The sequence below is a fragment of the Pleurodeles waltl genome, chromosome 12, assembly GCF_031143425.1.
Source record: "Pleurodeles waltl isolate 20211129_DDA chromosome 12, aPleWal1.hap1.20221129, whole genome shotgun sequence".
NCBI classification, from domain to species: domain Eukaryota; kingdom Metazoa; phylum Chordata; class Amphibia; order Caudata; family Salamandridae; genus Pleurodeles; species Pleurodeles waltl.
This window is the reverse complement of record NC_090451.1, coordinates 106,773,321-106,845,262: the sequence shown is the minus strand read 5'-3', so window position 1 is coordinate 106,845,262 and position 71,942 is coordinate 106,773,321. Positions and strand designations below refer to the sequence as shown.

The 71,942-nt window shown below is 43.9% G+C and overlaps 6 non-coding genes across 6 annotated transcripts; all 6 read left to right on the top strand.

Moving 5' to 3' along the window:
- The first annotated feature begins 6,487 nt into the window (after positions 1-6,487).
- On the top strand, positions 6,488-6,561 carry TRNAI-AAU (transfer RNA isoleucine (anticodon AAU)). Its single transcript has one exon. It is a non-coding gene; the product is annotated as a tRNA-Ile (tRNA).
- Positions 6,562-10,155: 3,594 nt separating this feature from the next.
- On the top strand, positions 10,156-10,229 carry TRNAI-AAU (transfer RNA isoleucine (anticodon AAU)). Its single transcript has one exon. It is a non-coding gene; the product is annotated as a tRNA-Ile (tRNA).
- A 3,593-nt stretch (positions 10,230-13,822) lies between these two features.
- On the top strand, positions 13,823-13,896 carry TRNAI-AAU (transfer RNA isoleucine (anticodon AAU)). Its single transcript has one exon. It is a non-coding gene; the product is annotated as a tRNA-Ile (tRNA).
- Positions 13,897-43,131: 29,235 nt separating this feature from the next.
- Positions 43,132-43,205, top strand: TRNAI-AAU (transfer RNA isoleucine (anticodon AAU)). Its single transcript has one exon. It is a non-coding gene; the product is annotated as a tRNA-Ile (tRNA).
- Positions 43,206-46,787: 3,582 nt separating this feature from the next.
- Positions 46,788-46,861, top strand: TRNAI-AAU (transfer RNA isoleucine (anticodon AAU)). The gene has a single exon. It is a non-coding gene; the product is annotated as a tRNA-Ile (tRNA).
- Positions 46,862-57,752: 10,891 nt separating this feature from the next.
- On the top strand, positions 57,753-57,826 carry TRNAI-AAU (transfer RNA isoleucine (anticodon AAU)). Its single transcript has one exon. It is a non-coding gene; the product is annotated as a tRNA-Ile (tRNA).
- The last annotated feature ends 14,116 nt before the right edge of the window (positions 57,827-71,942 follow it).

Genomic DNA, 71,942 nt, shown 5'->3' with positions numbered 1-71,942 from the left:
TGATGTCACCTTCCAACAGGAAGAAAGAACAGGAGGATCCTTAAATGCTAGCCCCATGCACCCAACCTGGGTGCCAAGCCCTTGCCAAAGGACTGATGGGAAGGTGGGCAGGATATAATGTTTGTGACAAGGACAAGATGGACTAAGGGTAATGCAGAGTTCAAAACATTGGTACTCAAATGCAAAACAGAAAAATTACTAAGCGATAATGCTTGACAAATGTATGCTCTGAGGACCAAGTAGCCACCCTAGGAATTTCCTAGATTGTTACTCACTGGAATTCAACCCAGGAGGTGGCCATTCCTCTCGTAGACCATCCCTGAACTGGAAGATATTCTAAAAAGCCTTACAAAGCCAGAAAAATTGACAACTTAATCCACCTACTCAGAGTCATACAAGTCACCTTCTTGTCTTTTCCAGGCTGTCGAAAAGTCACAAACAAGGATTCGGTTTTCCTGAACTACAGAGGCCTGGTGACATAAATGAAAAGAGCTCTTTAAACATCAAGTGTATTCAGCAAATGTTCCTCCGGAGAGGAAGGAGAGGGAATGAAAGAAGGAAGAATTATTTCCTAAGATCTATCAAAAATAGACTTAACCTTTGCAGCAAAGGTAAGGCTAGGCCTTAAAGTTACCCCATCTTCCAAAGTATCAAATGAAGAGAGGACAGCATTTTAAGGCTCCCAGCTCCCCAATTGTTCTCAGCAAGGTGATAGGAAATAGGAAAATAACTTTATAGGAAACAATCTTTAAGTCTACAGTATCCAGATCCTCAAAGAGATAAAATTGCAAAGCCTATAAAAGAGTAGGAAGATTCTGAGTTGGAGAAAAGGGATTTTTCAACTGGTCTTACAATTGAGAAAAGATCAGAACAGTCTAGACACCAAAGATTGTAACATCGACGAAGGTACAGAAAAGTCCCTAAAAACCTTTATCGCAAAAGCAATGAGCTTTCAGAGTGGAAAGAGATTCAAGTGAAACCCATTCAGAAGAAAATGCAAAATAGCAGACAAACAACAGGTAGGTGCCAAAAGATCATGAGCAGAACATCACGTCTCAAAAGACTTCCAGTTCTTTGAGTAAGACTTCGAAGTAGAAGGCCTGCTGGAGTGCTGAATTAACTCCACTAAGGAAGAGGAAAGACCCTTTGCTAGCAGTCCAGACTTCTCAACCTCGAAAGCGATAGAGTGAGTTGGAGCAAGAAGGTCAGGGACGACATTCTGAGAGAGACACACTTGAGCAGTACCCAAGGAGGTAGAAGAGCCAGGGGTTCAGAAGAGGAAACCATGACATCTCTGGCCAATAAGGGCTCACAAGAATAAAGTTCCCTCCCCCTGCTGAGACTTGAAGAGAACCATCTGGATCAATAAAAAGTGGGTGAATGTATAAAGGAGACTTCTCAGCCACTTTATCACCAATACGTCCACTACCTAGGCTCCTTGTTACGGAAACCTGGATCAGATTCGACAAAGATGAGCATTGTCCTTGTTTGAAAAGAGATCCAGAAAGGGTTTCACAAACTCTAGGCATATCTCTCAAAACAATGACCTGGATAACGTCAACTTCAGCAAATTTGGAAACCTCCAGCTGTCTGCCATCACATTGTCGGTGCCCTTGATGTGTACTGCCGACGTGTGCAACAGGTTGATCTCTGCCCAATAACCCAATTGTTCTGCTATTGCATTGAGGGATTTTGAATGCATGCTTCACTGTTGGTTAATGTAAAAGACAGCTACCTTATTCTCTGTCTTTACTAGCACATATTTTTGAGACAGATGATGATGGGAAAACTTCAAAGCCCTGAAGATTACCATCAACTCCATCTATTTCCATGACCTCCGACTCTCTAGGAAAGACCACTTGAATCGACAGGATCAGTCCAACAAAGTAGCTCTCCAGCCATGTTTGCTGGCATCTGTTGCGAGGAATTCAGGAGCATCCAGGTGTATTAGTGTCCACTTAGACCAGTGGTCTTCAAACTCTTTAATGCCGCATCCACCCAATGGGAAAAAAAAACATTGGTGCCGCCCCTCTGAATTGTCCACAATTCTTCTATTAAATTGACACTGTTTAAATATGTCTAGACCTATTTAAACATTGCAGTTAAGTTCTGTTACTGTTTTAAAAATGCAATCAAATACATGACCCCAAATATACTATTCTGGTCAGGCCTGCCCTACTAACCAATTGCAGCGTCATGCTCTGCTGAGTAAACTGATCTCACGACAGTGAGGAATGCACAGGCCGGGTGGTGCCCGGCGCACGAAAGCGCGCCTTCTTGTGTTGTACGTCTCTTCGCGCAAATGCAAACTCAGATTTCCTGCACTGTGGTTGGCAGGAGAGACATGGGAAGGCGCAGTAGGGAAGGCTTGAGCAACGAACCGTTGGCTATGTTTTGTTGTTACTTTGTTGACATGAGCTCAAGTAATTTGAAGCAGAAGGAACGGCCAGACCTAAAAAAAACTCTCTTACCTCCAATACCGAATAAACACTATAATTATAATATCTCAAAAGCAGCTGGCCTTGTAAACTTAATGACCAAGCAAGCCGATGCATTTTGGGTTTTGTTGTAAAAGAATAAAAATACTATCCATCCCTTCCTTTTTTTCCGGCAACAAGCTATGTTACAAAGATATCACAGCACACAGTGAGATTGAGTGAAAGAAGAGGCACTGAGGCTGGCGTGCAGCACTCCACAGCTCTTGTTATTGTAATCCAGACAGGGGGCGGAAGGAGAAAAGTATGAAGGAATTGCGATAGTGAGACCAACTCTTCTATGTATCTGCATTTCATGGAAAAAGGATATCTCTAGTACCCATGGCCGGTTAGCTCAGTTGGTTAGAGAATGGTGCCAATAACGCCAAGGTTGTGGGTTTGATCCCCGTACGGGCCAGGTTGCATTTTTTTTCTCTCAACTAAACTCTTTTTTTCTCATTTAATCAAGCTCTTATAAATCCATACACTCTGTTGCTCCATTATACGTTCACTTTCCATTAGTCCTTCTTTTGCCACTGCTGACCAAAGCTCAAGCCGGCAGCGCCAGTAGAACAACACAAGTGCAAGGGATTGTCTCTCCAAGATGGAGACACTGCCTCAGACTATGTCTCGTGAGAGGTGGAGGGAGACCAAGAGCTGATTATTAGATGCGTGGGGATAAAAGGAACATAACTCAGGTGAACAGATTCTGGATAGTGATGCTATAGCTAGGATCAGCAACGTTACAGGGGAAAGGATAGGAAAATAATTAGGTGACAGAAGTATAGAAGTGGCTACAAGGGGGTGTGTCTCTTAAGAGGGCCGAAAGATACACTGAAGGCGAAGGTGAAGTGAAAGAAGAAAGAAAAATCAAAGGAAGTCGACAGTGATTGAGAGAAAACTCACAAAGGCAAATTGAGCAAAAGACAAGGCCTGGGGAGTTAGACTACTTCAATGCAAATTTACGCCGCAGATGAGCATGACAACTGACCCTTGTATAGTGGTGCTGAAACAATTTTCAGTGTGGGGGTGCTGCCATCAAAGGGCTTCTGAAAATCCAGGAATCATACAAAGAACAAGTCCTGCGGAATGAGCCACGCACATTCAGAAAGAGTGGTGATGCGTTGGTTACTTATTGGTAATCTTCATTAGCCTTAGTCCATTGCGTCCTTGTGACAGTCATTACAAAGTAAGGTGATGTCACCTTCCAACAGGAAGAAAGAACAGGAGGTTCCTTTAATGCTAGCCCCATGCACCCAACCTGGGTGCCAAGCCCTTGCCAAAGGACTGATGGGAAGGCGGGCAGGATGTAATGTTTGTGACAAGGACAAGATGGACTAAGGGTAATGCAGAGTTCAAAACATTGGTACTCAAATGCAAAACAGAAAAATTATTAAGCGATAATGCTTGACAAATGTATGCTCTGAGGACCAAGTAGCCACCCTAGGAATTTCCTAGATTGTTACTCACTGGAATTCAACCCAGGAGGTGGCCATTCCTCTCGTAGACCATCCCTGAACTGGAAGATATTCTAAAAAGCCTTGCAAAGCCAGAAAAATTGACAACTTAATCCACCTACTCAGAGTCATACAAGTCACCTTCTTGTATTTTCCAGGCTGTCGAAAAGTCACAAACAAGGAGTCGGTTTTCCTGAACTGCAGAGGACTGGTGACATAAATGAAAAGAGCTCTTTAAACATCAAGTGTATTCAGCAAATGTTCCTCCGGAGAGGAAGGAGAGGGAATGAAAGAAGGAAGAATTATTTTCTAAGATCTATCAAAAATAGACTTAACCTTTGCAGCAAAGGTAAGGCTAGGCCTTAAAGTTAACCCATCTTCCAAAGTATCAAATGAAGAGAAGACAGCATTTTAAGGCTCCCAGCTCCCCAATTGTTCTCAGCAAGGTGATAGGAAATAGGAAAATAACTTTATAGGAAACAATCTTTATGTCTACAGTATCCAGATCCTCAAAGAGATAAAATTGCAAAGCCTATAAAAGAGTAGGAAGATTCTGAGTTGGAGAAAAGGGATTTTTCAACTGGTCTTACAATTGACAAAAGATCAGAACAGTCTAGACACCAAAGATTGTAACATCGACGAAGGTACAGAAAAGTCCCTAAAAACCTTTATCGCAAAGCAATGAGCTTTCAGAGTGGAAAGAGATTCAAGTGAAACCTATTCAGAAGAAAATGCAAAATAGCAGACAAACTACAGGTAGGTGCCAAAAGATCATGAGCAGAACATCACGTCTCAAAAGACTTCCAGTTCTTTGTGTAAGACTTCGAAGTAGAAGGCCTGCTGGAGTGCTGAATTAACTCCAGTAAGGAAGAGGAAAGACCCTTTGCTAGCAGTCCAGACTTCTCAACCTCCAAAGCGATACAGTGAGTTGGAGCAAGAAGGTCAGGGAGGACGTTCTGAGAGAGACACACTTGAGCAGTACCCAAGGAGGTAGAAGAGTCAGGGGTTCAGAAGAGGAAACCATGACATCTCTGGCCAATAAGGGCACACAAGAATAAAGTTCCCTCCCCCCTGCTGAGACTTGAAGAGAACCATCTGGATCAATAAAAAGTGGGGGAATGTATAAAGGAGACTTCTCAGCCACTTTATCACCAATACGTCCACTACCTAGGCTCCTTGTTCCGGAAGCCTGGATCATAATCGACAAAGATGAGCATTGTCCTTGTTTGAAAAGAGATCCAGAAAGGGTTTCACAAACTCTCTGCATATCTCTCAAAACAACGACCTGGATAACGTCAACTCCAGCAAATTTGGAAACCTCCAGCTGTCTGCCATCATATTGTCGGTGCTCTTGATGTGTACTGCCGACGTGTGCAACAGGTTGATCTCTGCCCAATAACCCAATTGTTCTGCTATTGCATTGAGGGATTTTGAATTCATGCTTCACTGTTGGTTAATGTAAAAGACAGCTACCTTATTCTCTGTCTTTACTAGCACATATTTTTGAGACAGATGATGATGGGAAAACTTCAAAGCCCTGAAGATTACCATCAACTCCATCTATTTCCATGACCTCCGACTCTCTAGGAAAGACCACTTGAATCGACAGGATCAGTCCAACACAGTAGCTCTCCAGCCAGGTTTGCTGGCATCTGTTGCGAGGAATTCAGGAGCATCCAGGTGTATTAGTGTCCACTTAGACCAGTGGTCTTCAAACTCTTTAATGCCGCATCCACCCAATGGGAAAAAAAAACATTGGTACCGCCCCTCTGAATTGTCCACAATTCTTCTATTAAATTGACACTGTTTAAATATGTCTAGACCTATTTAAACATTGCAGTTAAGTTCTGTTACTGTTTTAAAAATGCAATCAAATACATGACCCCAAATATACTATTCTGGTCAGGCAGACCCTACTAACCAATTGCAGCGTCATGCTCTGCTGAGTAAACTGATCTCACGACAGTGAGGAATGCACAGGCCGGGTGGTGCCCGGCGCACGAAAGCGCGCCTTCTTGTGTTGTACGTCTCTTCGCGCAAATGCAAACTCAGATTTCCTGCACTGTGGTCGGCAGGAGAGTCATGGGAAGGTGCAGTAGGGAAGGCTTGAGCAACGAACCGTTGGCTATGTTTTGTTGTTACTTTGTTGACATGAGCTCAAGTAATTTGAAGCAGAAGGAACGGCCAGACCTAAAAAAAACTCTCTTACCTTTAACACCGAATAACCACTATAATTATAATATCTCAAAAGCAGCTGGCCTTGTAAACTTAATGACCAAGCAAGCCGATGCATTTTGGGTTTTGTTGTAAAAGAATAAAAATACTATCCATCCTTTCCTTTTTTTCCGGCAACAAGCGATGTTACAAAGATATCACAGCACACAGTGAGATTGAGTGAAAGAAGAGGCACTGAGGCTGGCGTGCAGCACTCCACAGCTCTTGTTATTGTAATCCAGACAGGGGGCGGAAGGAGAAAAGTATAAAGGAATTGCGATAGTGAGACCAACTCTTCTCTGAATCTGCATTTCAAGGAAAAAGGATATCTTTTGTACCCATAGCCGGTTAGCTCAGTTGGTTAGAGCGTGGTGCTAATAACGCCAAGGTTGCAGGTTCGATCCCTGTATTGGCGATGTTGCATTTTTTCTCTCAACTAAACTCTTTTTTTTCTAATTTAATCAAGCTCTTATAAATCCATACACTCTGTTGCTCCAGTATACGTTCACTTTCCATTAGTCCTTCTTTTGCCACTGCTGACCAAAGCTCAAGCCGGCAGCGCCAGTAGAACAACACAAGTGCAAGGGATTGTCTCTCCAAGATGGAGACACTGCCTCAGACTATGTCTCGTGAGAGGTGGAGGGAGACCAAGAGCTGATTATTAGATGCGTGGGGATAAGAGGAACATAACTCAGGTGAACAGATTCTGGATAGTGATGCTATAGCTAGGATCAGCAACGTTACAGGGGAAAGGATAGGAAAATAATTAGGTGACAGAAGTATAGAAGTGGCTACAAGGGGGTGTGTCTCTTAAGAGGGCCGAAAGATACACTGAAGGCGAAGGTGAAGTGAAAGAAGAAAGAAAGATCAAAGGAAGTCGACAGTGATTGAGAGAAAACTCATAAATGCAAATTGAGCAAAAGACAAGGCCTGGGGACTTAGACTACTTCAATGCAAATTTACGCCGCAGATGAGCATGACAACTGACCCTTGTCCAGTGGTGCTGAAACAATTTTCAGTGTGGGGGTGCTGCCATCAAAGGGCTTCTGAAAATCCAGGAATCATACAAAGAACAAGTCCTGCGGAATGAGCCACGCACATTCAGAAAGAGTGGTGATGCGTTGGTTACTTATTGGTAATCTTCATTAGCCTTAGTCCATTGCGTCCTTGTGACAGTCATTACAAAGTAAGGTGATGTCACCTTCCAACAGGAAGAAAGAACAGGAGGATCCTTAAATGCTAGCCCCATGCACCCAACCTGGGTGCCAAGCCCTTGCCAAAGGACTGATGGGAAGGTGGGCAGGATATAATGTTTGTGACAAGGAGAAGATGGACTAAGGGTAATGCAGAGTTCAAAACATTGGTACTCAAATGCAAAACAGAAAAATTACTAAGCAATAATGCTTGACAAATGTATGCTCTGATGACCAAGTAGCCACCCTAGGAATTTCCTATATTGTTACTCACTGGAATTCAACCCAGGAGGTGGCCATTCCTCTCGTAGACCATCCCTGAACTGGAAGATATTCTAAAAAGCCTTACAAAGCCAGAAAAATTGACAACTTAATCCACCTACTCAGAGTCATAAAAGTCACCTTCTTGTCTTTTCAAGGCTGTCGAAAAGTCACAAACAAGGATTCGGTTTTCCTGAACTACAGAGGCCTGGTGACATAAATGAAAAGAGCTCTTTAAACATCAAGTGTATTCAGCAAATGTTCATCCGGAGAGGAAGGAGAGGGAATGAAAGAAGGAAGAATTATTTCCTAAGATCTATCAAAAATAGACTTAACCTTTGCAGCAAAGGTAAGGCTAGGCCTTAAAGTTACCCCATCTTCCAAAGTATCAAATGAAGAGAGGACAGCATTTTAAGGCTCCCAGCTCCCCAATTGTTCTCAGCAAGGTGATAGGAAATAGGAAAATAACTTTATAGGAAACAATCTTTAAGTCTACAGTATCCAGATCCTCAAAGAGATAAAATTGCAAAGCCTATAAAAGAGTAGGAAGATTCTGAGTTGGAGAAAAGGGATTTTTCAACTGGTCTTACAATTGAGAAAAGATCAGAACAGTCTAGACACCAAAGATTGTAACATCGACGAAGGTACAGAAAAGTCCCTAAAAACCTTTATCGCAAAAGCAATGAGCTTTCAGAGTGGAAAGAGATTCAAGTGAAACCCATTCAGAAGAAAATGCAAAATAGCAGACAAACAACAGGTAGGTGCCAAAAGATCATGAGCAGAACATCACGTCTCAAAAGACTTCCAGTTCTTTGAGTAAGACTTCGAAGTAGAAGGCCTGCTGGAGTGCTGAATTAACTCCACTAAGGAAGAGGAAAGACCCTTTGCTAGCAGTCCAGACTTCTCAACCTCCAAAGCGATAGAGTGAGTTGGAGCAAGAAGGTCAGGGACGACATTCTGAGAGAGACACACTTGACCAGTACCCAAGGAGGTTGAAGAGCCAGGGGTTCAGAAGAGGAAACCATGACATCTCTGGCCAATAAGGGCCCACAAGAATAAAGTTCCCTCCCCCTGCTGAGACTTGAAGAGAACCATCTGGATCAATAAAAAGTGGGGGAATGTATAAAGGAGACTTCTCAGCCACTTTATCACCAATACGTCCACTACCTAGGCTCCTTGTTACGGAAACCTGGATCAGAATCGACAAAGATGAGCATTGTCCTTGTTTGAAAAGAGATCCAGAAAGGGTTTCACAAACTCTCGGCATATCTCTCAAAACAATGACCTGGATAACGTCAACTCCAGCAAATTTGGAAACCTCCAGCTGTCTGCCATCACATTGTCGGTGCCCTTGATGTGTACTGCCGACGTGTGCAACAGGTTGATCTCTGCCCAATAACCCAATTGTTCTGCTATTGCATTGAGGGATTTTGAATGCATGCTTCACTGTTGGTTAATGTAAAAGACAGCTACCTTATTCTCTGTCTTTACTAGCACATATTTTTGAGACAGATGATGATGGGAAAACTTCAAAGCCCTGAAGATTACCATCAACTCCATCTATTTCCATGACCTCCGACTCTCTAGGAAAGACCACTTGAATCGACAGGATCAGTCCAACAAAGTAGCTCTCCAGCCAGGTTTGCTGGCATCTGTTGCGAGGAATTCAGGAGCATCCAGGTGTATTAGTGTCCACTTAGACCAGTGGTCTTCAAACTCTTTAATGCCGCATCCACCCAATGGGAAAAAAAAACATTGGTGCCGCCCCTCTGAATTGTCCACAATTCTTCTATTAAATTGACACTGTTTAAATATGTCTAGACCTATTTAAACATTGCAGTTAAGTTCTGTTACTGTTTTAAAAATGCAATCAAATACATGACCCCAAATATACTATTCTGGTCAGGCCTCCCCTACTAACTAATTGCAGCGTCATGCTCTGCTGAGTAAACTGATCTCACGACAGTGAGGAATGCACAGGCCGGGTGGTGCCCGGCGCACGAAAGCGCGCCTTCTTGTGTTGTACGTCTCTTCGCGCAAATGCAAACTCAGATTTCCTGCACTGTGGTCGGCAGGAGAGACATGGGAAGGCGCAGTAGGGAAGGCTTGAGCAACGAACCGTTGGCTATGTTTTGTTGTTACTTTGTTGACATGAGCTCAAGTAATTTGAAGCAGAAGGAACGGCCAGACCTAAAAAAAACTCTCTTACCTCCAATACCGAATAACCACTATAATTATAATATCTCAAAAGCAGCTGGCCTTGTAAACTTAATGACCAAGCAAGCCGATGCATTTTGGGTTTTGTTGTAAAAGAATAAAAATACTATCCATCCTTTCCTTTTTTTCCGGCAACAAGCTATGTTACAAAGATATCACAGCACACAGTGAGATTGAGTGAAAGAAGAGGCACTGAGGCTGGCGTGCAGCACTCCACAGCTCTTGTTATTGTAATCCAGACAGGGGGCGGAAGGAGAAAAGTATGAAGGAATTGCGATAGTGAGACCAACTCTTCTATGTATCTGCATTTCATGGAAAAAGGATATCTCTAGTACTCATGGCCGGTTAGCTCAGTTGGTTAGAGCATGGTGCTAATAACGCCAAGGTTGTGGGTTTGATCCCCGTACGGGCCAGGTTGCATTTTTTCTCTCAACTAAACTCTTTTTTTCTCATTTAATCAAGCTCTTATAAATCCATACACTCTGTTGCTCCAGTATACGTTCACTTTCCATTAGTCCTTCTTTTGCCACTGCTGACCAAAGCTCAAGCCGGCAGCGCCAGTAGAACAACACAAGTGCAAGGGATTGTCTCTCCAAGATGGAGACACTGCCTCAGACTATGTCTCGTGAGAGGTGGAGGGAGACCAAGAGCTGATTATTAGATGCGTGGGGATAAGAGGAACATAACTCAGGTGAACAGATTCTGGATAGTGATGCTATAGCTAGGATCAGCAACGTTACAGGGGAAAGGATAGGAAAATAATTAGGTGACAGAAGTATAGAAGTGGCTACAAGGGGGTGTGTCTCTTAAGAGGGCCGAAAGATACACTGAAGGCGAAGGTGAAGTGAAAGAAGAAAGAAAAATCAAAGGAAGTCGACAGTGATTGAGAGAAAACTCACAAAGGCAAATTGAGCAAAAGACAAGGCCTGGGGAGTTAGACTACTTCAATGCAAATTTACGCCGCAGATGAGCATGACAACTGACCCTTGTATAGTGGTGCTGAAACAATTTTCAGTGTGGGGGTGCTGCCATCAAAGGGCTTCTGAAAATCCAGGAATCATACAAAGAACAAGTCCTGCGGAATGAGCCACGCACATTCAGAAAGAGTAGTGATGCGTTGGTTACTTATTGGTAATCTTCATTAGGCTTAGTCCATTGCGTCCTTGTGACAGTCATTACAAAGTAAGGTGATTTCACCTTCCAACAGGAAGAAAGAACAGGAGGATCCTTAAATGCTATCCCCATGCACCCAACCTGGGTGCCAAGCCCTTGCCAAAGGACTGATGGGAAGGCGGGCAGGATGTAATGTTTGTGACAAGGACAAGATGGACTAAGGGTAATGCAGAGTTCAAAACATTGGTACTCAAATGCAAAACAGAAAAATTATTAAGCGATAATGCTTGACAAATGTATGCTCTGAGGACCAAGTAGCCACCCTAGGAATTTCCTAGATTGTTACTCACTGGAATTCAACCCAGGAGGTGGCCATTCCTCTCGTAGAGCATCCCTGAACTGGAAGTTATTCTAAAAAGCCTTGCAAAGCCAGAAAAATTGACAACTTAATCCACCTACTCAGAGTCATAAAAGTCACCTTCTTGTCTTTTCCAGGCTGTCCAAAAGTCACAAACAAGGAGTCGGTTTTCATGAACTGCAGAGGCCTGGTGACATAAATGAAAAGAGCTCTTTAAACATCAAGTGTATTCAGCAAATGTTCCTCCGGAGAGGAAGGAGAGGGAATGAAAGAAGGAAGGATTATTTCCTAAGATCTATCAAAAATAGACTTAACCTTTGCAGCAAAGGTAAGGCTAGGCCTTAAAGTTACCCCATCTTCCAAAGTATCAAATGAAGAGAGGACAGCATTTTAAGGCTCCCAGCTCCCCAATTGTTCTCAGCAAGGTGATAGGAAATAGGAAAATAACTTTATAGGAAACAATCTTTATGTCTACAGGATCCAGATCCTCAAAGAGATAAAATTGCAAAGCCTATAAAAGAGTAGGAAGATTCTGAGTTGGAGAAAAGGGATTTTTCAACTGGTCTTACAATTGACAAAAGATCAGAACAGTCTAGACACCAAAGACTGTAACATCGACGAAGGTACAGAAAAGTCCCTAAAAACCTTTATCGCAAAGCAATGAGCTTTCAGAGTGGAAAGAGATTCAAGTGAAACCCATTCAGAAGAAAATGCAAAATAGCAGACAAACTATAGGTAGGTGCCAAAAGATCATGAGCAGAACATCACGTCTCAAAAGACTTCCAGTTCTTTGTGAAAGACTTCGAAGTAGAAGGCCTGCTGGAGTGCTGAATTAACTCCACTAAGGAAGAGGAAAGACCCTTTGCTAGCAGTCCAGACTTCTCAACCTCCAAAGCGATAGAGTGAGTTGGAGCAAGAAGGTCAGGGACGACGTTCTGACAGAGACACACTTGAGCAGTACCCAAGGAGGTAGAAGAGCCAGGGGTTCAGAAGAGGAAACCATGACATCTCTGGCCAATAAGGGCCCACAAGAATAAAGTTCCCTCCCCCCTGCTGAGACTTGAAGAGAGCCATCTGGATCAATAAAAAGTGGGGGAATGTATAAAGGAGACTTCTCAGCCACTTTATCACCAATACGTCCACTACCTAGGCTCCTTGTTCCGGAAGCCTGGATCAGAATCGACAAAGATGAGCATTGTCCTTGTTTGAAAAGAGATCCAGAAAGGGTTTCACAAACTCTTGGCATATCTCTCAAAACAACGACCTGGATAACGTCAACTCCAGCAAATTTGGAAACCTCCAGCTGTCTGCCATCACATTGTCGGTGCTCTTGATGTGTACTGCCGACGTGTGCAACAGGTTGATCTCTGCCCAATAACCCAATTGTTCTGCTATTGCATTGAGGGATTTTGAATGCATGCTTCACTGTTGGTTAATGTAAAAGACAGCTACCTTATTCTCTGTCTTTACTAGCACATTTTTTTGAGACAGATGATGATGGGAAAACTTCAAAGCCCTGAAGATTACCATCAACTCCATCTATTTCCATGACCTCCGACTCTCTAGGAAAGACCACTTGAATTGACAGGATCAGTCCAACACAGTAGCTCTCCAGCCAGGTTTGCTGGCATCTGTTGCGAGGAATGCAGTAGCATCCAGGTGTATTAGTGTCCACTTAGACCAGTGGTCTTCAAACTCTTTAATGCTGCATCCACCCAATGGGAAAAAAAAACATTGGTGCCTCCCCTCTGAATTGTCCACAATTCTTCTATTAAATTGACACTGTTTAAATATGTCTAGACCTATTTAAACATTGCAGTTAAGTTCTATTACTGTTTTAAAAATGCAATCAAATACATGACCCTAAATATACTATTCTGGTCAGGCCTGCCCTACTAACCAATTGCATCGTCATGCTCTGCTGAGTAAACTGTTCTCACGACAGTGAGGAATGCACAGGCCGGGTGGTGCCCGGCGCACAAAAGCGCGCCTTCTTGTGTTGTACGTCTCTTCGCGCAAATGCAAACTCCGATTTCCTGCACTGTGGTCGGCAGGAGAGACATGGGAAGGCGCAGTAGGGAAGGCTTGAGCAACGAACCGTTGGCTATGTTTTGTTGTTACTTTGTTGACATGAGCTCAAGTAATTTGAAGCAGAAGGAACAGCCAGACCTAAAAAAAACTCTCTCACCTGCAACGCCGAATAACCACTATAATTATAATATCTCAAAAGCAGCTGGCCTTGTAAACTTAATGAGCAAGCAAGCCGATGCATTTTGGGTTTTGTTGTAAAAGAATAAAAATACTATCCATCCTTTCCTTTTTTTCCGGCAACAAGCGATGTTACAAAGATATCACAGCACACAGTGAGATTGAGTGAAAGAAGAGGCACTGAGGCTGGCGTGCAGCACTCCACAGCTCTTGTTATTGTAATCCAGACAGGGGGCGGAAGGAGAAAAGTTTGAAGGAATTGCGAAAGTGAGACCAACTCTCCTATCTATCTGCATTTAATGGAAAAAGGATACCTTTAGTACTCATGGCCGGTTAGCTCAGTTGGTTAGAGTGTGGTGCTAATAACGCCAAGGTCGCGGGTTTGATCCCCGTATGGGCCAGGTTGCATTTTTTCTCTCAACTAAACTCTTTTTTTCTCATTTAATCAGCCTCTTATAAATCCATACACTCTGTTGCTCCAGTATACGTTCACTTTCCATTAGTCCTTCTTTTGCCACTGCTGACCAAAGCTCAAGCCGGCAGCGCCAGTAGAACAACACAAGTGCAAGGGATTGTCTCTCCAAGATGGAGACACTGCCTCAGACTATGTCTCGTGAGAGGTGGAGGGAGACCAAGAGCTGATTATTAGATGCGTGGGGATAAGAGGAACATAACTCAGGTGAACAGATTCTGGATAGTGATGCTATAGCTAGGATCAGCAACGTTACAGGGGAAAGGATAGGAAAATAATTAGGTGACAGAAGTATAGAAGTGGCTACAAGGGGGTGTGTCTCTTAAGAGGGCCGAAAGATACACTGAAGGCGAAGGTGAAGTGAAAGAAGAAAGAAAGATCAAAGGAAGTCGACAGTGATTGAGAGAAAACTCACAAAGGCAAATTGAGCAAAAGACAAGGCCTGGGGAGTTAGACTACTTCAATGCAAATTTACGCCGCAGATGAGCATGACAACTGACCCTTGTACAGTGGTGCTGAAACAATTTTCAGTGTGGGGGTGCTGCCATCAAAGGGCTTCTGAAAATCCAGGAATCATACAAAGAACAAGTCCTGCGGAATGAGCCACGCACATTCAGAAAGAATGGTGATGCGTTGGTTACTCATTGGTAATCTTCATTAGCCTTAGTCCATTGCGTCTTTGTGACAGTCATTACAAAGTAAGGTGATGTCAACTTCCAACAGGAAGAAAGAACAGGAGGATCCTTAAATGCTAGCCCCATGCACCCAACCTGGGTGCCAAGCCCTTGCCAAAGGATTGATGGGAAGGTGGGCAGGATGTAATGTTTGTGACAAAGACAAGATGGACTGAGGGTAATGCAGAGTTCAAAACATTGGTACTGAAATGCAAAACAGAAAAATTATTAAGCCATAATGCTTGATAAATGTATGCTCTGAGGACCAAGTAGCCACCCTAGGAATTTCCTAGATTGTTACTCACTGGAATTCAACCCAGGAGGTGGCCATTCCTCTCGTAGACCATCCCTGAACTGGAAGATATTCTAAAAAGCCTTGCAAAGCCAGAAAAATTGACAACTTAATCCACCTACTCAGAGTCATAAAAGTCACCTTCTTGTCTTTTCCAGGCTGTCCAAAAGTCACAAACAAGGAGTCGGTTTTCCTGAACTGCAGAGGCCTGGTGACATAAATGAAAAGAGCTCTTTAAACATCAAGTGTATTCAGCAAATGTTCCTCCAGAGAGGAAGGAGAGGGAATGAAAGAAGGAAGAATTATTTCCTAAGATCTATCAAAAATAGACTTAACCTTTGCAGCAAAGGTAAGGCTAGGCCTTAAAGTTACCCCATCTTCCAAAGTATCAAATGAAGAGAGGACAGCATTTTAAGGCTCCCAGCTCCCCAATTGTTCTCAGCAAGGTGATAGGAAATAGGAAAATAACTTTATAGGAAACAATCTTTATGTCTACAGTATCCAGATCTTCAAAGAGATAAAATTGCAAAGCCTATAAAAGAGTAGGAAGATTCTGAGTTGGAGAAAAGGGATTTTTCAACTGGTCTTACAATTGTCAAAAGATCAGAACAGTCTAGACACCAAAGATTGTAACATCGACGAAGGTACAGAAAAGTCCCTAAAAACCTTTATCGCAAAGCAATGAGCTTTCAGAGTGGAAAGAGATTCAAGTGAAACCCATTCAGAAGACAAACTAGAGGTAGGTGCCAAAAGATCATGAGCAGAACATCACGTCTCAAAAGACTTCCAGTTCTTTGAGTAAGACTTCGAAGTAGAAGGCCTGCTGGAGTGCTGAATTAACTCCACTAAGGAAGAGGAAAGACCCTTTGCTAGCAGTCCAGACTTCTCAACCTCCAATGCGATAGAGTGAGTTGGAGCAACAAGGTCAGGGACGACGTTCTGAGAGAGACACACTTGAGCAGTACCCAAGGAGGTAGAAGAGCCAGGGGTTCAGAAGAGGAAACCATGACATCTCTGGCCAATAAGGGCTCATAAGAATAAAGTTCCCTCCCCCCTGCTGAGACTTGAAGAGAACCATCTGGATGAATAAAAAGTGGGGGAATGTATAAAGGAGACTTCTCAGCCACTTTATCACCAATACGTCCACTACCTAGGCTCCTTGTTCCGGAAGCCAGGATCAGAATCGACAAAGATGAGCATTGTCCTTGTTTGAAAAGAGATCCAGAAAGGGTTTCACAAACTCTCGGCATATCTCTCAAAACAACGACCTGGATAACGTCAACTCCAGCAAATTTGGAAACCTCCAGCTGTCTGCCATCACATTGTCGGTGCCCTTGATGTGTACTGCCGACGTGTGCAACAGGTTGATCTCTGCCCAATAACCCAATTGTTCTGCTATTGCATTGAGGGATTTTAAATGCATGCTTCACTGTTGGTTAATGTAAAAGACAGCTACCTTATTCTCTGTCTTTACTAGCACATATTTTTGAGACAGATGATGATGGGAAAACTTCAAAGCCCTGAAGATTACCATCAACTCCATCTATTTCCATGACCTCCGACTCTCTAGGAAAGACCACTTCAATCGACAGGATCAGTCCAACAAAGTAGCTCTCCAGCCAGGTTTGCTGGCATCTGTTGCGAGGAATTCAGGAGCATCCAGGTGTATTAGTGTCCACTTAGACCAGTGGTCTTCAAACTCTTTAATGCCGCATCCACCCAATGGGAAAAAAAAACATTGGTGCCGCCCCTCTGAATTGTCCACAATTCTTCTATTAAATTGACACTGTTTAAATATGTCTAGACCTATTTAAACATTGCAGTTAAGTTCTGTTACTGTTTTAAAAATGCAATCAAATACATGACCCCAAATATACTATTCTGGTCAGGCCTGCCCTACTAACCAATTGCAGCGTCATGCTCTGCTGAGTAAACTGATCTCACGACAGTGAGGAATGCACAGGCCGGGTGGTGCCCGGCGCACGAAAGCGCGCCTTCTTGTGTTGTACGTCTCTTCGCGCAAATGCAAACTCAGATTTCCTGCACTGTGGTCGGCAGGAGAGACATGGGAAGGCGCAGTAGGGAAGGCTTGAGCAACGAACCGTTGGCTATGTTTTGTTGTTACTTTGTTGACATGAGCTCAAGTAATTTGAAGCAGAAGGAACGGCCAGACCTAAAAAAAACTCTCTTACCTCCAATACCGAATAACCACTATAATTATAATATCTCAAAAGCAGCTGGCCTTGTAAACTTAATGACCAAGCAAGCCGATGCATTTTGGGTTTTGTTGTAAAAGAATAAAAATACTATCCATCCTTTCCTTTTTTTCCGGCAACAAGCTATGTTACAAAGATATCACAGCACACAGTGAGATTGAGTGAAAGAAGAGGCACTGAGGCTGGCGTGCAGCACTCCACAGCTCTTGTTATTGTAATCCAGACAGGGGGCGGAAGGAGAAAAGTATGAAGGAATTGCGATAGTGAGACCAACTCTTCTATGTATCTGCATTTCATGGAAAAAGGATATCTCTAGTACCCATGGCCAGTTAGCTCAGTTGGTTAGAGCATGGTGCTAATAACGCCAAGGTTGTGGGTTTGATCCCCGTACGCGCCAGGTTGCATTTTTTCTCTCAACTAAACTCTTTTTTTCTCATTTAATCAAGCTCTTATAAATCCATACACTCTGTTGCTCCAGTATACGTTCACTTTCCATTAGTCCTTCTTTTGCCACTGCTGACCAAAGCTCAAGCCGGCAGCGCCAGTAGAACAACACAAGTGCAAGGGATTGTCTCTCCAAGATGGAGACACTGCCTCAGACTATGTCTCGTGAGAGGTGGAGGGAGACCAAGAGCTGATTATTAGATGCGTGGGGATAAGAGGAACATAACTCAGGTGAACAGATTCTGGATAGTGATGCTATAGCTAGGATCAGCAACGTTACAGGGGAAAGGATAGGAAAATAATTAGGTGACAGAAGTATAGAAGTGGCTACAAGGGGGTGTGTCTCTTAAGAGGGCCGAAAGATACACTGAAGGCGAAGGTGAAGTGAAAGAAGAAAGAAAAATCAAAGGAAGTCGACAGTGATTGAGAGAAAACTCACAAAGGCAAATTGAGCAAAAGACAAGGCCTGGGGAGTTAGACTACTTCAATGCAAATTTACGCCGCAGATGAGCATGACAACTGACCCTTCTACAGTGCTGCTGAAACAATTTTCAGTGTGGGGGTGCTGCCATCAAAGGGCTTCTGAAAATCCAGGAATCATACAAAGAACAAGTCCTGCGGAAGGAGCCACGCACATTCAGAAAGAATGGTGATGCGTTGGTTACTTATTGGAAATCTTCATTAGCCTTAGTCCATTGCTTCCTTGTGACAGTCATTACAAAGTAAGGTGATGTCACCTTCCAACAGGAAGAAAGAACAGGAGGATCCTTAAATGCTAGCCCCATGCACCCAACCTGGGTGCCAAGCCCTTGCCAAAGGACTGATTGGAAGGTGGGCAGGATGTAATGTTTGAGACAAAGACAAGATGGACTAAGGGTAATGCAGAGTTCAAAACATTGGTACTCAAATGCAAAACAGAAAAATGATTAAGCCATAATGCTTGACAAATGTGTGCTCTGAGGACCAAGTAGCCACCCTAGTAATTTCCTAGATTGTTACACACTGGAATTCAACCCAGGAGGTGGCCATTCCTCTCGTAGACCATCCCTGAACTGGAAGATATTCTAAAAAGCCTTGCAAAGCCAGAAAAATTGACAACTTAATCCACCTACTCAGAGTCATAAAAGTCACCTTCTTGTCTTTTCCAGGCTGTCCAAAAGTCACAAACAAGGAGTCGGTTTTCCTGAACTGCAGAGGCCTGGTGACATAAATGAAAAGAGCTCTTTAAACATCAAGTGTATTCAGCAAATGTTCCTCCGGAGAGGAAGGAGAGGGAATGAAAGAAGGAAGAATTATTTCCTAAGATCTATCAAAAATAGACTTAACCTTTGCAGCAAAGGTAAGGCTAGGCCTTAAAGTTACCCCATCTTCCAAAGTATCAAATGAAGAGAAGAAAGCATTTTAAGGCTCCCAGCTCCCCAATTGTTCTCAGCAAGGAGATAGGAAATAGGAAAATAACTTTATAGGAAACAATCTTTAAGTCTACAGTATCCAGATCCTCAAAGAGATAAAATTGCAAAGCCTATAAAAGAGTAGGAAGATTCTGAGTTGGAGAAAAGGGATTTTTCAACTGGTCTTACAATTGACAAAAGATCAGAACAGTCTGGACACCAAAGATTGTAACATTGAGGAAGGTACAGAAAAGTCCCTAAAAACCTTTATCGCAAAGCAATGAGCTTTCAGAGTGGAAAGAGATTCAAGTGAAACCCATTCAGAAGAAAATGCAAAATAGCAGACAAACTACAGGTAGGTGCCAAAAGATCATGAGCAGAACATCACGTCTCAAAAGACTTCCAGTTGTTTGAGTAAGACTTCGAAGTAGAAGGCCTGCTGGAGTGCTGAATTAACTCCACTAAGGAAGAGTAAAGACACTTTGCTAGCAGTCCAGACTTCTCAACCTCCAAAGCGATAGAGTGAGTTGGAGCAAGAAGGTCAGGGATGACGTTCTGAGAGAGACACACTTGAGCAGTACCCAAGGAGGTAGAAGAGCCAGCGGTTCAGAAGAGGAAACCATGACATCTCTGGCCAATAAGGGCCCACAAGAATAAAGTTCCCTCCCCCCTGCTGAGACTTGAAGAGAACCATCTGGATCAATAAAAAGTGGGGGAATGTATAAAGGAGACTTCTCTGCCACTTTATCACCAATACGTCCACTACCTAGGCTCCTTGTTCCGGAAGCCTGGATCAGAATCGACAAAGATGAGCATTGTCCTTGTTTGAAAAGAGATCCAGAAAGGGTTTCACAAACTCTCGGCATATCTCTCAAAACAACGACCTGGATAACGTCAACTCCAGCAAATTTGGAAACCTCCAGCTGTCTGCCATCACATTGTCGGTGCCCTTGATGTGTACTGCCGACGTGTGCAACAGGTTGATCTCTGCCCAATAACCCAATTGTTCTGCTATTGCATTGAGGGATTTTGAATGCATGCTTCACTGTTGGTTAATGTAAAAGACAGCTACCTTATTCTCTGTCTTTACTAGCACATTTTTTTGAGACAGATGATGATGGGAAAACTTCAAAGCCCTGAAGATTGCCATCAACTCCATCTATTTCCATGACCTCCGACTCTCTAGGAAAGACCACTTGAATCGACATTATCAGTCCAACACAGTAGCTCTCCAGCCAGGTTTGCTGGCATCTGTTGCGAGAAATTCAGGAGCATCCAGGTGTATTAGTGTCCACTTAGACCAGTGGTCTTCAAACTCTTTAATGCCGCATCCACCCAATGGGAAAAAAAAACATTGGTGCCTCCCCTCTGAATTGTCCACAATTCTTCTATTAAATTGACACTGTTTAAATATGTCTAGACCTATTTAAACATTGCAGTTAAGTTCTGTTACTGTTTTAAAAATGCAATCAAATACATGACCCCAAATATACTATTCTGGTCAGGCCTGCCCTACTAACCAATTGCAGCGTCATGCTCTGCTGAGTAAACTGATCTCACGACAGTGAGGAATGCACAGGCCGGGTGGTGCCCGGCGCACGAAAGCGCGCCTTCTTGTGTTGTACGTCTCTTCGCGCAAATGGAAACTCAGATTTCCTGCACTGTGGTCGGCAGGAGAGACATGGGAAGGCGCAGTAGGGAAGGCTAGAGCAACGAACCGTTGGCTATGTTTTGTTGTTACTTTATTGACATGAGCTCAAGTAATTTGAAGCAGAAGGAACGGCCAGACCTAAAAAAAACTCTCTTACCTCCAACGCCGAATAACCACTATAATTATAATATCTCAAAAGCAGCTGGCCTTGTAAACTTAATGACCAAGCAAGCCGATGCATTTTGGGTTTTGTTGTAAAAGAATAAAAATACTATCCATCCTTTCCTTTTTTTCCGGCAACAAGCGATGTTACAAAGATATCACAGCACACAGTGAGATTGAGTGAAAGAAGAGACACTGAGGCTGGCGTGCAGCACTCCACAGCTCTTGTTATTGTAATCCAGACAGGAGGCGGAAGGAGAAAAGTATGAAGGAATTGCGATAGTGAGACCAACTCTTCTATCTATCTGCATTTTATGGAAAAAGGACAATTGCAGTACTCATGGCGGGTTAGCTCAGTTGGTTACAGGGTGGTGCTAATAACGCCAACGTCGCGGGTTCGATCCCTGTACGGGCCAAGTTGCATTTTTTCTCTCAACTAAACTCTTTTTTTCTCATTTAATCAAGCTCTTATCAATCCATACACTCTGTTGCTCCAGTATACGTTCACTTTCCATTAGTCCTTCTTTTGCCACTGCTGACCAAAGCTCAAGCCGGCAGCGCCAGTAGAACAACACAAGTGCAAGGGATTGTCTCTCCAAGATGGAGACACTGCCTCAGACTATGTCTCGTGAGAGGTGGAGGGAGACCAAGAGCTGATTATTAGATGCATGGGGATAAGAGGAACATAACTCAGGTGAACAGATTCTGGATAGTGATGTTATAGCTAGGATCAGCAACGTTACAGGGGAAAGGATTGGAAAATAATTAGGTGACAGAAGTATAGAAGTGGCTACAAGGGGGTGTGTCTCTTAAGAGGGCTGAAAAATACACTGAAGGCGAAGGTGAAGTAAAAGAAGAAAGAAAGATCAAAGGAAGTCGACAGTGATTGAGAGAAAACTCACAAAGGCAAATTGAGCAAAAGACAAGGCCTGGGGAGTTAGACTACTTCAATGCAAATTTACGACGCAGATGAGCATGACAACTGACCCTTGTACAGTGGTGCTGAAACAATTTTCAGTGTGGGGGTGCTGCCATCAAAGGGCTTCTGAAAATCCAGGAATCATACAAAGAACAAGTCCTGCGGAATGAGCCACGCAAATTCAGAAAGAATGGTGATGCGTTGGTTACTTATTGGTAATCTTCATTAGCCTTAGTCCATTGCGTCCTTGTGACAGTCATTACAAAGTAAGGTGATGTCACCTTCCAAAAGGAAGAAAGAACAGGAGGATCCTTAAATGCTAGCCCCATGCACCCAACCTGGGTGCCAAGCCCTTGCCAAAGGACTGATGGGAAGGTGGGCAGGATGTAATGTTTGTGACAAAGACAAGATGGACTAAGGGTAATGCAGAGTTCAAAACATTGGTACTCAAATGCAAAACAGAAAAATTATTAAGCCATAATGCTTCACAAATGTATGCTCTGAGGACCAAGTAGCCACCCTAGGAATTTCCTAGATTGTTACTCACTGGAATTCAACCCAGGAGGTGGCCATTCCTCTCTTAGACCATCCCTGAACTGGAAGATATCCAAAAAGCCTTGCAAAGCCAGAAAAATTGACAACTTAATCCACCTACTCAGAGTCATAAAAGTCACCTTCTTGTCTTTTCTAGGCTGTCCAAAAGTCACAAACAAGGAGTCGGTTTTCCTGAACTGCAGAGGCCTGGTGACATAAATGAAAAGAGCTCTTTAAACATCAAGTGTATTCAGCAAATGTTCCTCCTGAGAAGAAGGAGAGGGAATGAAAGAAGGAAGAATTATTTCCTAAGATCTATCAAAAATAGACTTAACCTTTGCAGCAAAAGTAAGGCTAGGCCTTAAAGTTACCCCATCTTCCAAAGTATCAAATGAAGAGAGGACAGCATTTTAAGGCTCCCAGCTCCCCAACTGTTCTCAGCAAGGTGATAGGAAATAGGAAAATAACTTTATAGGAAACAATCTTTATGTCTACAGTATCCAGATCCTCAAAGAGATAAAATTGCAAAGCCTATAAAAGAGTAGGAAGATTCTGAGTTGGAGAAAAGGGATTTTTAAACTGGTCTTACAATTGACAAAAGATCAGAACAGTCTAGACACCAAAGATTGTAACATCGACGAAGGTACAGAAAAGTCCCTAAAAACCTTTATCGCAAAGCAATGAGCTTTCAGAGTGGAAAGAGATTCAAGTGAAACCCATTCAGAAGAAAATGCAAAATAGCAGACAAACTACAGGTAGGTGCCAAAAGATCATGAGCAGAACATCACGTCTCAAAAGACTTCCAGTTCTTTGAGTAAGACTTCGAAGTAGAAGGCCTGCTGGAGTGCTGAATAAACTCCACTAAGGAAGAGGAAAGACCCTTTGCTAGCAGTCCAGACTTCTCAACCTCCAAAGCGATAGAGTGAGTTGGAGCAAGAAGGTCAGGGACGACGTTCTGAGAGAGACACACTTGAGCAGTACTCAAGGAGGTAGAAGAGCCAGGGGTTCAGAAGAGGAAACCATGACATCTATGGTCAATAAGGGCCCACAAGAATAAAGTTCCCTCCCCCCTGCTGAGACTTGAAGAGAACCATCTGGATCAATAAAAAGTGGGGGAATGTATAAAGGAGACTTCTCAGCCACTTTTTCACCAATACGTCCAATACCTAGGTTCCTTGTTCCGGAAGCCTGGATCAGAATCGACAAAGATGAGCATTGTCCTTGTTTGAAAAGAGATCCAGAAAGGGTTTCACAAACTCTCGGCATATCTCTCAAAACAACGACCTGGATAACGTCAACTCCAGCAAATTTGGAAACCTCCAGCTGTCTGCCATCACATTGTCGGTGCCCTTGATGTGTACTGCCGACGTGTGCAGCAGGTTGATCTCTGCCCAATAACCCAATTGTTCTGCTATTGCATTGAGGGATTTTGAATGCATGCTTCACTGTTGGTTAATGTAAAAGACAGCTACCTTATTCTCTGTCTTTACTAGCACATTTTTTTGAGACAGATGATGATGGGAAAACTTCAAAGCCCTGAAGATTACCATCAACTCCATCTATTTCCATGACCTCCGACTCTCTAGGAAAGACCACTTGAATCGACAGGATCAGTCCAACACTGTAGCTCTCCAGCCAGGTTTGCTGGCATCTGTTGCGAGGAATTCAGGAGCATCCAGGTGTATTAGTGTCCACTTAAACCAGTGGTCTTCAAACTCTTTAATGCCGCATCCACCCAATGGGAAAAAAAAACATTGGTGCCTCCCCTCTGAATTGTCCACAATTCTTCTATTAAATTGACACTGTTTAAATATGTCTAGACCTATTTAAACATTGTAGTTAAGTTCTGTTACTGTTTTAAAAATGCAATCAAATACATGACCCCAAATATACTATTCTGGTCAGGCCTGCCCTACTAACCAATTGCAGCGTCATGCTCTGCTGAGTAAACTGATCTCACGACAGTGAGGAATGCACAGGCCGGGTGGTGCCCGGCGCACGAAAGTGCGCCTTCTTGTGTTGTACGTCTCTTCGCGCAAATGCAAACTCAGATTTCCTGCACTGTGGTCGGCAGAAGAGACATGGGAAGGCGCAGTAGGGAAGGCTTGAGCAACGAACCGTTGGCTATGTTTTGTTGTTACTTTGTTGACATGAGCTCAAGTAATTTGAAGCAGACGGAACGGCCAGACCAAAAAAAAACTCTCTTACCTCCAACGCCGAATAACCACTATAATTATAATATCTCAAAAGCAGCTGGCCTTGTAAACTTAATGACCAAGCAAGCCGATGCATTTTGGGTTTTGTTGTAAAAGAATAAAAATACTATCCATCCTTTCCTTTTTTTCCGGCAACAAGCGATGTTACAAAGATATCACAGCACACAGTGAGACTGAGTGAAAGAAGAGGCACTGAGGCTGGCGTGCATCACTCCACAGCTCTTGTTATTGTAATCCAGACAGGGGGCGGAAGGAGAAAAGTATGAAGGAATTGCGATAGTGAGACCATCTCTTCTATGTATCTGCATGTCATGGACAAAGGATACCGTTAGTACCCATAGCTGGTTAGCTCAGTTGGGTAGAGCGTGGTGCTAATAACGCCAAGGTTGCGGGTTCGATCCCCGTACGGGCCAGGTTGCATTTTTTCTCTCAACTAAACTCTTTTTTTCTCATTTAATCAAGCTCTTATAAATCCATACACTCTGTTGCTCCAGTATACGTTCACTTTCCATTAGTCCTTCTTTTGCCACTGCTGACCAAAGCTCAAGCCGGCAGCGCCAGTAGAACAACACAAGTGCAAGGGATTGTCTCTCCAAGATGGAGACACTGCCTCAGACTATGTCTCGTGAGAGGTGGAGGGAGACCAAGAGCTGATTATTAGATGCGTGGGGATAAGAGGAACATAACTCAGGTGAACAGATTCTGGATAGTGATGCTATAGCTAGGATCAGCAACGTTACAGGGGAAAGGATAGGAAAATAATTAGGTGACAGAAGTATAGAAGTGGCTACAAGGGGGTGTGTCTCTTAAGAGGGCCGACAGATACACTGAAGGCGAAGGTGAAGTGAAAGAAGAAAGAAAGATCAAAGGAAGTCGACAGTGATTGAGAGAAAACTCACAAAGGCAAATTGAGCAAAAGACAAGGCCTGGGGAGTTAGACTACTTCAATGCAAATTTACGCCGCAGATGAGCATGACAACTGACCCTTGTACAGTGGTGCTGAAAAATTTTCAGTGTGGGGGTGTTGCCATCAAAGGGCTTCTGAAAATCCAGGAATTATACAAAGAACAAGTCCTGCAGAATGAGCCACGCACATTCAGAAAGAGTGGTGATGCGTTGGTTACATATTGGTAATCTTCATTAGCCTTAGTCCATTTCGTCCTTGTGACAGTCATTACAAAGTAAGGTGATGTCACCTTCCAACAGGAAGAAAGAACAGGAGGATCCTTAAATGCTAGCCCCATGCACCCAACCTGGGTGCCAAGCCCTTGCCAAAGGATTGATGGGAAGGTGGGCAGGATGTAATGTTTGTGACAAAGACAAGATGGACTGAGGGTAATGCGGAGTTCAAAACATTGGTACTGAAATGCAAAACAGAAAAATTATTAAGCCATAATGATTGACAAATGTATGCTCTGAGGACCAAGTAGCCACCCTAGGAATTTCCTAGATTGTTACTCACTGGAATTCAACCCAGGAGGTGGCCATTCCTCTCGTAGACCATCCCTGAACTGGAAGATATTCTAAAAAGCCTTGCAAAGCCAGAAAAATTGACAACTTAATCCACCTACTCAGAGTCATAAAAGTCACCTTCTTGTCTTTTCGAGGCTGTCCAAAAGTTATAAACAAGTAGTCGGTTTTCCTGAACTGCAGAGGCCTGGTGACATAAATGAAAAGAGCTCTTTAAACATCAAGTGTATTCAGCAAATGTTCCTCCGGAGAGGAAGGAGAGGGAATGAAAGAAGGAAGAATTATTTCCTAAGATCTATCAAAAATAGACTTAACCTTTGCAGCAAAGGTAAGGCTAGGCCTTAAAGTTACCCCATCTTCCAAAGTATCAAATGAAGAGAGGACAGCATTTTAAGGCTCCCAGCTCCCCAATTGTTCTCAGCAAGGTGATAGGAAATAGGAAAATAACTTTATATTAAACAATCTTTATGTCTACTGTATCCAGATCCTCAAAGAGATAAAATTGCAAAGCCTATAAAAGAGTAGGAAGATTCTGAGTTGGAGAAAAGGGATTTTTCAACTGGTCTTACAATTGATAAAAGATCAGAACAGTCTAGACACCAAAGATTGTAACATCGACGAAGGTACAGAAAAGTCCCTAAAAACCTTTATCGCAAAGCAATGAGCTTTCAGAGTGGAAAGAGATTCAAGTGAAACCCATTCAGAAGAAAATGCAAAATAGCAGACAAACTACAGGTAGGTGCCAAAAGATCATGAGCAGAACATCACGTCTCAAAAGACTTCTACTTCTTTGAGTAAGACTTCGAAGTAGAAGGCCTGCTGGAGTGCTGAATAAACTCCACTAAGGAAGAGGAAATACCCTTTGCTAGCAGTCTAGACTTCTCAACCTCCAAAGCGATAGAGTGAGTTGGAGCAACAAGGTCAGGGATGACGTTCTGAGAGAGACACACTTGAGCAGTTCCCAAGGAGGTAGAAGAGCCAGGGGTTCAGAAGAGGAAACCATGTCATCTCTGGCCAATAAGGGCCCACAAGAATAAAGTTCCCTCCCCCCTGCTGAGACTTGAAGAGAACCATCTGGATCAATAAAAAGTGGGGGAATGTATAAAGGAGACTTCTCAGCCACTTTATCACCAATACGTCCACTACCTAGGCTCCTTGTTCCGGAAGCCTGGATCAGAATCGACAAAGATGAGCATTGTCCTTGTTTGAAAAGAGATCCAGAAAGGGTTTCACAAACTCTCGGCATATCTCTCAAAACAACGACCTGGATAACGTCAACTCCAGCAAATTTGGAAACATCCAGCTGTCTGCCATCACATTGTCGGTGCCCTTGATGTGTACTGCCGACGTGTGCAACAGGTTGATCTCTGCCCAATAACCCAATTGTTCTGCTATTGCATTGAGGGATTTTGAATGCATGCTTCACTGTTGGTTAATGTAAAAGACAGCTACCTTATTCTCTGTCTTTACTAGCAGATTTTTTTGAGACAGATGATGATGGGAAAACTTCAAAGCCCTGAAGATTACCATCAACTCCATCTATTTCCATGACCTCCGACTCTCTAGGAAAGACCACTTGAATCGACAGGATCAGTCCAACACAGTAGCTCTCCAGCCAGGTTTGCTGGCATCTGTTGCGAGGAATTCAGGAGCATCCAGGTGTATTAGTGTCCACTTAGACCAGTGGTCTTCAAACTCTTTAATGCCGCATCCACCCAATGGGAAAAAAAAACATTGGTGCCTCCCCTCTGAATTGTCCACAATTCTTCTATTAAATTGACACTGTTTAAATATGTCTAGACCTATTTAAACATTGCAGTTAAGTTCTGTTACTGTTTTAAAAATGCAATCAAATACATGACACCAAATATACTATTCTGGTCAGGCCTGCCCTACTAACCAATTGCAGCGTCATGCTCTGCTGAGTAAACTGATCTCACGACAGTGAGGAATGCACAGGCCGGGTGGTGCCCGGCGCACGAAAGCGCGCCTTCTTGTGTTGTACGTCTCTTCGCGCAAATGCAAACTCAGATTTCTGCACTGTGGTCGGCAGGAGAGACATGGGAAGGCGCAGTAGGGAAGGCTTGAGCATCGAACCGTTGGCTATGTTTTGTTGTTACTTTGTTGACATGAGCTCAAGTAATTTGAAGCAGAAGGAACGGTCAGACCTAAAAAAAACTCTCTTACCTCCAAAGCCAAATAACCACTATAATTATAATATCTCAAAAGCAGCTGGCCTAGTAAACTTAATGACCAAGCAAGCCAATGCATTTTGGGTTTTGTTGTAAAAGAATAAAAATACTATCCATCCTTTCCTTTTTTTCCGGCAACAAGCGATGTTACAAAGATATCACAGCACACAGTGAGATTGAGTGAAAGAAGAGGCACTGAGGCTGGCGTGCAGCACTCCACAGCTCTTGTTATTGTAATCCAGACAGGGGGCGGAAGGAGAAAAGTATGAAGGAATTGCGATTGTGAGACCAACTCTTCTATCTATCTGCATTTCATGGAAAAAGGAGATCTGGAGTACTCATGGTTGGTTAGCTCAGTTGGTTACAGTGTGATGCTAATAACGCCAAGGTCGGGGGTTTGAGCCCCGTACGGGCCAGGTTGCATTTTTTCTCTCAACTAAACTCTTTTTTTCTCATTTAATCAAGCTCTTATAAATCCATACACTCTGTTGCTCCAGTATACGTTCACTTTCCATTAGTCCTTCTTTTGCCACTGCTGACCAACGCTCAAGCCGGCAGCGCCAGTAGAACAACACAAGTGCAAGGGATTGTCTCTCCAAGATGGAGACACTGCCTCAGACTATGTCTCGTGAGAGGTGGAGGGAGACCAAGAGCTGATTATTAGATGCGTGGGGATAAGAGGAACATAACTCAGGTGAACAGATTCTGGATAGTGATGCTATAGCTAGGATCAGCAACGTTACAGGGGAAAGGACAGGAAAATAATTAGGTGACAGAAGTATAGAAGTGGCTACAAGGGGGTGTGTCTCTTAAGAGGGCCGAAAGATACACTGAAGGCGAAGGTGAAGTAAAAGAAGAAAGAAAGATCAAAGGAAGTCGACAGTGATTGAGAGAAAACTCACAAAGGCAAATTGAGCAAAAGACAAGGCCTGGGGAGTTAGACTACTTCAATGCAAATTTACGCTGCAGATGAGCGTGACAACTGACCCTTGTACAGTGGTGCTGAAACAATTTTCAGTGTGGGGGTGCTGCCATCAAAGGGCTTCTGAAAATCCAGGAATCATACAAAGAACAAGTCCTGCGGAATGAGCCACGCACATTCAGAAAGAATGGTGATGCGTTGGTTACTTATTGGTAATCTTCATTAGCCTTAGTCCATTGCGTCCTTGTGACAGTAATTACAAAGTAAGGTGATGTCACCTTCCAACAGGAAGAAAGAACAGGAGGATCCTTAAATGCTAGCCCCATGCACCCAACCTGGGTGCCAAGCCCTTGCCAAAGGATTGATGGGAAGGTGGGCAGGATGTAATGTTTGAGACAAAGACAAGATGGACTGAGGGTAATGCAGAGTTCAAAACATTGGTACTGAAATGCAAAACAGAAAAATTATTAAGCCATAATGCTTGACAAATGTATGCTCTGAGGACCAAGTAGCCACCCTAGGAATTTCCTAGATTGTTACTCACTGGAATTCAACCCAGGAGGTGGCCATTCCTCTCGTAGACCATCCCTGAACTGGAAGATATTCTAAAAAGCCTTGCAAAGCCAGAAAAATTGACAACTTAATCCACCTACTCAGAGTCATAAAAGTCACCTTCTTGTCTTTTCGAGGCTGTCCAAAAGTTATAAACAAGTAGTCGGTTTTCCTGAACTGCAGAGGCCTGGTGACATAAATGAAAAGAGCTCTTTAAACATCAAGTGTATTCAGCAAATGTTCCTCCGGAGAGGAAGGAGAGGGAATGAAAGAAGGAAGAATTATTTCCTAAGATCTATCAAAAATAGACTTAACCTTTGCAGCAAAGGTAAGGCTAGGCCTTAAAGTTACCCCATCTTCCAAAGTATCAAATGAAGAGAGGACAGCATTTTAAGGCTCCCAGCTCCCCAATTGTTCTCAGCAAGGTGATAGGAAATAGGAAAATAACTTTATATTAAACAATCTTTATGTCTACTGTATCCAGATCCTCAAAGAGATAAAATTGCAAAGCCTATAAAAGAGTAGGAAGATTCTGAGTTGGAGAAAAGGGATTTTTCAACTGGTCTTACAATTGATAAAAGATCAGAACAGTCTAGACACCAAAGATTGTAACATCGACGAAGGTACAGAAAAGTCCCTAAAAACCTTTATCGCAAAGCAATGAGCTTTCAGAGTGGAAAGAGATTCAAGTGAAACCCATTCAGAAGAAAATGCAAAATAGCAGACAAACTACAGGTAGGTGCCAAAAGATCATGAGCAGAACATCACGTCTCAAAAGACTTCTAGTTCTTTGAGTAAGACTTCGAAGTAGAAGGCCTGCTGGAGTGCTGAATTAACTCCACTAAGGAAGAGGAAAGACCCTTTGCTAGCAGTCTAGACTTCTCAACCTCCAAAGCGATAGAGTGAGTTGGAGCAACAAGGTCAGGGACGACGTTCTGAGAGAGACACACTTGAGCAGTACCCAAGGAGGTAGAATAGCCAGGGGTTCAGAAGAGGAAACCATGACATCTCTGGCCAATAAGGGCCCACAAGAATAAAGTTCCCTCCCCCCTGCTGAGACTTGAAGAGAACCATCTGGATCAATAAAAAGTGGGGGAATGTATAAAGGAGACTTCTCAGCCACTTTATCACCAATACGTCCACTACCTAGGCTCCTTGTTCCGGAAGCCTGGATCAGAATCGACAAAGATGAGCATTGTCCTTGTTTGAAAAGAGATCCAGAAAGGGTTTCACAAACTCTCGGCATATCTCTCAAAACAACGACCTGGATAACGTCAACTCCAGCAAATTTGGAAACCTCCAGCTGTCTGCCATCACATTGTCGGTGCCCTTGATGTGTACTGCCGACGTGTGCAACAGGTTGATCTCTGCCCAATAACCCAATTGTTCTGCTATTGCATTGAGGGATTTTGAATGCATGCTTCACTGTTGGTTAATGTAAAAGACAGCTACCTTATTCTCTGTCTTTACCAGCACATTTTTTTGAGACAGATGATGATGGGAAAACTTCAAAGCCCTGAAGATTACCATCAACTCCATCTATTTCCATGATTTCCGACTCTCTAGGAAAGACCACTTGAATCGACAGGATCAGTCCAACACAGTAGCTCTCCAGCCAGGTTTGCTGGCATCTGTTGTGAGGAATTCAGGAGCATCCAGGTGTATTAGTGTCCACTTAGACCAGTGGTCTTCAAACTCTTTAATGCCGCATCCACCCAATGGGAAAAAAAAACATTGGTGCCTCCCCTCTGAATTGTCCACAATTCTTCTATTAAATTGACACTGTTTAAATATGTCTAGACCTATTTAAACATTGCAGTTAAGTTCTGTTACTGTTTTAAAAATGCAATCAAATACATGACACCAAATATACTATTCTGGTCAGGCCTGCCCTACTAACCAATTGCAGCGTCATGCTCTGCTGAGTAAACTGATCTCACGACAGTGAGGAATGCAAAGGCCGGGTGGTGCCCGGCGCACGAAAGCGCGCCTTCTTGTGTTGTACTTCTCTTCGCGCAAATGCAAACTCAGATTTCTGCACTGTGGTCGGCAGGAGAGACATGGGAAGGCGCAGTAGGGAAGGCTTGAGCATCGAACCGTTGGCTATGTTTTGTTGTTACTTTGTTGACATGAGCTCAAGTAATTTGAAGCAGAAGGAACGGTCAGACCTAAAAAAAACTCTCTTACCTCCAAAGCCAAATAACCACTATAATTATAATATCTCAAAAGCAGCTGGCCTAGTAAACTTAATGACCAAGCAAGCCGATGCATTTTGGGTTTTGTTGTAAAAGAATAAAAATACTATCCATCCTTTCCTTTTTTTCCGGCAACAAGCGATGTTACAAAGATATCACAGCACACAGTGAGATTGAGTGAAAGAAGAGGCACTGAGGCTGGCGTGCAGCACTCCACAGCTCTTGTTATTGTAATCCAGACAGGGGGCGGAAGGAGAAAAGTATGAAGGAATTGCGATTGTGAGACCAACTCTTCTATCTATCTGCATTTCATGGAAAAAGGAGATCTGGAATACTCATGGCTGGTTAGCTCAGTTGGTTACAGCGTGGTGCTAATAACGCCAGGGTCGGGGGTTTGAGCCCCGTATGGGCCAGGTTGCATTTTTTCTCTCAACTAAACTCTTTTTTCTCATTTAATCAAGCTCTTATAAATCCATACATTCTGTTGCTCCAGTATATGTTCACTTTCCATTAGTCCTTCTTTTGCCACTGCTGACCAAAGCTCAAGCCGGCAGCGCCAGTAGAACAACACAAGTGCAAGGGATTGTCTCTCCAAGATGGAGACACTGCCTCAGACTATGTCTCGTGAGAGGTGGAGGGAGACCAACACCTGATTATTAGATGCGTGGGGATAAGAGGAACATAACTCAGGTGAACAGATTATGGATAGTGATGCTATAGCTAGGATCAGCAACGTTACAGGGGAAAGGATAGGAAAATAATTAGGTGACAGAAGTATAGAAGTGGCTACAACGGGGTGTGTCTCTTAAGAGGGCCGAAAGATACACTGAAGGCGAAGGTGAAGTAAACGAAGAAAGAAAGATCAAAGGAAGTCGACAGTGATTGAGAGAAAACTCACAAAGGCAAATTGAGCAAAAGACAAGGCCTGGGGAGTTAGACTACTTCAATGCAAATTTACGCCGCAGATGAGCATGAGAACTGACCCTTGTACAGTGGTGCTGAAACAATTTTCAGTGTGGGGGTGCTGCCATCAACGGGCTTCTGAAAATCCAGGAATCATACAAAGAACAAGTCCTGCGGAATGAGCCACGCACATTCAGAAAGAATGGTGATGCGTTGGTTACTTATTGGTAATCTTCATTAGCCTTAGTCCATTGCGTCCTTGTGACAGTAATTACAAAGTAAGGTGATGTCACCTTCCGACAGGAAGGAAGAACAGGAGGATCTTTAAATGCTAGCCCCATGCACCCAACCTGGGTGCCAAGCCCTTGCCAAAGGATTGATGGGAAGGTGGGCAGGATGTAATGTTTGTGACAAAGACAAGATGGACTGAGGGTAATGCAGAGTTCAAAACATTGGTACTGAAATGCAAAACAGAAAAATTATTAAGCCATAATGCTTGACAAATGTATGCTCTGAGGACCAAGTAGCCACCCTAGGAATTTCCTAGATTGTTACTCACTGGAATTCAACCCAGGAGGTGGCCATTCCTCTCGTAGACCATCCCTGAACTGGAAGATATTCTAAAAAGCCTTGCAATGCCAGAAAAATTGACAACTTAATCCACCTACTCAGAGTCATAAAAGTCACCTTCTTGTCTTTTCCAGGCTGTCCAAAAGTCACAAACAAGGAGTCGGTTTTCCTGAACTGCAGAGGCCTGGTGACATAAATGAAAAGAGCTCTTTAAACATCAAGTGTATTCAGCAAATGTTCCTCCGGAGAGGAAGGAGACGGAATGAAAGAAGGAAGAATTATTTCCTAAGATCTATCAAAAATAGACTTAACCTTTGCAGCAAAGGTAAGGCTAGGCCTTAAGGTTACCCCATCTTCCAAAGTATCAAATGAAGAGAGGACAGCATTTTAAGGCTCCCAGCTCCCCAATTGTTCTCAGCAAGGTGATAGGAAATAGGAAAATAACTTTATAGGAAACAATCTTTATGTCTACAGTATCCAGATCCTCAAAGAGATAAAATTGCAAAGCCTATAAAAGAGTAGGAAGATTCTGAGTTGGAGAAAAGGGATTTTTCAACTGGTCTTACAATTGACAAAAGATCAGAACAGTCTAGACACCAAAGATTGTAACATCGACGAAGGTACAGAAAAGTCCCTAAAAACCTTTATCGCAAAGCAATGAGCTTTCAGAGTGGAAAGAGATTCAAGTGAAACCCATTCAGAAGAAAATGCAAAATAGCAGACAAACTACAGGTAGGTGCTAAAAGATCATGAGCAGAACATCACGTCTCAAAAGACTTCCAGTTCTTTGAGTAAGACTTCGAAGTAGAAGGCCTGCTGGAGTGCTGAATTAACTCCACTAAGGAAGAGGAAAGACCCATTGCTAGCAGTCCAGACTTCTCAACCTCCAAAGCGATAGAGTGAGTTGGAGCAAGAAGGTCAGGGACGACGTTCTGAGAGAGACACACTTGAGCAGTACCCAAGGAGGTAGAAGAGCCAGGGGTTCAGAAGAGGAAACCATGACATCTCTGGCCAATAAGGGCCCACAAGAATAAAGTTCCCTCCCCCCTGCTGAGTCTTGAAGAGAATCATCTGGATCAATAAAAAGTGGGGGAATGTATAAAGGAGACTTCTCAGCCACTTTATCACCAATACGTCCACTACCTAGGCTCCTTGTTCCGGAAGCCTGGATCAGAATCGACAAAGATGAGCATTGTCCTTGTTTGAAAAGAGATCCAGAAAGGGTTTCACAAACTCTCGGCATATCTCTCAAAACAACGACCTGGATAACGTCAACTCCAGCAAATTTGGAAACCTCCAGCTGTCTGCCATCACATTGTCGGTGCCCTTGATGTGTACTGCCGACGTGTGCAACAGGTTGATCTCTGCCCAATAACCCAATTGTTCTGCTATTGCATTGAGGGATTTTGAATGCATGCTTCACTGTTGGTTAATGTAAAAGACAGCTACATTATTCTCTGTCTTTACTAGCACATTTTTTTGAGACAGATGATGATGGGAAAACTTCAAAGCCCTGAAGATTGCCATCAACTCCATCTATTTCCATGACCTCCGACTCTCTAGGAAAGACCACTTGAATCGACATTATCAGTCCAACACAGTAGCTCTCCAGCCAGGTTTGCTGGCATCTGTTGCGAGAAATTCAGGAGCATCCAGGTGTATTAGTGTCCACTTAGACCAGTGGTCTTCAAACTCTTTAATGCCGCATCCACCCAATGGGAAAAAAAAACATTGGTGCCTCCCCTCTGAATTGTCCACAATTCTTCTATTAAATTGACACTGTTTAAATATGTCTAGACCTATTTAAACATTGCAGTTAAGTTCTGTTACTGTTTTAAAAATGAAATCAAATACATGACCCCAAATATACTATTCTGGTCAGGCCTGCCCTACTAACCAATTGCAGCGTCATGCTCTGCTGAGTAAACTGATCTCACGACAGTGAGGAATGCACAGGCCGGGTGGTGCCCGGCGCACGAAAGCGCGCCTTCTTGTGTTGTACGTCTCTTCGCGCAAATGCAAACTCAGATTTCCTGCACTGTGGTCGGCAGGAGAGACATGGGAAGGCGCAGTAGGGAAGGCTTGAGCATCGAACCGTTGGCTATGTTTTGTTGTTACTTTGTTGACATGAGCTCAAGTAATTTGAAGCAGAAGTAACGGCCAGACCTAAAAAAAACTCTCTTACCTCCAACGCCAAATAACCACTATAATTATAATATCTCAAAAGCAGCTGGCCTTGTAAACTTAATGACCAAGCAAGCCGATGTTTTTTGGGTTTTGTTGTAAAAGAATAAAAATACTATCCATCCTTTCCTTTTTTTCCAGCAACAAGCGATGTTAAAAAGATATCACAGCACACAGTGAGATTGAGTGAAAGAAGAGGCACTGAGGCTGGCGTGCAGCACTCCACAGCTCTTGTTATTGTAACCAGACAGGGGGCGGAAGGAGAACAGTATGAAGGAATTGCTATCGTGAGACCAACTCTTCTATCTATCTGCATTTCATGGAAAAAGGATATCTGTAGTACTCATGGCTGGTTAGCTCAGTTGGTTACAGTGTGGTGCTAATAACACCAAGGTCGGGGGTTCGATCCCCGTATGGGCCAGGTTGCATTTTTTCTCTCAACTAAACTCTTTTTTTCTCATTTAATCAAGCTCTTATAAATCCATACACTCTGTTGCTCCAGTATACGTTCACTTTCCATTAGTCCTTCTTTTGCCACTGCTGACCAAAGCTCAAGCCGGCAGCGCCAGTAGAACAACACAAGTGCAAGGGATTGTCTCTCCAAGATGGAGACACTGCCTCAGACTATGTCTCGTGAGAGGTGGAGGGAGACCAAGAGCTGATTATTAGATGCGTGGGGATAAGAGGAACATAACTCAGGTGAACAGATTCTGGATAGTGATGCTATAGCTAGGATCAGCAACGTTACAGGGGAAAGGATAGAAAATAATTAGGTGACAGAAGTATAGAAGTGGCTACAAGGGGGTGTGTCTCTTAAGAGGGCCGAAAGATACACTGAAGGCGAAGGTGAAGTAAAAGAAGAAAGAAAGATCAAAGGAAGTCGACAGTGATTGAGAGAAAACTCACAAAGGCAAATTGAGCAAAAGACAAGGCCTGGGGACTTAGACTATTTCAATGCAAATTTACGCCGCAGATGAGCATGACAACTGACCCTTGTACAGTGGTGCTGAAACAATTTTCAGTGTGGGGGTGCTGCCATCAAAGGGCTTCTGAAAATCCAGGAAACATACAAAGAACAAGTCCTGCGGAATGAGCCACGCACATTCAGAAAGAATGGTGATGCGTTGGTTACTTATTGGTAATCTTCATTAGCCTTAGTCCATTGCGTCCTTGTGACAGTCATTACAAAGTAAGGTGATGTCACCTTCCAACAGGAAGAAAGAACAGGAGGATCCTTAAATGCTAGCCCCATGCACCCAACCTGGGTGCCAAGCCCTTGCCAAAGGACTGATGGGAAGGTGGGCAGGATGCAATGTTTGAGACAAAGACAAGATGGACTAAGGGTAATGCAGAGTTCAAAACATTGGTACTCAAATGCAAAACAGAAAAATTATTAAGCCATAATGCTTGACAAATGTATGCTCTGAGGACCAAGTAGCCACCCTAGGAATTTCCTAGATTGTTACTCACTGGAATTCAACCCAGGAGGTGGCCATTCCTCTCGTAGACCATCCCTGAACTGGAAGATATTCTAAAAAGCCTTGCAAAGCCAGAAAAATTGACAACTTAATCCACCTACTCAGAGTCATAAAAGTCACCTTCTTGTCTTTTCCAGGCTGTCCAAAAGTCACAAACAAGGAGTCGGTTTTCCTGAACTGCAGAGGCCTGGTGACATAAATGAAAAGAGCTCTTTAAACATCAAGTGTATTCAGCAAATGTTCCTCCGGAGAGGAAGGAGAGGGAATGAAAGAAGGAAGAATTATTTCCTAAGATCTATCAAAAATAGACTTAACCTTTGCAGCAAAGGTAAGGCTAGGCCTTAAAGTTACCCCATCTTCCAAAGTATCAAATGAAGAGAGGACAGCATTTTAAGGCTCCCAGCTCCCCAATTGTTCTCAGCAAGGTGATAGGAAATAGGAAAATTACTTTATAGGAAACAATCTTTATGTCTACAGTATCCAGATCCTCAAAGAGATAAAATTGCAAAGCCTATAAAAGAGTAGGAAGATTCTGAGTTGGAGAAAAGGGATTTTTCAACTGGTCTTACAATTGACAAAAGATCAGAACAGTCTAGACACCAAAGATTGTAACATCGACGAAGGTACAGAAAAGTCCCTAAAAACCTTTATCGCAAAGCAATGAGCTTTCAGAGTGGAAAGAGATTCAAGTGAAACCCATTCAGAAGAAAATGCAAAATAGCAGACAAACTACAGGTAGGTGCCAAAAGATCATGAGCAGAACATCACGTCTCAAAAGACTTCCAGTTCTTTGAGTAAGACTTCGAAGTAGAAGGCCTGCTGGAGTGCTGAATTAACTCCACTAAGGAAGAGGAAAGACCCTTTGCTAGCAGTCCAGACTTCTCAACCTCCAAAGCGATAGAGTGAGTTGGAGCAAGAAGGTCAGGGACGACGTTCTGAGAGAGACACACTTGAGCAGTACCCAAGGAGGTAGAAGAGCCAGGGGTTCAGAAGAGGAAACCATGACATCTCTGGCCAATAAGGGCCCACAAGAATAAAGTTCCCTCCCCCCTGCTGAGACTTGAAGAGAACCATCTGGATCAATAAAAAGTGGGGGAATGTATAAAGGAGACTTCTCAGCCACTTTATCACCAATACGTCCACTACCTAGGCTCCTTGTTCCGGAAGCCTGGATCAGAATCGACAAAGATGAGCATTGTCCTTGTTTGAAAAGAGATCCAGAAAGGGTTTCACAAACTCTCAGCATATCTCTCAAAACAACGACCTGGATAACGTCAACTCCAGCAAATTTGGAAACCTCCAGCTGTCTGCCATCACATTGTCGGTGCCCTTGATGTGTACTGCCGACGTGTGCAACAGGTTGATCTCTGCCCAATAACCCAATTGTTCTGCTATTGCATTGAGGGATTTTGAATGCATGCTTCACTGTTGGTTAATGTAAAAGACAGCTACCTTATTCTCTGTCTTTACTAGCACATTTTTTTGAGACAGATGATGATGGGAAAACTTCAAAGCCCTGAAGATTACCATCAACTCCATCTATTTCCATGACCTCCGACTCTCTAGGAAAGACCACTTGAATCGACAGGATCAGTCCAACACAGTAGCTCTCCAGCCAGGTTTACTGGCATCTGTTGCGAGGAATTCAGGAGCATCCAGGTGTATTAGTGTCCACTTAGACCAGTGGTCTTCAAACTCTTTAATGCCGCATCCACCCAATGGGAAAAAAAAACATTGGTGCCTCCCCTCTGAATTGTCCACAATTCTTCTATTAAATTGACACTTTTTAAATATGTCTAGACCTATTTAAACATTGCAGTTAAGTTCTGTTACTGTTTTAAAAATGCAATCAAATACATGACCCCAAATATACTATTCTGGTCAGGCCTGCCCTACTAACCAATTGCAGCGTCATGCTCTGCTGAGAAACTGATCTCACGACAGTGAGGAATGCACAGGCCGGGTGGTGCCCGGCGCACGAAAGCGCGCCTTCTTGTGTTGTACGTCTCTTCGCGCAAATGCAAACTCAGATTTCCTGCACTGTGGTCGGCAGGAGAGACATTTGAAGGCGCAGTAGGGAAGGCTTGAGCATCGAACCGTTGGCTATGTTTTGTTGTTACTTTGTTGACATGAGCTCAAGTAATTTGAAGCAGAAGTAACGGCCAGACCTAAAAAAAACTCTCTTACCTCCAACGCCAAATAACCACTATAATTATAATATCTCAAAAGCAGCTGGCCTTGTAAACTTAATGACCAAGCAAGCCGATGCTTTTTGGGTTTTGTTGTAAAAGAATAAAAATACTATCCATCCTTTCCTTTTTTTCCGGCAACAAGCGATGTTAAAAAGATATCACAGCACACAGTGAGATTGAGTGAAAGAAGAGGCACTGAGGCTGGCGTGCAGCACTCCACAGCTCTTGTTATTGTAACCAGACAGGGGGCGGAAGGAGAAAAGTATGAAGGAATTGCGATCGTGAGACCAACTCTTCTATCTATCTGCATTTCATGGAAAAAGGATACGTGTAGTACTCATGGCTGGTTAGCTCAGTTGGTTACAGCGTGGTGCTAATAACGCCAAGGTCGGGGGTTCGATCCCCGTATGGGCCAGGTTGCATTTTTTCTCTCAACTAAACTCTTTTTTTCTCATTTAATCAAGCTCTTATAAATCCATACACTCTGTTGCTCCAGTATACGTTCACTTTCCATTAGTCCTTCTTTTGCCACTGCTGACCAACGCTCAAGCCGGCAGCGCCAGTAGAACAACACAAGTGCAAGGGATTGTCTCTCCAAGATGGAGACACTGCCTCAGACTATGTCTCGTGAGAGGTGGAGGGAGACCAAGAGCTGATTATTAGATGCGTGGGGATAAGAGGAACATAACTCAGGTGAACAGATTCTGGATAGTGATGCTATAGCTAGGATCAGCAACGTTACAGGGGAAAGGATAGAAAATAATTAGGTGACAGAAGTATAGAAGTGGCTACAAGGGGGTGTGTCTCTTAAGAGGGCCGAAAGATACACTGAAGGCGAAGGTGAAGTAAAAGAAGAAAGAAAGATCAAAGGAAGTCGACAGTGATTGAGAGAAAACTCACAAAGGCAAATTGAGCAAAAGACAAGGCCTGGGGACTTAGACTACTTCAATGCAAATTTACGCCGCAGATGAGCATGACAACTGACCCTTGTACAGTGGTGCTGAAACAATTTTCAGTGTGGGGGTGCTGCCATCAAAGGGCTTCTGAAAATCCAGGAAACATACAAAGAACAAGTCCTGCGGAATGAGCCACGCACATTCAGAAAGAATGGTGATGCGTTGGTTACTTATTGGTAATCTTCATTAGCCTTAGTCCATTGCGTCCTTGTGACAGTCATTACAAAGTAAGGTGATGTCACCTTCCAACAGGAAGAAAGAACAGGAGGATCCTTAAATGCTAGCCCCATGCACCCAACCTGGGTGCCAAGCCCTTGCCAAAGGACTGATGGGAAGGTGGGCAGGATGTAATGTTTGAGACAAAGACAAGATGGACTAAGGGTAATGCAGAGTTCAAAACATTGGTACTCAAATGCAAAACAGAAAAATTATTAAGCCATAATGCTTGACAAATGTATGCTCTGAGGACCAAGTAGCCACCCTAGGAATTTCCTAGATTGTTACTCACTGGAATTCAACCCAGGAGGTGGCCATTCCTCTCGTAGACCATCCCTGAACTGGAAGATATTCTAAAAAGCCTTGCAAAGCCAGAAAAATTGACAACTTAATCCACCTACTCAGAGTCATAAAAGTCACCTTCTTGTCTTTTCCAGGCTGTCCAAAAGTCACAAACAAGGAGTCGGTTTTCCTGAACTGCAGAGGCCTGGTGACATAAATGAAAAGAGCTCTTTAAACATCAAGTGTATTCAGCAAATGTTCCTCCGGAGAGGAAGGACAGGGAATGAAAGAAGGAAGAATTATTTCCTAAGATCTATCAAAAATAGACTTAACCTTTGCAGCAAAGGTAAGGATAGGCCTTAAAGTTACCCCATCTTCCAAAGTATCAAATGAAGAGAGGACAGCATTTTAAGGCTCCCAGCTCCCCAATTGTTCTCAGCAAGGTGATAGGAAATAGGAAAATAACTTTATAGGAAACAATCTTTATGTCTACAGTATCCAGATCCTCAAAGAGATAAAATTGCAAAGCCTATAAAAGAGTAGGAAGATTCTGAGTTGGAGAAAAGGGATTTTTCAACTGGTCTTACAATTGACAAAAGATCAGAACAGTCTAGACACCAAAGATTGTAACATCGACGAAGGTACAGAAAAGTCCCTAAAAACCTTTATCGCAAAGCAATGAGCTTTCAGAGTGGAAAGAGATTCAAGTGAAACCCATTCAGAAGAAAATGCAAAATAACAGACAAACTACAGGTAGGTGCCAAAAGATCATGAGCAGAACATCACGTCTCAAAAGACTTCCAGTTCTTTGAGTAAGACTTCGAAGTAGAAGGCCTGCTGGAGTGCTGAATTAACTCCACTAAGGAAGAGGAAAGACCCTTTGCTAGCAGTCCAGACTTCTCAACCTCCAAAGCGATAGAGTGAGTTGGGGCAACAAGGTCAGGGACGACGTTCTGAGAGAGACACACTTGAGCAGTACCCAAGGAGGTAGAAGAGCCAGGGGTTCAGAAGAGGAAACCATGACATCTCTGGCCAATAAGGGCCCACAAGAATAAAGTTCCCTCCCCCCTGCTGAGACTTGAAGAGAACCATCTGGATCAATAAAAAGTGGGGGAATGTATAAAGGAGACTTCTCAGCCACTTTATCACCAATACGTCCACTACCTAGGCTCCTTGTTCCGGAAGCCTGGATCAGAATCGACAAAGATGAGCATTGTCCTTGTTTGAAAAGAGATCCAGAAAGGGTTTCACAAACTCTCGGCATATCTCTCAAAACAACGACCTGGATAACGTCAACTCCAGCAAATTTGGAAACCTCCAGCTGTCTGCCATCACATTGTCGGTGCCCTTGATGTGTACTGCTGACGTGTGCAACAGGTTGATCTCTGCCCAATAACCCAATTGTTCTGCTATTGCATTGAGGGATTTTGAATGCATGCTTCACTGTTGGTTAATGTAAAAGACAGCTACCTTACTCTCTGTCTTTACTAGCACATTTTTTTGAGACAGATGATGATGGGAAAACTTCAAAGCCCTGAAGATTACCATCAACTCCATCTATTTCCATGACCTCCGACTCTCTAGGAAAGACCACTTGAATCGACAGGATCAGTCCAACACAGTAGCTCTCCAGCCAGGTTTGTTGGCATCTGTTGCGAGGAATTCAGGAGCATCCAGGTGTATTAGTGTCCACTTAGACCAGTGGTCTTCAAACTCTTTAATGCCGCATCCACCCAATGGGAAAAAAAAACATTGGCGCCTCCCCTCTGAATTGTCCACAATTCTTCTATTAAATTGACACTGTTTAAATATGTCTAGACCTATTTAAACATTGCAGTTAAGTTCTGTTACTGTTTTAAAAATGCAATCAAATACATGACCCCAAATATACTATTCTGGTCAGGCCTGCCCTACTAACCAATTGCAGCGTCATGCTCTGCTGAGTAAACTATTCTCACGACAGTGAGGAATGCACAGGCCGGGTGGTGCCCGGAGCACGAAAGCGCGCCTTCTTGTGTTGTACGTCTCTTCGCGCAAATGCAAACTCAGATTTCCTGCACTGTGGTCGGCAGGAGAGACATGGGAAGGCGCAGTAGGGAAGGCTTGAGCATCGAACCGTTGGCTATGTTTTGTTGTTACTTTGTTGACATGAGCTCAAGTAATTTGAAGCAGAAGGAACGGCCAGACCTAAAAAAAACTCTCTTACCTCCAACGCCGAATAACCACTATAATTATAATATCTCAAAAGCAGCTGGCCTTGTAAACTTAATGAGCAAGCAAGCCGATGCATTTTGGGTTTTGTTGTAAAAGAATAAAAATACTATCCATCCTTTCCTTTTTTTCCGGCAACAAGCGATGTTACAAAGATATCACAGCATACAGTGAGATTGAGTGAAAGAAGAGGCACTGAGGCTGGCGTGCAGCACTCCACAGCTCTTGTTATTGTAATCCAGACAGGGGGCGGAAGGAGAAAAGTATGAAGGAATTGCGATCGTGAGACCAACTCTTCTATCTATTTGCATTTCATGGAAAAAGGATATCTGTAGTATGCATGGCCGGTTAGCTCAGTTGGTTACAGCATGGTGCTAATAACGCCAAGGTCGTGGGTTCGATCCCCGTACGGGCCAGGTTGCATTTTTTCTCTCAACTAAACTCTTTTTTTCTCATTTAATCAAGCTCTTATAAATCCATACACTCTGTTGCTCCAGTATACGTTCACTTTCCATCAGTCCTTCTTTTGCCACTGCTGACCAAAGCTCAAGCCGGCAGCGCCAGTAGAACAACACAAGTGCAAGGGATTGTCTCTCCAAGATGGAGACACTGCCTCAGACTATGTCTCGTGAGAGGTGGAGGGAGACCAAGAGCTGATTATTAGATGCGTGGGGATAAGAGGAACATAACTCAGGTGAACAGATTATGGATAGTGATGCTATAGCTAGGATCAGCAACGTTACAGGGGAAAGGATAGGAAAATAATTAGGTGACAGAAGTATAGAAGTGGTTACAAGGGGGTGTGTCTCTTAAGAGGGCCGAAAGATACACTGAAGGCGAAGGTGAAGTAAAAGAAGAAAGAAAGATCAAAGGAAGTCGACAGTGATTGAGAGAAAACTCACAAAGGCAAATTGAGCAAAAGACAAGACCTGGGGAGTTAGACTACTTCAATGCAAATTTACGCCGCAGATGAGCATGACAACTGACCCTTGTACAGTGGTGCTGAAACAATTTTCAGTGTGGGGGTGCTGCCATCAAAGGGCTTCTGAAAATCCAGGAATCATACAAAGAACAAGTCCTGCGGAATGAGCCACGCACATTCAGAAAGAATGGTGATGCGTTGGTTACTCATTGGTAATCTTCATTAGCCTTAGTCCATTGCGTCCTTGTGACAGTAATTACAAAGTAAGGTGATGTCACCTTCCAACAGGAAGAAAGAACAGGAGGATCCTTAAATGCTAGCCCCATGCACCCAACCTGGGTGCCAAGCCCTTGCCAAAGGATTGATTTGAAGGTGGGCAGGATGTAATGTTTGTGACAAAGACAAGATGGACTGAGGGTAATGCAGAGTTCAAAACATTGGTACTGAAATGCAAAACAGAAAAATTATTAAGCCATAATGCTTGACAAATGTATGCTCTGAGAACCAAGTAGCCACCCTAGGAATTTCCTAGATTGTTATTCACTGGAATTCAACCCAGGAGGTGGCCATTCCTCTCGTAGACCATCGCTGAACTGGAAGATATTCTAAAAAGCCTTGCAAAGCCAGAAAAATTGACAACTTAATCCACCTACTCAGAGTCATAAAAGTCACCTTCTTGTCTTTTCCAGGCTGTCCAAAAGTCACAAACAAGGAGTCGGTTTTCCTGAACTGCAGAGGCCTGGTGACATAAATGAAAAGAGCTCTTTAAACATCAAGTGTATTCAGCAAATGTTCCTCCGGAGAGGAATGAAAGAAGGAAGAATTATTTCCTAAGATCTATCAAAAATAGACTTAACCTTTGCAGCAAAGGTAAGGCTAGGCCTTAAAGTTACCCCATCTTCCAAAGTATCAAATGAAGAGAGGACAGCATTTTAAGGCTCCCAGCTCCCCAATTGTTCTCAGCAAGGTGATAGGAAATAGGAAAATAACTTTTTAGGAAACAATCTTTATGTCTACAGTATCCAGATCCTCAAAGAGATAAAATTGCAAAGCCTATAAAAGAGTAGGAAGATTCTGAGTTGGAGAAAAGGGATTTTTCAACTGGTCTTACAATTGACAAAAGATCAGAACAGTCTAGACACCAAAGATTGTAACATCGACGAAGGTACAGAAAAGTCCCTAAAAACCTTTATCGCAAAGCAATGAGCTTTCATAGTGGAAAGAGATTCAAGTGAAACCCATTCAGAAGAAAATGCAAAATAGCAGACAAACTACAGGTAGGTGCCAAAAGATCATGAGCAGAACATCACGTCTCTAAAGACTTCCAGTTCTTTGAGTAAGACTTCGAAGTAGAAGGCCTGCTGGAGTGCTGAATTAACTCCACTAAGGAAGAGGAAAGACCCTTTGCTAGCAGTCCAGACTTCTCAACCTCCAAAGCGATAGAGTGAGTTGGAGCAAGAAGGTCAGGGACGACGTTCTGAGAGAGACACACTTGAGCAGTACTCAAGGAGGTAGAAGAGCCAGGGGTTCAGAAGAGGAAACCATGACATCTCTGGCCAATAAGGCCCCACAAGAATACATTTCCCTCCCCCCTGCTGAGACTTGAAGAGAACCATCTGGATCAATAAAAAGTGGGGGAATGTATAAAGGAGACTTCTCAGCCACTTTATCACCAATACGTCCACTACCTAGGCTCCTTGTTCCGGAAGCCTGGATCAGAATCAACAAAGATGTGCATTGTCCTTGTTTGAAAAGAGATCCAGAAAGGGTTTCACAAACTCTCGGCATATCTCTCAAAACAACGACCTGGATAACGTCAACTCCAGCAAATTTGGAAACCTCCAGCTGTATGCCATCACATTGTCGGTGCCCTTGATGTGTACTGCCGACGTGTGCAACAGGTTGATCTCTGCCCAATAACCCAATTGTTCTGCTATTGCATTGAGGGATTTTGAATGCATGCTTCACTGTTGGTTAATGTAAAAGACAGCTACCTTATTCTCTGTCTTTACTAGCACATTTTTTTGAGACAGATGATGATGGGAAAACTTCAAAGCCCTAAAGATTACCATCAACTCCATCTATTTCCATGACCTCCGACTCTCTAGGAAAGACCACTTGAATCGACAGGATCAGTCCAACACAGTAGCTCTCCAGCCAGGTTTGCTGGCATCTGTTGCGAGGATTCAGGAGCATCCAGGTATATTAGTGTCCACTTAGACCAGTGGTCTTCAAACTGTTTAATGCCGCATCCACCCAATGGGAAAAAAAAACATTGGTGCCTCCCCTCTGAATTGTCCACAATTCTACTATTAAATTGACACTGTTTAAATATGTCTAGACCTATTTAAACATTGCAGTTAAGTTCTGTTACTGTTTTAAAAATGCAATCAAATACATGACCCCAAATATACTATTCTGGTCAGGCCTGCCCTACTAACCAATTGCAGCGTCATGTTCTGCTGAGTAAACTGATCTCACGACAGTGAGGAATGCACAGGCCGGGTGGTGCCCGGCGCACGAAAGCGCGCCTTCTTGTGTTGTACGTCTCTTTGCGCAAATGCAAACTCAGATTTCCTGCCCTGTGGTCGGCAGGAGATACATGGGAAGGCGCAGTAGGGAAGGCTTGAGCATCGAACCGTTGGCTATGTTTTGTTGTTACTTTGTTGACATGAGCTCAAGTAATTTGAAGCAGAAGGAACGGCCAGACCTAAAAAAAACTCTCTTACCTCCAACGCCGAATAACCACTATAATTATAATATCTCAAAAGCAGCTGGCCTTGTAAAATTAATGACCAAGCAAGCCGATGCATTTTGGGTTTTGTTGTAAAAGAATAAAAAAACTATCCATCCTTTCCTTTTTTTTCGGCAACAAGCGATGTTACAAAGATATCACAGCACACAGTGAGATTGAGTGAAAGAAGAGGCACTGAGGCTGGCGTGCAGCACTCCACAGCTCTTGTTATTGTAATCCAGACAGGGGGCGGAAGGAGAAAAGTATGAAGGAATTGCGATCGTGAGACCAACTCTTCTATCTATCTGCATCTCATGGAAAAAGGATATCTGTAGTATTCATGGCTGGTTAGCTCAGTTGGTTACAGCGTGGTGCTAATAACGCCAAGGTCATGGGTTCGATCCCCGTACGGGCCAGGTTGCATTTTTTCTCTCAACTAAACTCTTTTTTTCTCATTTAATCAAGCTCTTATAAATCCATACACTCTGTTGCTCCAGTATACGTTCACTTTCCATTAGTCCTTCTTTTGCCACTGCTGACCTAAGCTCAAGCTGGCAGCGCCAGTAGAACAACACAAGTGCAAGGGATTGTCTCTCCAAGATGGAGACACTGCCTCAGACTATGTCTCGTGAGAGGTGGAGGGAGACCAAGAGCTGATTATTAGATGCGTGGGGATAAGAGGAACATAACTCAGGTGAACAGATTCTGGATAGTGATGCTATAGCTAGGATCAGCAACGTTACAGGGGAAAGGATAGGAAAATAATTAGGTGACAGAAGTATAGAAGTGGCTACAAGGGGGTGTGTCTCTTAAGAGGGCCGAAAGATACACTGAAGGCGAAGGTGAAGTAAAAGAAGAAAGAAAGATCAAAGGAAGTCGACAGTGATTGAGAGAAAACTCACAAAGGCAAATTGAGCAAAAGACAAGACCTGGGGAGTTAGACTACTTCAATGCAAATTTACGCCGCAGATGAGCATGACAACTGACCCTTGTACAGTGGTGCTGAAACAATTTTCAGTGTGGGGGTGCTGCCATCAAAGGGCTTCTGAAAATCCAGGAATCATACAAAGAACAAGTCCTGCGGAATGAGCCACGCACATTCAGAAAGAATGGTGATGCGTTGGTTACTCATTGGTAATCTTCATTAGCCTTAGTCCATTGCGTCCTTGTGACAGTAATTACAAAGTAAGGTGATGTCACCTTCCAACAGGAAGAAAGAACAGGAGGATCCTTAAATGCTAGCCCCATGCACCCAACCTGGGTGCCAAGCCCTTGCCAAAGGATTGATGGGAAGGTGGGCAGGATGTAATGTTTGTGACAAAGACAAGATGGACTGAGGGTAATGCAGAGTTCAAAACATTGGTACTGAAATGCAAAACAGAAAAATTATTAAGCCATAATGCTTGACAAATGTATGCTCTGAGAACCAAGTAGCCACCCTAGGAATTTCCTAGATTGTTATTCACTGGAATTCAACCCAGGAGGTGGCCATTCCTCTCGTAGACCATCCCTGAACTGGAAGATATTCTAAAAAGCCTTGCAAAGCCAGAAAAATTGACAACTTAATCCACCTACTCAGAGTCATAAAAGTCACCTTCTTGTCTTTTCCAGGCTGTCCAAAAGTCACAAACAAGGAGTCGGTTTTCCTGAACTGCAGAGGCCTGGTGACATAAATGAAAAGAGCTCTTTAAACATCAAGTGTATTCAGCAAATGTTCCTCCGGAGAGGAATGAAAGAAGGAAGAATTATTTCCTAAGATCTATCAAAAATAGACTTAACCTTTGCAGCAAAGGTAAGGCTAGGCCTTAAAGTTACCCCATCTTCCAAAGTATCAAATGAAGAGAGGACAGCATTTTAAGGCTCCCAGCTCCCCAATTGTTCTCAGCAAGGTGATAGGAAATAGGAAAATAACTTTTTAGGAAACAATCTTTATGTCTACAGTATCCAGATCCTCAAAGAGATAAAATTGCAAAGCCTATAAAAGAGTAGGAAGATTCTGAGTTGGAGAAAAGGGATTTTTCAACTGGTCTTACAATTGACAAAAGATCAGAACAGTCTAGACACCAAAGATTGTAACATCGACGAAGGTACAGAAAAGTCCCTAAAAACCTTTATCGCAAAGCAATGAGCTTTCATAGTGGAAAGAGATTCAAGTGAAACCCATTCAGAAGAAAATGCAAAATAGCAGACAAACTACAGGTAGGTGCCAAAAGATCATGAGCAGAACATCACGTCTCTAAAGACTTCCAGTTCTTTGAGTAAGACTTCGAAGTAGAAGGCCTGCTGGAGTGCTGAATTAACTCCACTAAGGAAGAGGAAAGACCCTTTGCTAGCAGTCCAGACTTCTCAACCTCCAAAGCGATAGAGTGAGTTGGAGCAAGAAGGTCAGGGACGACGTTCTGAGAGAGACACACTTGAGCAGTACTCAAGGAGGTAGAAGAGCCAGGGGTTCAGAAGAGGAAACCATGACATCTCTGGCCAATAAGGCCCCACAAGAATACATTTCCCTCCCCCCTGCTGAGACTTGAAGAGAACCATCTGGATCAATAAAAAGTGGGGGAATGTATAAAGGAGACTTCTCAGCCACTTTATCACCAATACGTCCACTACCTAGGCTCCTTGTTCCGGAAGCCTGGATCAGAATCGACAAAGATGTGCATTGTCCTTGTTTGAAAAGAGATCCAGAAAGGGTTTCACAAACTCTCGGCATATCTCTCAAAACAACGACCTGGATAACGTCAACTCCAGCAAATTTGGAAACCTCCAGCTGTATGCCATCACATTGTCGGTGCCCTTGATGTGTACTGCCGACGTGTGCAACAGGTTGATCTCTGCCCAATAACCCAATTGTTCTGCTATTGCATTGAGGGATTTTGAATGCATGCTTCACTGTTGGTTAATGTAAAAGACAGCTACCTTATTCTCTGTCTTTACTAGCACATTTTTTTGAGACAGATGATGATGGGAAAACTTCAAAGCCCTAAAGATTACCATCAACTCCATCTATTTCCATGACCTCCGACTCTCTAGGAAAGACCACTTGAATCGACAGGATCAGTCCAACACAGTAGCTCTCCAGCCAGGTTTGCTGGCATCTGTTGCGAGGATTCAGGAGCATCCAGGTATATTAGTGTCCACTTAGACCAGTGGTCTTCAAACTCTTTAATGCCGCATCCACCCAATGGGAAAAAAAAACATTGGTGCCTCCCCTCTGAATTGTCCACAATTCTTCTATTAAATTGACACTGTTTAAATATGTCTAGACCTATTTAAACATTGCAGTTAAGTTCTGTTACTGTTTTAAAAATGCAATCAAATACATGACCCCAAATATACTATTCTGGTCAGGCCTGCCCTACTAACCAATTGCAGCGTCATGCTCTGCTTAGTAAACTGATCTCACGACAGTGAGGAATGCACAGGCCGGGTGGTGCCCGGCGCACGAAAGCACGCCTTCTTGTGTTGTACGTCTTTTCGCGCAAATGCAAACTCAGATTTCCTGCACTGTGGTCGGCAGGAGATACATGGGAAGGCGCAGTAGGGAAGGCTTGAGCATCGAACCGTTGGCTATGTTTTGTTGTTACTTTGTTGACATAAGCTCAAGTAATTTGAAGCAGAAGTAACGGCCAGACCTAAAAAAAACTCTCTTACCTCCAACGCCGAATAACCACTATAATTATAATATCTCAAAAGCAGCTGGCCTTGTAAACTTAATGACCAAGCAAGCCGATGCATTTTGGGTTTTGTTGTAAAAGAATAAAAATACTATCCATCCTTTCCTTTTTTTCCGGCAACAAGCGATGTTACAAAGATATCACAGCACACAGTGAGATTGAGTGAAAGAAGAGGCACTGAGGCTGGCGTGCAGCACTCCACAGCTCTTGTTATTGTAATCCAGACAGGGGGCGGAAGGAGAAAAGTATGAAGGAATTGCGATCGTGAGACCACCTCTTCTATCTCTCTGCATTTCATGGAAAAAGGATATTTGTAGTACGCATGGCCGGTTAGCTCAGTTGGTTACAGCGTGGTGCTAATAACGCCAAGGTCGGGGGTTCGATCCCCGTATGGGCCAGGTTGCATTTTTTCTCTCAACTAAACTCTTTTTTTCTCATTTAATCAAGCTCTTATAAATCCATACACTCTGTTGCTCCAGTATACGTTCACTTTCCATTAGTCCTTCTTTTGCCACTGCTGACCAAAGCTCAAGCCGGCAGCGCCAGTAGAACAACACAAGTGCAAGGGATTGTCTCTCCAAGATGGAGACACTGCCTCAGACTATGTCTCGTGAGAGGTGGAGGGAGACCAAGAGCTGATAATTAGATGCGTGGGGATAAGAGGAACATAACTAAGGTGAACAGATTCTGGATAGTGATGCTATAGCTAGGATCAGCAACATTACAGGGGAAAGGATAGGAAAATAATTAGGTGACAGAAGTATAGAAGTGGCTACAAGGGGGTGTGTCTCTTAAGAGGGCCGAAAGATACACTGAAGGCAAAGGTGAAGTAAAAGAAGAAAGAAAGATCAAAGGAAGTCGACAGTGATTGAGAGAAAACTCACAAAGGCAAATTGAGCAAAAGACAAGGCCTGGGGACTTAGACTACTTCAATGCAAATTTACGCCGCAGATGAGCATGACAACTGACCCTTGTACAGTGGTGCTGAAACAATTTTCAGTGTGGGGGTGCTGCCATCAAAGGGCTTCTGAAAATCCAGGAATCATACAAAGAACAAGTCCTGCGGAATGAGCCACGCACATTCAGAAAGAATGGTGAGGCGTTGGTTACTTATTGGTAATCTTCATTAGCCTTAGTCCATTGCGTCCTTGTGACAGTCATTACAAAGTAAGGTGATGTCACCTTCCAACAGGAAGAAAGAACAGGAGGATCCTTAAATGCTTGCCCCATGCACCCAACCTGGGTGCCAAGCCCTTGCCAAAGGACTGATGGGAAGGTGGGCAGGATGTAATGTTTGAGACAAAGACAAGATGGACTAAGGGTAATGCAGAGTTCAAAACATTGGTACTCAAATGCAAAACAGAAAAATTATTAAGCCATAATGCTTGACAAATGTATGCTCTGAGGACCAAGTAGCCACCCTAGGAATTTCCTAGATTGTTACTCACTGGAATTCAACCCAGGAGGTGGCCATTCCTCTCGTAGACCATCCCTGAACTGGAAGATATTCTAAAAAGCCTTGCAAAGCCAGAAAAATTGACAACTTAATCCACCTACTCAGAGTCATAAAAGTCACCTTCTTGTCTTTTCCAGGCTGTCCAAAAGTCACAAACAAGGAGTCGGTTTTCCTGAACTGCAGAGGCCTGGTGACATAAATGAAAAGAGCTCTTTAAACATCAAGTGTATTCAGCAAATGTTCCTCCGGAGAGGAAGGAGAGGGAATGAAAGAAGGAAGAATTATTTCCTAAGATCTATCAAAAATAGACTTAACCTTTGCAGCAAAGTTAAGTCTAGGCCTTAAAGTTACCCCATCTTCCAAAGTATCAAATGAAGAGAGGACAGCATTTTAAGGCTCCCAGCTCCCCAATTGTTCTCAGCAAGGTGATAGGAAATAGGAAAATAACTTTATAGGAAACAATCTTTATGTCTACAGTATCCAGATCCTCAAAGAGATAAAATTGCAAAGCCTATAAAAGAGTAGGAAGATTCTGAGTTGGAGAAAAGGGATTTTTCAACTGGTCTTACAATTGACAAAAGATCAGAACAGTCTAGACACCAAAGATTGTAACATCGACAAAGGTACAGAAAAGTCCCTAAAAACCTTTATCGCAAAGCAATGAGCTTTCAGAGTGGAAAGAGATTCAAGTGAAACCCATTCAGAAGAAAATGCAAAATAGCAGACAAACTACAGGTAGGTGCCAAAAGATCATGAGCAGAACATCACGTCTCAAAAGACTTCCAGTTCTTTGAGTAAGACTTCGAAGTAGAAGGCCTGCTGGAGTGCTGAATTAACTCCACTAAGGAAGAGGAAAGACCCTTTGCTAGCAGTCCAGACTTCTCAACCTCCAAAGCGATAGTGTGAGTTGGAGCAAGAAGGTCAGGGACGACGTTCTGAGAGAGACACACTTGAGCAGTACCCAAGGAGGTAGAAGAGCCAGGGGTTCAGAAGAGGAAACCATGACATCTCTGGCCAATAAGGGCCCACAAGAATAAAGTTCCCTCCCCCTGCTGAGACTTGAAGAGAACCATCTGGATCAATACAAAGTGGGGGAATGTATAAAGGAGACTTCTCAGCCACTTTATCACCAATACGTCCACTACCTAGGCTCCTTGCTCCGGAAGCCTGGATCAGAATCGACAAAGATGAGCATTGTCCTTGTTTGAAAAGAGATCCAGAAAGGGTTTCACAAACTCTCGGCATATCTCTCAAAACAACGATCTGGATAACGTCAACTCCAGCAAATTTGGAAACCTCCAGCTGTCTGCCATCACATTGTCGGTGCCCTTGATGTGTACTGCCGACGTGTGCAACAGGTTGATCTCTGCCCAATAACCCAATTGTTCTGCTATTGCATTGAGGGATTTTGAATGCATGCTTCACTGTTGGTTAATGTAAAAGACGGCTACCTTATTCTCTGTCTTTACTAGCACATTTTTTTGAGACAGATGATGATGGGAAAACTTCAAAGCCCTGAAGATTACCATCAACTCCATCTATTTCCATGACCTCCGACTCTTTAGGAAAGACCACTTGAATCGACAGGATCAGTCCAACACAGTAGCTCTCCAGCCAGGTTTGCTGGCATCTGTTGCGAGGAATTCAGGAGCATCCAGGTGTATTAGTGTCCACTTAGACCAGTGGTCTTCAAACTCTTTAATGCCGCATCCACCCAATGGGAAAAAAAAACATTGGTGCCTCCCCTCTGAATTGTCCACAATTCTTCTATTAAATTGACACTGTTTAAATATGTCTAAACCTATTTAAACATTGCAGTTAAGTTCTGTTACTGTTTTAAAAATGCAATCAAATACATGACCCCAAATATACTATTCTGGTCAGGCCTGCCCTACTAACCAATTGCAGCGTCATGCTCTGCTGAGTAAACTGATCTCACGACAGTGAGGAATGCACAGGCCGGGTGGTGCCCGGCGCACGAAAGCGCGGCTTCTTGTGTTGTACGTCTCTTTGCGCAAATGCAAACTCAGATTTCCTGCTCTGTGGTCGGCAGGAGATACATGGGAAGGCGCAGTAGGGAAGGCTTGAGCATCGAACCGTTGGCTATGTTTTGTTGTTACTTTGTTGACATGAGCTCACGTAATTTGAAGCAGAAGGAACGGCCAGACCTAAAAAAAACTCTCTTACCTCCAACGCCGAATAACCACTATAATTATAATATCTCAAAAGCAGCTGGCCTTGTAAACTTAATGACCAAGCAAGCCGATGCATTTTGGGTTTTGTTGTAAAAGAATAAAAAAACTATCCATCCTTTCCTTTTTTTCCGGCAACAAGCGATGTTACAAAGATATCACAGCACACAGTGAGATTGAGTGAAAGAAGAGGCACTGAGGCTGGCGTGCAGCACTCTACAGCTCTTGTTATTGTAATCCAGACAGGGGGCGGAAGGAGAAAAGTATGAAGGAATTGCGATCGTGAGACCAACTCTTCTATCTATCTGCATCTCATGGAAAAAGGATATCTGTAGTACTCACGGCCGGTTAGCTCAGTTAGTTACAACGTGGTGCTCTTAGCGCCAATGTCATAGGTTCAATCCCCGTACTGGCCAGGTTGCATTTTTTCTCTCAACTAAACTCTTTTTTTCTCATTTAATCAAGCTCTTATAAATCCATACACTCTGTTGCTCCAGTATACGTTCACTTTCCATTAGTCCTTCTTTTGCCACTGCTGACCAAAGCTCAAGCCGGCAGCGCCAGTAGAACAACACAAGTGCAAGGGATTGTCTCTCCAAGATGGAGACACTGCCTCAGACTATGTCTCGTGAGAGGTGGAGGGAGACCAAGAGCTGATTATTAGATGCGTGGGGATAAGAGGAACATAACTCAGGTGAACAGATTCTGGATAGTGATGCTATAGCTAGGATCAGCAACATTACAGGGGAAAGGATAGGAAAATAATTAGGTGACAGAAGTATAGAAGTGGCTACAAGGGAGTGTGTCTCTTAAGAGGGCCGAAAGATACACTGAAGGCAAAGGTGAAGTAAAAGAAGAAAGAAAGATCAAAGGAAGTCGACAGTGATTGAGAGAAAACTCACAAAGGCAAATTGAGCAAAAGACAAGGCCTGGGGAGTTGGACTATTTCAATGCAAATTTACGCCGCAGATGAGCATGACAATTGACCCTTGTACAGTGGTGCTGAAACTATTTTCAGTGTGGGGGTGCTGCCATCAAAGGGCTTCTGAAAATCCAGGAATCATACAAAGAACAAGTCCTGCGGAATGAGCCACGCACATTCAGAAAGAATGGTGATGCGTTGGTTACTTATTGGTAATCTTCATTAGCCTTAGTCCATTGCGTCCTTGTGACAGTCATTACAAAGTAAGGTGATGTCACCTTCCAACAGGAAGAAAGAACAGGAGGATCCTTAAATGCTAGCCCCAGGCACCCAACCTGGGTGCCAAGCCCTTGCCAAAGGACTGATGAAGAGGTGGGCAGGATGTAATGTTTGAGACAAAGACAAGATGGACTAAGGGTAATGCAGAGTTCAAAACATTGGTACTCAAATGCAAAACAGAAAAATTATTAAGCCATAATGCTTGACAAATGTATGCTCTGAGGACCAAGTAGCCACCCTAGGAATTTCCTAGATTGTTACTCACTGGAATTCAACCCAGGAGGTGGCCATTCCTCTCGTAGACCATCCCTGAACTGGAAGATATTCTAAAAAGCCTTGCAAAGCCAGAAAAATTGACAACTTAATCCACCTACTCAGAGTCATAAAAGTCACCTTCTTGTCTTTTCCAGGCTGTCAATAGTCACAAACAAGGAGTCGGTTTTCCTGAACTGCAGAGGCCTGGTGACATAAATGAAAAGAGCTCTTTAAACATCAAGTGTATTCAGCAAATGTTCCTCCGGAGAGGAAGGAGAGGGAATGAAAGAAGGAAGAATTATTTCCTAAGATCTATCAAAAATAGACTTAACCTTTGCAGCAAAGGTAAGGCTAGGCCTTAAAGTTACCCCATCTTCCAAAGTATCAAATGAAGAGAGGACAGCATTTTAAGGCTCCCAGCTCCCCAATTGTTCTCAGCAAGGTGATAGGAATTAGGAAAATAACTTTATAGGAAACAATCTTTATGTCTACAGTATCCAGATCCTCAAAGAGATAAAATTGCAAAGCCTATAAAAGAGTAGGAAGATTCTGAGTTGGAGAAAAGGGATTTTTCAACTGGTCTTACAATTGACAAAAGATCAGAACAGTCTAGACACCAAAGATTGTAACATCGACAAAGGTACAGAAAAGTCCCTAAAAACCTTTATCGCAAAGCAATGAGCTTTCAGAGTGGAAAGAGATTCAAGTGAAACCCATTCAGAAGAAAATGCAAAATAGCAGACAAACTACAGGTAGGTGCCAAAAGATCATGAGCAGAACATCACGTCTCAAAAGACTTCCAGTTCTTTGAGTAAGACTTCGAAGTAGAAGGCCTGCTGGAGTGCTGAATTAACTCCACTAAGGAAGAGGAAAGACCCTTTGCTAGCAGTCCAGACTTCTCAACCTCCAAAGCGATAGAGTGAGTTGGAGCAAGAAGGTCAGGGACGACGTTCTGAGAGAGACACACTTGAGCAGTACTCAAGGAGGTAGAAGAGCCAGGGGTTCAGAAGAGGAAACCAGGGCCCACAAGAATAACGTTCCCTCCCCCCTGCTGAGACTTGAAGATAACCATCTGGATCAATAAAAAGTGGGGGAATGTATAAAGGAGACTTCTCAGCCACTTTATCACCAATACGTCCACTAACTAGGCTCCTTGTTCCGGAAGCCTGGATCAGAATCGACAAAGATGAGCATTGTCCCTGTTTGAAAAGAGATCCAGAAAGGGTTTCACAAACTCTCGGCATATCTCTCAAAACAACGACCTGGATAACGTCAACTCCAGCAAATTTGGATACCTCCAGCTGTATGCCATCACATTGTCGGTGCCCTTGATGTGTACTGCCGACGTGTGCAACAGGTTGATCTCTGCCCAATAACCCAATTGTTCTGCTATTGCATTGAGGGATTTTGAATGCATGCTTCACTGTTGGTTAATGTAAAAGACAGCTACCTTATTCTCTGTCTTTACTAGCACATTTTTTTGAGACAGATGATGATGGGAAAACTTCAAAGCCCTGAAGATTACCATCAACTCCATCTATTTCCATGACCTCCGACTCTCTAGGAAAGACCACTTGAATCGACAGGATCAGTACAACACAGTAGCTCTCCAGCCAGGTTTGCTGGCATCTGTTGCGAGGATTCAGGAGCATCCAGGTATATTAGTGTCCACTTAGACCAGTGGTCTTCAAACTCTTTAATGCCGCATCCACCCAATGGGAAAAAAAACATTGGTGCCTCCCCTCTGAATTCTCCACAATTCTTCTATTAAATTGACACTGTTTAAATATGTCTAGACCTATTTAAACATTGCAGTTAACTCTGTTACTGTTTTAAAAATGCAATCAAATACATGACCCCAAATATACTATTCTGGTCAGGCCTGCCCTACTAACCAATTGCAGCGTCATGCTCTGCTGAGTAAACTGATCTCACGACAGTGAGGAATGCACAGGCCGGGTGGTGCCCGGCGCACGAAAGCGCGCCTTTTTGTGTTGTACGTCTCTTCGCTCAAATGCAAACTCAGATTTCCTGCACTGTGGTCGGCAGGAGAGACATGGGAAGGCGCAGTAGGGAAGGCTTGAGCAACGAACCGTTGGCTATGTTTTGTTGTTACTTTGTTGACATGAGCCAAGTAATTTGAAGCAGAAGGAACGGCCAGACCTAAAAAAAACTCTCTTACCTCCAACGCCGAATAACCACTATAATTATAATATCTCAAAAGCAGCTGGCCTTGTAAACTTAATGACCAAGCAAGCCGATGCATTTTGGGTTTTGTTGTAAAAGAATAAAAATACTATCCATCCTTTCCTTTTTTTCCGGCAACAAGCGATGTTACAAAGATATCACAGCACACAGTGAGACTGAGTGAAAGAAGAGGCACTGAGGCTGGCGTGCAGCACTCCACAGCTCTTGTTATTGTAATCCAGACAGGGGGCGGAAGGAGAAAAGTATGAAGGAATGGCGATCGTTAGACCAACTCTTCTATCTATCTGCATTTCATGGAAAAAGGAGATCTGTAGTATTCATGGCCAGTTAGCTCAGTTGGTTAGAGCGTGGTGCTAATAACGCCAAGGTCGCGGGTTCGATCCCCGTACGGGCCAAGTTGCATTTTTTCTCTCAACTAAACTCTTTTTTTCTCATTTAATCAAGCTCTTATAAATCCATACACTCTGTTGCTCCAGTATACGTTCGCTTTCCATTAGTCCTTCTTTTGCCACTGCTGACCAAAGCTCAAGCCGGCAGCGCCAGTAGAACAACACAAGTGCAAGGGATTGTCTCTCCAAGATGGAGACACTGCCTCAGACTATGTCTCGTGAGAGGTGGAGGGAGACCAAGAGCTGATTATTAGATGCGTGGGGATAAGAGGAACATAACTCAGGTGAACGGGTTCTGGATAGTGATGTTACAGCTAGGATCAGCAACGTTACAGGGGAAAGGATAGGAAAATAATTAGGTGACAGAAGTATAGAAGTGGCTACAAGGGGGTGTGTCTCTTAAGAGGGCCGAAAGATACACTGAAGGCGAAGGTGAAGTAAAAGAAGAAAGAAAGATCAAAGGAAGTCGACAGTGATTGAGAGAAAACTCACAAAGGCAAATTGAGCAAAAGACAAGGCCTGGGGAGTTAGACTACTTCAATGCAAATTTACGTCGCAGATGAGCATGACAACTGACCCTTGTACAGTGGTGCTGAAACAATTTTCAGTGTGGGGGTGCTGCCATCAAAGGGCTTCTGAAAATCCAGGAATCATACAAAGAACAAGTCCTGCGGAATGAGCCACGCACATTCAGAAAAAATGGTGATGCGTTGGTTACTTGTTGGTAATCTTCATTAGCCTTAGTCCATTGCGTCCTTGTGACAGTCATTACAAAGTAAGGTGATGTCACCTTCCAACAGGAAGAAAGAACAGGAGGATCCTTAAATGCTAGCCCCATGCACCCAACCTGGGTGCCAAGCCCTTGCCAAAGGACTGATGAACAGGTGGGCAGGATGTAATGTTTGAGACAAAGACAAGATGGACTAAGGGTAATGCAGAGTTCAAAACATTGGTACTCAAATGCAAAACAGAAAAATTATTAAGCCATAATGCTTGACAAATGTATGCTCTGAGTACCAAGTAGCCACCCTAGGAATTTCCTAGATTGTTACTCACTGGAATTCAACCCAGGAGGTGGCCATTCCTCTCGTAGACCATCCCTGAACTGGAAGATATTCTAAAAAGCCTTGCAAAGCCAGAAAAATTGACAACTTAATCCACCTACTCAGAGTCATAAAAGTCACCTTCTTGTCTTTTCCAGGCTGTCAATAGTCACAAACAAGGAGTCGGTTTTCCTGAAATGCAGAGGCCTGGTGACATAAATGAAAAGAGCTCTTTAAACATCAAGTGTATTCAGCAAATGTTCCTCCGGAGAGGAAGGAGAGGGAATGAAAGAAGGAAGAATTATTTCCTAAGATCTATCAAAAATAGACTTAACCTTTGCAGCAAAGGTAAGGCTAGGCCTTAAATTTACCCCATCTTCCAAAGTATCAAATGAAGAGAGGACAGCATTTTAAGGCTCCCAGCTCCCCAATTGTTCTCAGCAAGGTGATAGGAAATAGGAAAATAACTTTATAGGAAACAATCTTTATGTCTACAGTATCCAGATCCTCAAAGAGATAAAATTGCAAAGCCTATAAAAGAGTAGGAAGATTCTGAGTTGGAGAAAAGGGATTTTTCAACTGGTCTTACAATTGACAAAAGATCAGAACAGTCTAGACACCAAAGATTGTAACATCGACGAAGGTACAGAAAAGTCCCTAAAAACCTTTATCGCAAAGCAATGAGCTTTCAGAGTGGAAAGAGATTCAAGTGAAACCCATTCAGAAGAAAATGCAAAATAGCAGACAAACTACAGGTAGGTGCCAAAAGATCATGAGCAGAACATCACGTCTCAAAAGACTTCCAGTTCTTTGAGTAAGACTTCGAAGTAGAAGGCCTGCTGGAGTGCTGAATTAACTCCACTAAGGAAGAGGAAAGACCCTTTGCTAGCAGTCCAGACTTCTCAACCTCCAAAGCGATGGAGTGAGTTGGAGCAAGAAGGTCAGGGACGATGTTCTGAGAGAGACACACTTGAGCAGTACCCAAGGAGGTAGAAGAGCCAGGGGTTCAGAAGAGGAAACCATGACATCTCTGGGCAATAAGGGCCCACAAGAATAAAGTTCCATCCCCCCTGCTGAGACTTGAAGAGAACCATCTGGATCAATAAAAAGTGGGGGAATGTATAAAGGAGACTTCTCAGCCACTTTATCACCAATACGTCCACTACCTACACTCCTTGTTCCGGAAGCCTGGATCAGAATCGACAAAGATGAGCATTGTCCTTGTTTGAAAAGAGATCCAGAAAGGGTTTCACAAACTCTCGGCATATCTCTCAAAACAACGACCTGGATAACGTCAACTCCAGCAAATTTGGAAACCTCCAGCTGTCTGCCATCACATTGTCGGTGCCCTTGATGAGTACTGCCGACGTATGCAACAGGTTGGTCTCTGCCCAATAACCCAATTGTTCTGCTATTGCATTGAGGGATTTTGAATGCCTGCTTCACTGTTGGTTAATGTAAAAGACAGCGACCTTATTCTCTGTCTTTACTAGCACATTTTTTTGAGACAGATGATGATGGGAAAACTTCAAAGCCCTGAAGATTACCATCAACACCAACTATTTCCATGACCTCCGACTCTCTAGGAAAGACCACTTGAATCAACATGATCAGTCCAACACAGTAGCTCTACAGCCAGGTTTGCTGGCATCTGTTGCGAGGAATTCAGGAGCATCCAGGTGTATTAGTGTCCACTTAGACCAGTGGTCTTCAAACTCTTTAATGCCGCATCCACCCAATGGGAAAAAAAAACATTGGTGCCTCCCCTCTGAATTGTCCACAATTCTTCTATTAAATTGACACTGTTTAAATATGTCTAGACCTATTTAAACATTGCAGTTAAGTTCTGTTACTGTTTTAAAAATGCAATCAAATACATGACCCCAAATATACTATTCTGGTCAGGCCTGCCCTACTAACCAATTGCAGCGTCATGCTCTGCTGAGTAAACTGATCTCACGACAGTGAGGAATGCACAGGCCGGGTGGTGCCCGGCGCACAAAAGCGCGCCTTCTTGTGTTGTACGTCTCTTCGCGAAAAATGCAAACTCAGATTTCCTGCACTGTGGTCGGCAGGAGAGACATGGGAAGGCGCAGTAGGGAAGGCTTGAGCAACGAACCGTTGGCTATGTTTTGTTGTTACTTTGTTGACATGAGCTCAAGTAATTTGAAGCAGAAGGAACGGCCAGACCTAAAAAAACTCTCTTACCTCCAACGCCGAATAACTACTATAATTATAATATCTCAAAAGCAGCTGGCCTTGTAAACTTAATGAGCAAGCAAGCCGATGCATTTTGGGTTTTGTTGTAAAAGAATAAAAATACTATCCATCCTTTCCTTTTTTTCCGGCAACAAGCGATGTTACAAAGATATCACAGCACACAGTGAGATTGAGTGAAAGAAGAGGCACTGAGGCTGGCGTGCAGCACTCCACAGCTCTTGTTATTTTAATCCAGACAGGGGGCGGAAGGAGAAAAGTATGAAGGAATTGTGATAGTGAAACCAACTCTTCTGTCTATCTGCATTACATGGAAAAAGGATATCTTTAGTGCTCATGGCCGGTTAGCTCAGTTGGTTAGAGAGTGGTGCTAATAATGTCAAGGTCGCGAGTTCGATCCCCGAATGGGCCAGGTTGCATTTTTTCTCTCAACTAAACTCTTTTTTTCTCATTTAATCAAGCTCTTATAAATCCATACACTCTGTTGCTCCAGTATACGTTCACTTTCCATTAGTCCTTCTTTTGCCACTGCTGACCAAAGCTCAAGCCGGCAGCGCCAGTAGAACAAAACAAGTGCAAGGGATTGTCTCTCCAAGATGGAGACACTGCCTCAGACTATATCTCGTGAGAGGTGGAGGGAGACCAAGAGCTGATTATTAGATGCGTGGGGATAAGAGGAACATAACTCAGGTGAACAGATTCTGGATAGTGATGCTATAGCTAGGATCAGCAACGTTACAGGGGAAAGGATAGGAAAATAATTAGGTGACAGAAGTATAGAAGTGGCTACAAGGGGGAGTGTCTCTTAAGAGGGCCGAAAGATACACTGAAGGCGAAGGTGAAGTGAGAGAAGAAAGAAAGATCAAAGGAAGTCGAAAGTGATTGAGAGAAAACTCACAAAGGCAAATTGAGCAAAAGACAAGGCCTGGGGAGTTAGACTACTTCAATGCAAATTTACGCCTCAGATGAGCATGACAACTGACCCTTGTACAGTGGTGCTGAAACAATTTTCAGTGTGGGGGTGCTGCCATCAAAGGGCTTCCGAAAATCCAGGAATTATACAAAGAACAAGTCCTGCGGAATGAGCCACGCACATTCAGAAAGAGTGGTGATGCGTTGGTTACTTATTGGTAATCTTCATTAGCCTTAGTCCATTGCGTCCTTGTGAAAGACATTACAAAGTAAGGTGATGTCACCTTCCAACAGGAAGAAAGAACATGAGGAGACTTAAATGCTAGCCCCATGCACCCAACCTGGGTGCCAAGCCCTTGCCAAAGGACTGATGGGAAGGTGGGCAGGATGTAATGTTTGTGACAAAGACAAGATGGACTAAGGGTAATGCAGAGTTCAAAACATTGGTACTCAAATGCAAAACAGAAAAATTATTAAGCCATAATGCTTGACAGATGTATGCTCTGAGGACCAAGTAGCCTCCCTAGGAATTTCCTAGATTGTTACTCACTGGAATTCAACCCAGGAGGTGGCCATTCCTCTCGTAGACCATCCCTGAACTGGAAGATATTCTAAAAAGCCTTGCAAATCCAGAAAAATTGAAAACTTAATCCACCTACTCAGAGTCATAAAAGTCCCCTTCTTGTCTTTTCCAGGCTGTCCAAAAGTCACAAACAAGGAGTCGGTTTTCCTGAACTGCAGAGGCCTGGTGACATAAATGAAAAGAGCTCTTTAAACATCAAGTGTATTCAGCAAATGTTCCTCCGGAGAGGAAGGAGAGGGAATGAAAGAAGGAAGAATTATTTCCTAAGATCTATCAAAAATAGACTTCACCTTTGCAGCAAAGGTAAGGCTAGGCCTTAAAGTGACCCCATCTTCCAAAGTATCAAATGAAGAGAGGACAGCATTTTAAGGCTCCCAGCTCCCCAATTGTTCTCAGCAAGGTGATAGGAAATAGGAAAATAACTTTATAGGAAACAATCTTTATGTCTACAGTATCCAGATCCTCAAAGAGATAAAATTGCAAAGCCTATAAAAGAGTAGAAAGATTCTGAGTTGGAGAAAAGGGATTTTCAACTGGTCTTACAATTGACAAAAGATCAGAACACTCTAGACACCAAAGATTGTAACATCGACGAAGGTACAGAAAAGTCCCTAAAAACCTTTATCGCAAAGCAATGAGCTTTCAGAGTGGAACGAGATTCAAGTGAAATCCATTCAGAAGAAAATGCAAAATAGCAGACAAACTACAGGTAGGTGCCAAAAGATCATGAGCAGAACATCACGTCTCAAAAGACTTCCAGTTCTTTGAGTAAGACTTCGAAGTAGAAGGCCTGCTGGAGTGCTGAATTAACTCCACTAAGGAAGAGGAAAGACCTTTTCCTAGCAGTCCAGACTTCTCAACCTCCAAAGCGATAGAGTGAGTTGGAGCAAGAAGGTCAGGGACGACGACGTTCTGAGAGAGACACACTTGAGCAGTACCCAAGGAGGTAGAAGAGCCAGGGGTTCAGAAGAGGAAACCATGACATCTCTGGCCAATAAGGGCCCACAAGAATAAATTTCCCTCCCCCCTGCTGAGACTTGAAGAGAACCATCTGGATCAATAAAAAGTGGGGGAATGTATAAAGGAGACTTCTCAGCCACTTTATCACCAATACGTCCACTACCTAGGCTCCTTGTTCCGGAAGCCTGGATCAGAATCGACAAAGATGAGCATTGTCCTTGTTTGAAAAGAGATCCAGAAAGGGTTTCACAAACTCTCGGCATATCTCTCAAAACAACGACCTGGATAACGTCAACTCCAGCAAATTTGGAAACCTCTAGCTGTCTGCCATCACATTGTCGGTTCCCTTGATGTGTACTGCCCACGTGTGCAACAGGTTGATCTCTGCCCAATAACCCAATTGTTCTGCTATTGCATTGAGGGATTTTGAATGCATGCTTCACTGTTGGTTAATGTAAAAGACAGCTACCTTATTCTTTGTCTTTACTAGCACATTTTTTTGAGACAGATGATGATGGGAAAACTTCAAAGCACCGAAGATTACCATCAACTCCATCTATTTCCATGACCTCCGACTCTCTAGGAAAGACCACTTGAATCGACAGGATCAGTCCAACACAGTAGCTCTCCAGCCAGGTTTGCTGGCATCTGTTGCGAGGAATTCAGGAGCATCCAGGTATATTAGTGTCCACTTAGACCAGTGGTCTTCAAACTCTTTAATGCCGCATCCACCCAATGGGAAAAAAAAAAATTGGTGCCTCCCCTCTGAATTGTCCACAATTCTTCTATTAAATTGACACTGTTTAAATATGTCTAGACCTATTGAAACATTGCAGTTAAGTTCTGTTACTGTTTTAAAAATGCAATCAAATACATGACCCCAAATATACTATTCTGGTCAGGCAGGCCCTACTAACCAATTGCAGCGTCATGCTCTGCTGAGTAAACTGATCTCACGACAGTGAGGAATGCACAGGCCAGGTGGTGCCCGGCGCACGAAAGCGCGCCTTCTTGTGTTGTACGTCTCTTCGCGCAAATGCAAACTCAGATTTCCTGCACTGTGGTCGGCAGGAGAGACATGGGAAGGCGCAGTAGGGAAGGCTTGAGCAACGAACCGTTGGCTATGTTTTGTTGTTACTTTGTTGACATGAGCTCAAGTAATTTGAAGCAGAAGGAACGGCCAGACCTAAAAAAAACTCTCTTACCTCCAACGCCGAATAACCACTATAATTATAATATCTCAAAAGCAGCTGGCTTGTAAACTTAATGAGCAAGCAAGCCGATGCATTTTGGGTTTTGTTGTAAAAGAATAAAAATACTATCCATCCTTTCCTTTTTTTCCGGCAACAAGCGATGTTACAAAGATATCACAGCACACAGTGAGATTGAGTGAAAGAAGAGGCACTGAGGCTGGCGTGCAGCACTCCACAGCTCTTGTTATTGTAATCCAGACAGGGGGCAGAAGGAGAAAAGTATGAAGGAATTGCGATAGTAAGACCAACTCTTCTATGTATCTGCATTTCATGGAAAAAGGATATTTTAAGTACTCATTGCCGGTGAGCTCAGTTGGTTAGAGCGTGGTGCTAATAACGCCAAGGTCGCAGGTTTGATCCCTGTATGGGTCAGTGTAGGAAGTTGGCTCTGTATGTGCTATTTCAAAGTAAGGAATAGCATGCACTGAGTCCAAGGGTTCTCCTTAGAGGTAAAATAGTGGTAAAAATAGATAATACTAATGCTCTATTTTGTGGTAGTGTGGTCGAGCAGTAGGCTTATCCAAGGAGTAGTGTTAAGCATTTGTTGTACATACACATAGACAATAAATGAGGTACACACACTCAGAGACAAATCCAGCCAATAGGTTTTGTTATAGAAAAATATATTTTCTTAGTTTATTTTAAGAACCACAGGTTCAAATTTAACATGTAATATCTTGTTTGAAAGGTATTGCAGGTAAGTACATTAGGAACTTTGAATCATTTCAATTGCATGTATACTTTTCAAGTTATTCACAAATAGCTGTTTTAAAAGTGGACACTGCAATTTTCACAGTTCCTGGGGGAGGTAAGTTTTTGTTAGTCTTACCAGGTAAGTAAGACACTTACAGGGTTCAGTTCTTGGTCCAAGGTAGCCCACCGTTGGGGGTTCAGAGCAACCCCAAAGTCACCACACCAGCAGCTCAGGGCCGGTCAGGTGCAGAGTCCAAAGTGGTGCCCAAAACGCATAGGCTAGAATGGAGAGAAGGGGGTGCCCCGGTTCCGGTCTGCTTGCAGGTAAGTACCCGCGTCTTCGGAGGGCAGACCAGGGGGGTTTTGTAGGGCACCGGGGGGGGACACAAGCCCACACAGAAATTTCACCCTCAGCAGCGCGGGGGCGGCCGGGTGCAGTGTAGAAACAAGCGTCGGGTTTTCAATGTTAGTCTATGAGAGATCAAGGGATCTCTTCAGCGCTGCAGGCAGGCAAGGGGGGGCTTCCTCGGGGAAACCTCCACTTGGGCAAGGGAGAGGGACTCCTGGGGGTCACTTCTGCAGTGAAAGTCCGGTCCTTCAGGTCCTGGGGGCTGCGGGTGCAGGGTCTTTTCCAGGCGTCGGGACTTAGGTTTCAGAGAGTCGCGGTCAGGGGAAGCCTCGGGATTCCCTCTGCAGGCGGCGCTGTGGGGGCTCAGGGGGGACAGGTTTTAGTACTCACAGTCGTAGAGTAGTCCGGGGGTCCTCCCTGAGGTGTTGGTTCTCCACCAGCCGAGTCGGGGTCGCCGGGTGCAGTGTTGCAAGTCTCACGCTTCTTGCGGGGAGTTGCAGGGTTCTTTAAAGCTGCTTCTTGAAACAAAGTTGCAGTCTTTTTGGAGCAGGTCCGCTGTCCTCAGGAGTTTCTTGTCGTCGTCGAAGCAGGGCAGTCCTCAGAGGATTCAGAGGTCGCTGGTCCCTTTGGAAGGCGTCGCTGGAGCAGAGTTCTTTGGAAGGCAGGAGACAGGCCGGTGAGTTTCTGGAGCCAAGGCAGTTGTTGTCTTCTGGTCTTCCTCTGCAGGGGTTTTTCAGCTAGGCAGTCCTTCTTCTTGTTGTTGCAGGAATCTAATTTTCTAGGGTTCAGGGTAGCCCTTAAATACTAAATTTAAGGGCGTGTTTAGGTCTGGGGGGTTAGTAGCCAATGGCTACTAGCCCTGAGGGTGGGTACACCCTCTTTGTGCCTCCTCCCAAGGGGAGGGGGTCACAAGCCTAACCCTATTGGGGGAATCCTCCATCTGCAAGATGGAGGATTTCTAAAAGTTAGAGTCACCTCAGCTCAGGACACCTTAGGGGCTGTCCTGACTGGCCAGTGACTCCTCCTTGTTGCTTTCTTTGTTCCCTCCAGCCTTGCCGCCAAAAGTGGGGGCCGTGGCCGGAGGGGGCGGGCAACTCCACTAATCTGGAGTGCCCTGCTGGGCTGTGACAAAGGGGTGAGCCTTTGAGGCTCACCGCCAGGTGTTACAGCTCCTGCCTGGGGGAGGTGTTAGCATCTCCACCCAGTGCAGGCTTTGTTACTGGCCTCAGAGTGACAAAGGCACTCTCCCCATGGGGCCAGCAACATGTCTCTAGTGTGGCAGGCTGCTGGAACTAGTCAGCCTACACAGACAGTCGGTTAAGTTTCAGGGGGCACCTCTAAGGTGCCCTCTGTGGTGTATTTTACAATAAAATGTACACTGGCATCAGTGTGCATTTATTGTGCTGAGAAGTTTGATACCAAACTTCCCAGTTTTCAGTGTAGCCATTATGGTGCTGTGGAGTTCGTGTTTGACAAACTCCCAGACCATATACTCTTATGGCTACCCTGCACTTACAATGTCTAAGGTTTTGTTTAGACACTGTAGGGGTACCATGCTCATGCACTGGTACCCTCACCTATGGTATAGTGCACCCTGCCTTAGGGCTGTAAGGCCTGCTAGAGGGGTGTCTTACCTATACTGCATAGGCAGTGAGAGGCTGGCATGGCACCCTGAGGGGAGTGCCATGTCGACTTACTCGTTTTGTCCTCACTAGCACACACAAGCTGGCAAGCAGTGTGTCTGTGCTGAGTGAGAGGTCTCCAGGGTGGCATAAGACATGCTGCAGCCCTTAGAGACCTTCCTTGGCATCAGGGCCCTTGGTACTAGAAGTACCAGTTACCAGGGACTTATCTGGATGCCAGGGTCTGCCAATTGTGGATACAAAAGTACAGGTTTAGGGAAAGAACACTGGTGCTGGGGCCTGGTTAGCAGGCCTCAGCACACTTTCAATTGTAAACATAGCATCAGCAAAGGCAAAAAGTCAGGGGGCAACCATGCCAAGGAGGCATTTCCTTACACAACCCCCCCCCAAACGAAAGAGGATGAGACTAACCTTTCCCAAGAGAGTCTTCATTTTCTAAGTGGAAGAACCTGGAAAGGCCATCTGCATTGGCATGGGCAGTCCCAGGTCTGTGTTCCACTATAAAGTCCATTCCCTGTAGGGAGATGGACCACCTCAACAGTTTAGGATTTTCACCTTTCATTTGCATCAGCCATTTGAGAGGTCTGTGGTCAGTTTGAACTAGGAAGTGAGTCCCAAAGAGGTATGGTCTCAGCTTCTTCAGGGACCAAACCACAGCAAAGGCCTCCCTCTCAATGGCACTCCAACGCTGCTCCCTGGGGAGTAACCTCCTGCTAATGAAAGCAACAGGCTGGTCAAGGCCATCATCATTTGTCTGGGACAAAACTGCCCCTATCCCATGTTCAGAGGCATCTGTCTGCACAATGAACTGCTTAGAATAATCTGGAGCTTTTAGAACTGGTGCTGAGCACATTGCTTGTTTCAGGGTGTCAAAGGCCTGTTGGCATTCCACAGTCCAGTTCACTTTCTTGGGCATTTTCTTGGAGGTGAGTTCAGTGAGGGCTGTCACAATGGATCCATATCCCTTCACAAACCTCCTGAAATACCCAGTCAAGCCAAGGAATGCCCTGACTTGAGTCTGGGTTTTTGGAGCTACCCAGTCCAGAATAGTCTGGATCTTGGGTTGGAGTGGCTGAACTTGGCCTCCACCTACAAGGTGGCCCAAGTAAACCACAGTTCCCTGCCCTATCTGGCATTTGGATGCCTTGATAGAGAGGCCTGCAGATTGCAGAGCCTTCAAAACCTTCTTCAGGTGGACCAGGTGATCCTGCCAGGTGGAGCTAAAGACAGCAATATCATCAAGATAAGCTGTGCTAAAGGACTCCAAGCCAGCAAGGACTTGATTCACCAACCTTTGGAAGGTGGCAGGGGCATTCTTTAAACCAAAGGGCATAACAGTAAACTGATAATGCCCATCAGGTGTGGAGAATGCTGTTTTCTCTTTTGCTCCAGGTGCCATTTTTATTTGCCAGTACCCTGCTGTCAAGTCAAAGGTACTTAAGAATTTGGCAGCACCTAATTTATCTATGAGCTCATCAGCTCTAGGAATTGGATGGGCGTCTGTCTTGGTGACAGAGTTGAGCCCTCTGTAGTCCACACAAAACCTCATCTCTTTCTTTCCATCTTTGGTGTGAGGTTTGGGGACTAAGACCACTGGGCTAGCCCAGGGGCTGTCAGAGCGCTCAATTACTCCCAATTCCAGCATCTTGTGGACTTCCACCTTGATGCTTTCCTTAACATGGTCAGACTGTCTAAAAATGTTGTTTTTGACAGGCATGCTGTCTCCTGTGTCCACATCATGGGTACACAGGTGTGTCTGACCAGGGGTTAGGGAGAAGAGTTCAGGAAACTGTTGTAGGACTCTCCTACAATCAGCTTGCTGTTGGCCAGAGAGGGTGTCTGAGTAGATCACTCCATCCACTGAGCCATCTTTTGGGTCTGATGACAGAAGATCAGGGAGAGGTTCACTCTCTGCCTCCTGATCCTCATCTGTTACCATCAACAGATTTACATCAGCCCTGTCATGGAAGAGCTTAAGGCGGTTCACATGGATCACCCTCTTGGGGCTCCTGCTTGTGCCCAGGTCCACCAGGTAGGTGACCTGACTCTTCCTTTCTAGCACTGGGTAAGGGCCACTCCATTTGTCCTGGAGTGCCCTGGGAGCCACAGGCTCCAAAACCCAGACTTTCTGCCCTGGTTGGAACTCAACCAGTGCAGCCTTTTGGTCATACCAAAACTTCTGGAGCTGTTGGCTGGCCTCAAGGTTTTTGGTTGCCTTTTCCATGTACTCTGCCATTCTAGAGCGAAGGCCAAGTACATAGTCCACTATGTCTTTTTAGGCTCATGAAGAGGTCTCTCCCAGCCTTCTTTAACAAGAGCAAGTGGTCCCCTTACAGGGTGGCCAAACAGAAGTTCAAAGGGTGAGAATCCTACTCCCTTCTGTGGCACCTCTCTGTAAGCAAAAAGCAGACATGGCAAGAGGACATCCCATCTCCTTTTGAGTTTTTCTGGGAGCCCCATGATCATGCCTTTTAATGTCTTGTTGAATCTCTCAACTAAGCCATTAGTTTGTGGATGGTATGGTGTAGTGAATTTGTAAGTCACTCCACACTCATTCCACATGTGTTTTAGGTATGCTGACATGAAGTTGGTACCTCTGTCAGACACCACCTCCTTAGGGAAACCCACTCTGGTAAAGATACCAATGAGGGCCTTGGCTACTGCAGGGGCAGTAGTCGACCTAAGGGGAATAGCTTCAGGATACCTAGTAGCATGATCCACTACTACTAGGATGTACATATTTCCTGAGGCTGTGGGAGGTTCCAGTGGACCAACTATGTCCACACCCACTCTTTCAAAGGGGACCCCCACCACTGGGAGTGGAATGAGGGGGGCCTTTGGGTGCCCACCTGTCTTACCACTGGATTGACAGGTGGGGCAGGAGAGGCAAAACTCCTTAACCTTCTGGGACATATTGGGCCAGTAGAAGTGGTTGACTAACCTCTCCCAAGTCTTGGTTTGCCCCAAATGCCCAGCAAGGGGAATATCATGGGCTAAGGTCAGAATAAACTCTCTGAACGACTGAGGCACTACCACTCTCCTAGTGGCACCAGGTTTGGGGTCTCTGGCCTCAGTGTACAGGAGTCCATCTTCCCAATAGACCCTATGTGTTCCATTTTTCTTGCCCTTGGACTCTTCAGCAGCTTGCTGCCTAAGGCCTTCAAGAGAGGGACAGGTTTCTTGTCCCTTACACAGCTCCTCCCTTGAGGGTCCCCCTGGGCCTAAGAGCTCAACCTGATAAGGTTCAAGCTCCAAAGGCTCAGTTCCCTCAGAGGGCAGAACTTCTTCCTGAGAAGAGAGGTTCTCTTTTTCTGACTGTGTTGCAGTTGGTTTCCCAACTGACTTTCCTTTTCTCTTGGTAGGCTGGGCCATTTTTCCAGACTCCAGCTCTACTTTTTCACCCTGTGCCTTGCATTGTGCTCTTGTTTTTACACACACCAGTTCAGGGATACCCAGCATGGCTGCATGGGTTTTTAGCTCTACCTCAGCCCATGCTGAGGACTCCAGGTCATTTCCAAGCAGACAGTCTACTGGGATGTTTGAGGAGACCACCACCTGTTTCAGGCCATTGACCCCTCCCCATTCTAAAGTTACCATTGCCATGGGATGTGCTTTAGTTTGATTGTCAGCATTGGTGACTGTATAAGTTTTTCCAGTCAGGTATTGGCCAGGGGAAACCAGTTTTTCTGTCACCATGGTGACACTGGCACCTGTATCCCTCAGGCCCTCTACACTTGTCCCATTAATAAAGAGCTGCTGCCTGTATTTTTGCATGTTAGGCGGCCAGGCAGCTAGTGTGGCTAAATCCACCCCACCCTCAGAGACTAGAGTAGCTTCAGTGTGGACCCTGATTTGCTCTGGGCACACTGTTGATCCCACTTGGAGACTAGCCATTCCAGTGTTACCTGGATTGGAGTTTGGAGTGGAACTTTTCTTGGGACAGGCCTTGTCTCCAGTTTGGTGTCCAGGCTGATTACAGCTATGACACCAGGCCTTTTTGGGATCAAAGTTTTTACCCGTGTACCCAGGATTGTTTTGTGAAGAGGCTCTGGGCCCACCCTCCTGTGCAGGTTTTTGGGGGCCTTTAGAAGACTCTTGACTATTTTTATTTTTGGCTGTCTCACCACCTTTCCCCTGGGGAGGTTTTGTGACCCCTTTCTTTTGGTCACCCCCTGTGGAAGTTTTGGACACCCTAGTCTTGACCCAATGGTCCGCCTTCTTTCCCAATTCTTGGGGAGAAATTGGTCCTAGGTCTACCAGATGCTGATGCAGTTTATCATTGAAACAATTACTTAACAGGTGTTCTTTCACAAATAAATTGTACAGCCCATCATAATTACTTACACCACTGCCTTGAATCCAACCATCTAGTGTTTTTACTGAGTAGTCTACAAAGTCAACCCAGGTCTGGCTCGAGGATTTTTGAGCCCCCCTGAATCTAATCCTATACTCCTCAGTGGAGAATCCAA